Source organism: Pinus tabuliformis, chromosome 2_1, assembly GCF_031772625.1.
Source record: "Pinus tabuliformis cultivar Carrire ecotype Pingquan chromosome 2_1, CPIR1, whole genome shotgun sequence".
In the NCBI taxonomy this organism is placed as follows: Eukaryota; Viridiplantae; Streptophyta; class Pinopsida; order Pinales; family Pinaceae; genus Pinus; species Pinus tabuliformis.
In genome coordinates, this window is record NC_142299.1 from 598,701,614 (window position 1) to 598,761,274 (window position 59,661).

The 59,661-nt window shown below is 38.9% G+C and overlaps 1 pseudogene; it reads right to left on the reverse strand.

Annotated features, from left to right (window-relative positions):
* Positions 1 to 45,854: 45,854 nt before the first annotated feature.
* On the reverse strand, positions 45,855 to 48,362 carry LOC149201876 (rop guanine nucleotide exchange factor 9-like; annotated as a pseudogene).
* Positions 48,363 to 59,661: the final 11,299 nt, after the last annotated feature.

Below are 59,661 nucleotides of genomic sequence, written 5' to 3' on the forward strand. Positions count from 1 at the left end.
CTTTGGTTTTTCAAATGATTCCCTTTGTAATCCCTCCTCCCTGAAACCCTCATATATTTTAAAAAGGATTCATTAATAAGGAGTTAGGAAAGTCTGAAACTTCGAAGTTTCAAAGTTCTGAACATTCGAGGTTCCGATATTCAACCGCAATTCCAATATTCGACTTGCTCCAATATTCAACCCTTCCAATGTCCTGAGCTTATGACCCTTTGAAATTCAGGGTTTAGATATTTGACATGCTTCCTATATTCGTCATGCTCCGATATTTAGCCCTTCCGATGTCTCGAGCTTCTGACCTTCCAAAATTTGGGGTTCTGATATTTGGTCTGCTATGATATTCAACCCTACTGACATCCCGAGCCTCGAACCCTTCAAAATTTGAGGTTTGAAAACTCAGCCTGCTCCTATAATTTCGATATTCGGCCTGCCCCTAAGAACTTCAAGATCCCTACTTCGGATATCAATAACTTTTGATCTCGAGATCCATTTAGACTTCCACATACCATTGGAGATATATTTCCGAACACTAACCAACTGTGTTATCTCCAAGAGTATCTAAGCTGATATCTTGAGGCATAAGATCCTCTAAAGTCCGGGACTTCCAACCATCATAGCCATCATTTTATGGATTCTACAATAATTCTACTAATATTATGATTCTCTGCAAGAGACTGCAACAACCATAGGACTCCCCCTGAGATTAACACATTAAGCACATCAATGCTAACCTTTGTTGCCATCACAACTAGCCTAGTCGACAACAATGCTATCCTGCCTAATATGATGTTAGCACATACATCCATGCTAGTCTAGTAGACATTAATGCCAACACACTTGCTAACTATTAGGCAATGCCAACTTCCCAACTTGATCTCCCAGCATGACTGTTGACATCAATTCCAACACACTTACTACCACTAGCTAGACGAACAATGCCAACTATCTAACACTCTCCCCCTTTGGAGTTGATGACAACACCTCTTTACTTCTTGGCATTAATGGCCAATCCTCATGATTCTTCCACACCTCTCCTTGCATGAACCACCAATGGCTTTATTTACATTTCTTGGGCCATCATAACTTGCTCTCCAATAAGATTCTCTCCCTCTTTGACATCAATGGAAAAGGGCTACCAGTTGCTTCTTCTCCCCCATCCAATCGCTAACTGTCGATAACGAGGGTCCAGATGTAGTTATGCATTATGATCTATAGACTTCACTTCAAGGACCGATAATTGTTGCTGTTGTATAAAATGGACATATATGACATTCTCCCATTAAACATTTACTACCTCTACTTTGATTTCCTCCAATTTTTGACACCTTATGGCTTCAGATAAATATTGTTTATTGCAATGAATATTTTGTACCAATTAAAAAAAAATCGATACCACTTAAAATTTCTCATGGTATTGTTATTGCTACAATTATGAATCATTAGTGATGCATTCAGCTTGTTTTTCATTATTGTTGCTACTTCATCCTCTATGCTCACTTCTCTTTAGCATCTACATTAATAAATTTTTCTCCCCCTGAGATCAAGGTACTCCACATATGCATTGTTGCTTAAATAATACCAATTACCCCAAAAAATGATGAGACAAATTAAATATTGTACCAAGCAGCTCATCTTCTTCTTCCCACAACATAATATGTTGTTGTGTAGTCCCCCTAAAACATGGCTTGCTGCACTCATCCTCTTTCTTTCAATGATGATACATTTGAAATAAACAATTACACTACTGTAATCAGCATGGGCACTCAACCATACCTTCAACAATCAGATGTGCCTTTTGTCTATTCTTTCTAGATTCATGCATCTGACTTATTCACCCTCCCTTGAGGCCATTCTATTCTTTTACTGAAGAGAAAAAAAGGATCTACTCCCCCTGATCATATCGTCTTACCTCTTCTTCCAAACCTTCAATGGTCATGTCCGTACAGGATCATTATTTTCCATCTTCTTCGTTGCCCATGTTTGGGCTTTCTCTTGGTTGCACATGGATAGAGGAAACGTATCCTTCAAGTCCTATTTCTTCACCCAAATCCTCTTGCTACCTTTTTTCCTTACAGATGGGCCTTCTACAAGAGAAATAGGATCATTCTTCTCATTTATTCCTCCTCTTTTAATCTTTCCCTTTTGACACTAAGAACTGAAGACAAACTTGTATTCCTCAACTCCATTATTTATCGTTGTCTTCAAATATTGAGTTTTTATATTTACATGTATATGCTGAGAAGCATGCCATTTATTCTCATATATGCAACTCTCTCTTGTTCCCAATATTTCCACAATTGTAGCATTTGAGATAGCATGAGAATGGGGAAGAGGAGTTACTATTCTCGACAACATTCTTGTCAAAACTCCTATTACTGCCAACATGCTTCTGGCCACTTTGTGCATTTTTGAGTTGTTTCTACCCTACATATATTGTTTTCTTGCATGCCATATATAGTCTATGGCTTTATGTCCAAAGTTATTGCAAGAAAAACAACAACCATGAAAAGGATTTTGACACAGAAGTTACCTTTTCTATGAGGGTGTTGTCCTTTAGGGGGAAATGACCTATGTTGATTCTTCTTGTGCCATACATGGAAATTTGCATTATTACCTTGTACTCTTTCTTGCAACCACTTAGCTCTCTTATGTTGCTCTCCTCATTGTTGTTTCTTACCATTCTATTGTTTCCTTTGTTGTTTCATTACATTCTCATATTGCCTCTTCTTCCATTGTTGTTGTTGCTTTCCATATTGTTGTTGTTGTACAACAACCTCTTTTCCTTTGATGTTGTTGGAATTTCCAACTTCCCTTACATGGGTTGCTGACCTTCCAGCCTTTTCCTTCTTGGATCTTGGTTCTTCTTCGAAACCCAAACCAACCTTGATGAGTGGGGATCTCTGCTTAACAAACATCTCATACAAGGCCTTTTTATTCTCCTCAAGCTTCTGATATTGAGACAAAACTTCATTTGTCCTTTATATATCTTGTCTCAATGAGGCTACTTCACTTTGTATTCTCTCATAGTGAGCTTCTCTTTTATCTAGCTGAATGGTTAGTCTCCCACTCAATCTACTAGCCTATTATTTTCGAGAATTTAGATCAACTATTTTTTTGCTCAACTTCTCATTCTCAATCTCGTACATGTGAAACTGCTCCTTTTGCTTGAGATTTGCTTATAATAACTCCTTGATCTCTCTTGGTGCAAAGATCAAATTCTTCCTCAAATAGATCCTTTCATCTAGATCATTTTATTCATTATCATATGTGTTGGATGAGCTGCCACAGAGATGTAAAACCATCTCTATGTCCATGGAGTCTTCCACGGGTCTAAGGGGTATCCCTTCTTCATCACTACTACATGTACTCTTATTCTCTCCTATGGATGAGCACACTTGGTATCCCTCTTCTTCAATAAAGGGTCCCTCTTTCACTATTTCTACCAAAGTAGGTCTATCTTCATTACTACTACTAGATGCATGGCTATCTCCATCTTCAAGTGATTCACATGAACATCTAGATAATGAATGACCTATTTCTTTACATTTATCACAAAGAAATAGCTTAACTCCTGAGCAACATGGCCTTTCATCTGATTCTTCATCATCATCAACTCGAGAGTGATGGGCAACAACTTCCTTATTGGAAGAAGGATCTTCAATATTTTGAGCATATTTCCTTTGAGATGCCCTTGTCTTCTTCTTCCTTCTCTTCTTCTCATTATTAACATCCTTCACAAATTCAAGTTCACTTATTAAGCAACAAGGTTCTTCGAACTCCTCTTGAGCTATGTAGATTTCTCCTCCATATAGACGTTGCAATTTTTCCAACATTTCCTTTGCTGACTCACAATGCCTCACTTTATCAACATCTGGCTTAGATAACTCTTTCATGATGATTTCCTTGGCTTTTGTATTGAACCCATTCCGCTATCCATATATCACAGATAGCTAAATGTCTTTATTGATTAACATTAAATAGGATTCCATTCTAATCTTCCATAGCTCATAGTCTGATCCATTTAAAAATGGAACTCCTTTTGTTGTTAGCCAAACTTGACTAGCCATTGTTTCCCTTTAAAATACCTTCTAGTGATTAAGTTATTCCTGAAGGAACTATATCCGATGCCAATTCTTGGAAACAATGTTAACACTGGGAGGGGGTGAATCGTTATTGAGGCTAATTTAAAATTTTATACCAATTTATCTTTACTTATTCAAACTTTGCATCCATTATATGAGAGAAAATATTAACAAACCATAATAGCAAACATATGAATGAACAAAAGCATACACATCATGAGCAGCAAACAAATGAGACATAGAGGTTTAATGTGGAAACTGTTTTGGGGAAAAACCACCAAAGGTTGTTGTTGTTATTGATGTAAAAATGAGAGAACCTACTCTATTACATCAATCTATTTCAAAGCCACCAATCACAGGAAGCACCAACTCCCTTTGATCTTTTTCTAGCACCCACTAGTAGGAAGCACCAACTCCCTCCTTTTGCAGACAACTAATCATCCTACCAGAAGCACCATCTAAAGCACCAACTTCATGGATTTATTGCAAGCACCAACTTGAAAATCCTTAGATTTATGAAAGCACCAACTTGTAGGAGGCACAAACCCCCAAGCCTTCTTAGACACCCACTAGAGATGGAAGCACCAACTTCCTGTATGTAGGCTCTAACCCACACTCAAAACAAAACTTACTACTCATTGTAATTGGCAGCCCCTTTGCTTGTTTTCAGCTCTTTTTTCTCCTCAGTGCTTGGCCCACACAACATTTTATGTCCTCTTCTCACTCTATAGCAACCCACTATTCTAATAAAAAACATTCACTAATACATAGCTCATGCAACTCTCTATCCACACTGCAACAACATACTTTTTCTCTTGGCCCTCTACTATTCCACAAGCTCTCTCGGCCTCACATAGTAGCACACTCATGCACAAAGTTCTCCACTCAGCTCACTAGAAACAATGCTTATTTACCCCACTTTGCATAACTTCTCTCCATGATTTTGTTCCTCTCATGTGCTGTGATTAATGTTGTCTCTTTCATCCATCGTTTCGCCATTCATGTTGCCTGAGTGTATTCCTGCATGGCTTCTCCATCATGTTGTTTTCTCTATTGCTTGAGTTATGTCACTGCAACGTTAAATCAAACAATGGGATTCGTTCACTTACCCATTTTTGTTGCATTAAACATGAGGATGGACACCTGAGTGTCCCCATGCTGAGACATAAATACTCAGTCGTGAACCTACACACCCCAGCAAAGCTCTTCTTCTTTCTGTGAGAAAATCTCTTGTCCTAGAGGCTCTGATGTTCATTTTATTCAATGTAGCACGCAGGAAAGGTTAGGGATGGCTTGTCTTAGCTCATGATAGACTCCTTTAAATCATCCTGGGTAATCAGGGTCCTCTCTATCTTTGTCTCCTTCCTACGAAAGTCTCCATTGACTCCATTAAATCATTTGTGCAGTCGTGGTTCTCGTCGCCCTTGACCCATTGATCTTGACAGTCGCTATATTTTCCAATGGCCAATTCTTCCACACACATTCACTCTTCGCTTCTGACTCATTCATCCTTCATACAAATCTGTGCTATAATTTTGGAGCTTGGCATCTCCTAACTTTATCAAGGTGATGTTATGTAATCGCAAGATTCTGAGCCAGACCTTAAGCCCCTTTTTCTTATCCTATTATTATTTTTCACCATAGGACCGGGTGTTCTGACTAGGGGCATAACACTTAGGTTCTAATCCCTTCAAGAACTTGTCAGGGGCCTATATCCTTTCTATTATTTCTATATTCCCTTGGTTCTTTGGTCTCCATGACCAAATGCCAATCATCATCAAAGCTCCCTGGCATCGAGACTTTTACCAAAATGAAACTACGAAGGAGTTACGAAATATTTGACATTCAATATTCTCACGTGGCATCTCCATAGCACTTGGGTGCTAAGACCTTCACTATGACCTTGGTTCTTTTAAATCCATGACCAAGTGCCAACAACAACGAAGCTCCATAGTATCAAACTTTTATCAAAATGCAATTACGGAGGAGTTATGAAATCTTTGACCTATGATATGCTCCCAGAGTGACATCATTATATCGTCATCAACCCCACATGGCATCGCCTTAGTGGTGACACGTGTCACCAAGATTTCCCCATTAGGCCACTGAATAACGCTGAAACTGACTACCATGTTTCCTCCTTATAGCCATTTCATGTTGATGTCATCTTCCACCATCAGCTCCTAAGGGCCAATCAACTACTGCCAAGTGTCCTATCTGAGGAGAGAGAAAGGGTCCTTAGGTCCTTGGTTTTGAAAACAATTTCCTTTGTAATCCCTGATCCCCGAAAGCCTCGACGCTTTTAAAAAGGATTCATTAATAAGGAGTTATGAAATTCTGAAACTTTGAAGCTCCGAAGTTCCAAACCTCTGAGGTTCCGATATTTCAGCCTACTTCTGATATTCAACCTATTCCGATATTCAACCTTTATGACGTCCTTAGCTTTAGACCCTCTGAAATTTTGGGTTATAATATTCAACTTTCTTCTAATATTCGTCTTGCTCTAACATTTTTCCCTTCCAACATCCTGATCCTTTGAACCCCCAAAATTCAGGGTTTTGATATTCAGTTTGCTTCTAATATTCGACGTGCTTCGATATTCATCCCTTTCGATGTCCCGAGCCTATGACCCTCCAAAATTTAGGGTTCTGAAATTTGGTCTACTCCTCTAGTTATTAAATCCGACCCGATTCTAAGGAATTGAAGATTCTTACTTCGGCTATCAATAGCTTTTGATCCTGAGATCCATTTATGGACTTCCACATACTGTTGGAAAGCTTTTTCCTAGAATTAACCAATTTTGTTATCTCCAAGAGTATCTAAGCTGCTCTCTTGATGCAGAATCTCCTCCAAAGCTTGGGACTCCAAACCATCATATCCATCATTTTATGGCTTCTCCAATAAGTCTTCTACTATGATGATTCTCTATAAGATAATGAAAAACCATAAGACTCCCCCTGAGCTTGACACTTTAAGCACATCAATGTTAGCATTTTTTTCCATCATAAATAGCCTAGTGGACATCAATGTTATCCTTCCTAACTTCATGCTAGCACATACATCCATGCTAGTTTGGTTAACATCAATGCCAACACACTTGCTAACTATCAGGCAATGCCAACTACCCAACTTGATCTCCCAGCATGACTATTGACATTAAGACCAACACGCTTACTACCACTAGCCAGATAAAAAATGGAAACTGTCCAAAAATGCATGACGTGTTCTTAATTATCAAGCTCATCAACCTTGTTCTTTGTTGTTCCCCACTGCACTAGACCAATTAGATCTCCTCTTTATAGTGCATAGGGAAATAACAGTGAATAGTGGAGCCTTCTTAGGCCACTGATGAGTTCAACAACACTTTCCTTATCAAACCTCATCCATTCGATAAATTTTGAGGTAAAAAATGGGCCTCAGAACAAAAATGTACAACGAAAACCAAATTTATAATAACTAATAGGATTCAATATGATGATGTCAACCATGGGAGATGATTCAACATTTTTGGAATAAAATAGTAAAAAGATTAAAAAAAAAAAAAAACTTCTTCAACGGTAATTTCAACTTATCTCCCTACGTTTTTACTTAAATTTCAACAAAGAGCCCTTGTTGGATACAAAATTTAATTCCTCAACCAAGGAGTGCCCACATTTCATACTTTCGATGGACCTTGCTAGACAAAAATTCAGAAACACATGAAAAACGTGATTACAATCACATTTTTCATGTATTTCTAATTTTTCATGTACTAGGGTCCATCAAAAGTATGCAACATGGGTAATCCTTGGGTGAGGAATTAAATTATGTATCCAACAAGCCTTCCCTCTCATAATTTGAGTAAAACTGTGGGGAGATAAGTTGAAAATATGAGTTGAAAAAATAGTTTTTTCTTTTTTCCCTCTAAAATTTGATCTAGTCTAATCTTATTTTATTATTCCAACAATGTAAACTTTGAAACAGGAACTGATATTGTTACCCGTTTCGTAGAGATAGCTAAAAAGTGACCTGATTTTGAAAATGGGTGATGCAGAACGCACATGTTTTTTCTAGAGCATAGTTTTTGGCACTTTAGTTTTTTTTATGTACATCACGTTTTAGAATGGTAGTGATTTTCATGCTGATTTTAAAAAGTGAGCATTCTGCATCACACTCCTTTTTTAAAAGCCCTATTTTTTGGCTTTAAATTTTTTAATGTATAAAATGTAAATAATTATTTAGTAAATTTGATAATTTTTGAAGTGGTCGTTTTCTTCACATTTTCTTGTTTTTTATTATAATTTAAAAAAAAAAATCGTGAGGTTTTTATTGTTTTGCATTTTTAAATTAGAAGGTCGATATTTAGACTTTTCGATATTCTACATATTTATACATCCTTAATTAATTTTTCAATCGACATGAAATAATTGTTTCTAAAAAACAATATTTTTTAACAATGGACATAAAAATAACCATTTTTGACATAAATATAACTAAAAAACTACACGTTTTGATAATTTTTTGTTAGAATTGACATGTCAAAATCACAATTTCTATACGATAATTTTAACTAAAAATGGTTAAATAATAGCTTTTTCTATGAATTTCATGTCAAAAAAATAATAAAAATCATTTTTTTTTCAAAAATTAATGATTAACTTAAAAATCAATGCAAAAATCACATATTACCAATATTGAACGTATAACAACCCTAATTGAGTGTTTATTCTTCTCATAAAATGTCAAAGTCAAAACATTGCAAAGCTTGATTTACAAGCATAACTTAAATTTAATCAACAATGTCACGTAATCCAAACTTTTCATCCTCTAGAGTTTCATCATTGTCCTCTTCCACAATATTTTCTGTTTCATTTTGCTCATTTTCCTCTTCTAATGGGTCTTTGATGTCTGCGAAACTCCCAATGTATGTCTTTCCAAACATTCCATGTAATGGTGGTTGGGGTTCCTTTGCCTTTTTTGCCACACTTGATTCACTAAAGTCCCCTTTCTTCAACCCAATTTCTTGCATTGCATCTGGAAGAAATTGAAGAGCATTAATTCTTTGCTGAATGAAATTGCACTGTACTGGATCTTTTTCAATTGCAATGCAATTTCTTCCTTTTTGAAGGCAACATGCTAGTGTTGTACCTAATTTTCAAGCACAAAACAAATAATGAACTAAATTAGTACAATGACATATTAATTAAAAAAATAACATATTGAAATTCAATTCCATATAATAAAACTTACCTGAGCCAGAAAATAAATCCAAAACCCAATCTCCTTCATTTGAACAAATGTCTATAAGATAGTTAATCAATAACTGTGGTTTTTGATAAATGTTAACTATCTCTCCTTTTGCTTCTTTGTCTTCATATGTTAGTTTTCTCACAACAACATCATAACTAAGTATTTGGCTATGACTCTTTCTGTCTACCCGATTAAAAATCATAGACATATGGCTATCATCTTTTGCCCAACTATCAATATGAATGAACTCACAGCATTTATAAATTGTTGATCTTCATTGTGAAGAAGATTTGACTTTTCCCTGTAACATGAAATAGTAAAAGTTAAATTAACTTGTACAAAAATAAATTTTTCAACATTAATCAAATATACATTTTAAACGTCTTACCATGTAAGCTGCATCCTTGAATTTGTTTTCCCCTTGAAGCTTGACAATATCATTGCCAATTGTGTGTCTGAATGAAATGTCACAAATCTCCATAATGGTGATGACGTGACTTCTACAAATCCCGCAACCACTTTACTAAAAGCTTGATAAGTATAAGGGTCACTATCATAGTCAATGTTTGGAATATTGAAACCATGGGGAATATCTGCAATGACTAGGGCATAATCCCTTTTAGGTATGAGTTTAGCAATGTCTTCACAGTCGCCTTGTATTACTTGATATTGAATAGTGTCTAGCCCATTCCGAATGAAATGATTAAGAGTTGGATCAAGTTGGATATCCTTAATACGTTGCTTCCTCAGTCTTTCGATCTTTATCTTTTCGATAAAGGTTTTGAAACTATCTGGCACTCCATTATCATCCTTCCTCATCTTTTATAAAATAAACAAATATATGTGTAAGTTATAAATTAAAAATAGTACACAGGTGAATAAAAATGAATGTATAAATCAAGATACCTTTTTAAATGCAAGATAAAAAGATTTTAATGTTGATGTAGAACTTGAATCTGGATAGTTGCGTACGACATCATCCCAACTATCTTCATTCAACAATCTAACCATTTGTTCTTGAATTTTCATGTAAACTTTGTGACTGCATAGATAAAGTAACAAAAAGTTAATATAATGATATGTATAACAAATACTACCAAGAACATCATGTTTTATTTAAAATATAATTATAATCTAGAAATAAATAAAAATATTTCAAGAAACTTACTTTTGAAATTCTTCAGACATTTCCTCCAATGATAATTCCCCTAACCTCACACGAGATAATATTGTTTTGACAATTTTCTCATATTTCACTCCTTGCATCGCCCTCCAAGGTGTGATAGTCATATCGTCTAGAAGATGCTTCATTTCAGGAGCTAATTTACTGTTGCCACATATGAATGGCTTAGACTTTTTGACCTTCTGGTTTTTAATGGCAATGTCTTCCCACATGCCAAAAATCTCATCAATCAACCTCCAAACATCTCCAGTTCTAAATGCCAATTGGAAAATGTTATCAACACCTCTGAATAAATCACTATGTTTGTTGCCCTTTCCACCTTTTGAATTGGTTTTCTCTTCAATTTGATATCCTATTTCCATACAACATTCCTTTCGGAACTCTGCGGTAACTTTTGTCCTATCCCCACCACATTTTTCTTCAAATTCACTATGAATAAATCTAACCCTTTGGATGAAAGTCATAGACATCCTATATTCATTATCTGAATTATGATCCAATCGCCCTGCCTGTCGGGCGAGGGCGCGGGCGGCCCGGGTGGCACCTGCACGAGGGCACCCCCCCTCGTGCAGGCGCCACCCGGGCCGCCCGCGCCCTCGCCCGGCAGGCAGGGCGATTCCCGGAATCGCCCTGCCTGCAGGGCGAGGGCACGGGCGGCCCGGGTGGCGCCTGCACGAGGGCGCCCCCCCTCTTGCAGGTGCCACCCGGGCCGCCCGCGCCCTCGCCCGGCAGGCAGGGCGATTCCGGGAATCGCCCTGCCTGCCGGGCGAGGGCGCGGGAGGCCCTTGTGGTGCCTGCACGAGGGCGCCCCCCCTTTTGCAAGCGCCACCCGGGCCGCCCGCGCCCTCGCCCGGCAGGCAGGGCGATTCCGGGAATCGCCCTGCCTGCCAGGCGAGGGCGCAGGCGGCCAGGGTGCGCCTGCACGAGGCCTGCTCATGGGGCTGAGGGAGGGTGGGTGAGGCCGAGGGCGCAGGGTGGGTGAGGCGGGCGGGCGGAGGGCGGGGGAGGCAGGCGGGTGGGCGGGTGAGGGCGCCCGGGGGTGGGTCGGGCGGGCGGTTGAGGGCGCCCGGGTGTGGGTCGGGCGGGCGGGTGAGGGCGCCCGGGGGTGGGCGGGCGGGCGGGTGAGGGCGCCCGCGGGTGGGGCGAGAGGGCGGGCGGGTGTGGCGGGTGGGCGGGTGGGGCGGGCGGGTGAGGGCGCCCGAGGGCAGGCGAGCGGGTGAGGGCGCCCGAGGGCGGGCGAGCGAGTGAGGGCACCCATGGGCGGGTGGGGCGAACGGGCGGGCGGGTCGGCGCGGGCGCGGGCGGGTGTGGCAGGCCGGATGGGGCGGGCAGGGGCGGGTGGGGCGGGCGGGTCAGGGCGCCCGCGGGCGGGTGGGGCGGGCGGGTCAGGGCGCCTGTGCCGTGCGGGCGGGTGGGTCAGGGCACCCGGGGGTGGGTGGGGCGTGCAGGTGAGGGCGCCCAGGGATGGGTGGCCCGCCCGAAGGAGTGAGGTTCCCAGGTGAGGGCGCCGGGAGGGGTTGGGCGGGCGGGTGAGGGCGCTCGGGCCGGGCGAGCGGGTGAGGGGGCATGGGTGGTTCGACCGGAGGGGTCAGGCGGGCGGGTTAGGGCGCCCGGGCCGAGCCGGGCAGGCAGGTGAGGGGGGACGGGGTGTGTGGGCCGGGCGAGTGAGGGGGCCTGGGCCGGGCAGGCGGGTGAGGGGGGGCTGTCAGGGCACCCGGAGGGGCCGGGCAGGCGGGTGAGGGGGGGCGCTGTTAAGGCGCCTGGAGGGGCCAGGCGGGCGGGCGGGCGGGCAGGCGAGGGGGTTGTGGAGCACCCACTGGTGTTAAGAAAATGAGGTTGACCGGGCCCACCATGCTCACGATTTTTCATGAAACTAATTTAATATGAAAGTTTTCAAGAAAAAAATTTAACTTAGCTTTTAATTGCGAGAATTCTTCGTTGATTATGTTGTTGATAGCGATTTAGCTGCTCCACAAATTCACAACCTCTTTCAATGATTTTCAGAAAGCTTGGATGTGATGTTAGTAATAGTGATAATGAAATTTTAATATGTAAGTGAAGTTACAAGGATGTTTTACTGTACGGTTAATATGGGATAATTTGTTTTACAATATTATAAAGTGAATATTATTGATTTGTTTTACAACGGGTTGAATGTGGGATAATTTGTTTTAAAATATTTTAAAGTGAATATTGTAGTATTGGAAAGCGAATATTATATGGTTTCACTATTATAATAATTGTAGAAGTTGTAGTCTACAATTTTAATTATGATTTCATAAAAAAATTTAGTTTACATTTTCCAATAAATTGTAGAACAAAGTAATAAAGGTAAATAAATTTAACAGATTTTTTGGAGGGAAATATTTTCGCGAAACTTTTTGGAGGGAAATATTTTCGCGAAATTTTTTGGAGGGAAAATTTTTGGATGGAAAATTTCATTCTTTAAGCTATATAATATCTTTAGGAGACTCTCCATTTGTATCATTCAACATCTTCTATTTGAAAGGGATGGATTGTTCTGATAGTGAAGTTTCGATTTATACACCATCAACTTCTGCATCGCATAACAACTCTATTCATATTGATGAACATAGCGGGAATTCTTCCACCATGAATAGAAAGTCACTTCTTCCACTTAGTCCTGATTCTAAGGACTATGAGAGCAGCACTGATGAAAGAGGGGATGGAGAAGTTCAAATAAATAAAGAGTCACAAATTCCACTTAGTCCTACTTCTAAGGACTATGAAAGCCGCAGTGATGAAGAGCATGATGGTGAAGTTCAAAAGAACAGAGTGTCACGATGTCCACTTAGTCCTAATTCTGAGGACTATGAGAGCAGCAGTTTTGAAGAGCATGATGGTGAAGTTCAAAAGAATGGAGGGTCACGGTGTCCACTTAGTCCTAATTCAGAGGACTATGAGAGCAGCAGTTTTGACGAGCATGATGGTGAAGTTCAAAAGAATGGAGTGTCACGGTGTCCACTTAGTCCTAATTCCGAGGACTATGAGAGTAGCAGTTTTGAAGAGCATAATGGTGAAGTTCAAAAGAAGGGAGTGTCACGGTGTCCACTTAGTCCTAATTCAGAGGACTATGAGAGCAGCAGTTTTGAAAAGCATAATGGTGAAGTTCAAAAGAAGGGAGTGTCACGGTGTCCACTTAGTCCTAATTCTGAGGACTATCATAGCAGCAGTTTTGAAGCGCATGATGGCAAATTTCAAAAGAATGGAGTATCACGGTGTCCACTTAGTCCTAATTCTGAAGACTATGAGAGCAGCAGTGATGAAAAGCATGATGTTGATTTTCAAAAGTATGGAGTTTCAAAGTGTCCACTTAGTCCTAATTCTAAGGACTATGAGAGCAGTAGTGATGAAAAGCATGATGTTGATTTTCAAAAGTATGGAGTGTCACGGTGTCCAGTTAGTCCAAATTCTAAGGACTATGAGATCAGCAGTGATGAAGAGTGGGATGATGAAATTCAAAAGATTGGAGTACCACAGTGTCCACTTAGTCCTAATGCTGCGGACTGTGAGAGCAATAGTTATGAAGAGCGTGATGATGAATTTCAAAATAATAGAGTGTCACTGTGTCCTCTTAGTCCTAATTCTGCAGACTATGAGAGCAGCAGTGATGAAGGACAGGATGATGCACTTAGTCCTAATTCTAATGAGTATAAAGGTAGCAGTGACAAAGGACGGGATGTAGCATCTTCAATAAGTAAGTCACATTTTCAACGTAGTCCTAATTCTATGGACTATGAGAGTAGCACTGGCAATGCATATGAGGAAGAATATCCATTAAACATCGAGTCAGATTTTCCATTCAGTCCGAATTCTAAGGACTACGACAGTAGCACTGAAGAAGCAGAAGATGAAGAATATCCTCCAAGTCAATATTTGAAAAGCAAGGATGATCATAGTGTGGATAACATTCCTCTTAATGATGATGAAAAGCCTTATACAAATGATGATGAAATGATGGAGATGTTGCCAAGAAACATTGTATCAAGGAGTAGGAGCAGACCTTTTCGCATCAATGCAAGTTGTTCTAGTCATACAAGGGGTAGAGCAGAATATCTGACGAGTAGAAGTTCTATCAGTGCTCTCATTTCAAGTGAATGTTGCCAAAAAGATTGCTTGAAACATATGGATTTCAAATTTGCATTAGAAAGCAGGAAGAGATATTTGTCAATGAATAAAAGCATGCAAAATTCATATTTAGTTGGGTGCATGCAATCTACATTGTCAGGTTATGATTATCATATTGGGACTTTTTTTATCTGTAGAAAAGGTTTCAAAATGTTTCATTCGATTGGGAATTTTTGTCTCTCGAGAATTCAAGAAAATTTGGAAAAGGATCCCACATTTTATTCAGAAGTACGTCATAAAAGACAGTTTGGTCCATTATCAAATACTGCAATGTCATGGATGAAAGATTTCTTTTCAAAGCATGGAGAGTGTATGCCAAATGGAGAGACAATACATATTCCAGATAATTTTTCAAGACGAGAAATCTACAACTTATACAAAGAATATGCAGAAGGTGCTAAGGGACATGGCCAGTTTATTACATATCAATATTTTGTGAAGGTATGGAAGAAAGAATTCAACAATGTCCGTATTCCTAAGAAGACAAGGATGGGGATTTGCAGTACATGTGCTTCTCTTAAATCAAAAAGGGACAAAAGTGAAGGCTCAGAAAGAGGTAAGCGTTTATAACTTTAACTTTTAAAATTGTATAGTCATCAACTATGAAAACATATTTCTTAATGAATCTCTTTTATGTTGTGTAGATTTAATTGTCAAACAACTTCAGGGGCATCGCGAACAACAAACAAACGAAAGGAAGAAGTTTTACAAGCATCGAAAAAAGTGCTATGATAATCCGAATAAATATTTGGGTTTGATAATTGATGGTATGGACCAGAAGAAAACACTTTTACCACATTTTGTTCGCACACCCAAAAATTTACAGGAGGAAAATATTATTCAATTTCACTTGGTCGGGTGTATGGTCTTCAATGGGAAAATGTTGCCAAGGGTGTACTTCACAGCTCCAAATATTCATAATGATGCAAATCTGACCATAACTATAATTCATGATGTGATTTCTCATTGGTCTGGTAATCTTCCTAAAGTTTTGTATCTACAATTGGACAACACTTGCCGTGAAAACAAAAATCAGGTTGTTTTTGGATATCTAAACATGCTTGTTGAATTGGGAATTTTTCAGAAGGTGAAGGTTGGTTTCCTTCTTGTTGGGCACACTCATGACCATATTGATCAGATGTTCAGCCGTTTTTCAGTCACATTGAGGAGGAAGGAAGTTGGTAGCTTGCCATCACTAATTGAATGTATTAAGAAATCATACATGCCAGAGCCTACTTTTGATGTGTTGGAAGAAACTATTGACATGCGAAGGTTTATTCTGGGATCATATGGTGAGGGGAGATGCATTGAACAACTTAATGACATTAGCTTCCAACATCAATTTCGTATCAAAAAAATTGATGGGAAAACACTAATATGGGGCAAGAAGTATTCAACTACTACAGAATGGGCACCGTCATCAGGATTGCAATTTTTGAAGTTCATTCCAGATCATCCAATATTTGCATCCAAAATATTGTTATTACAATCAGTCGGTGAAGTTCAGAATGCACGTAGACAGAACAGGGCTATAAATTATTCTGATTGCCTGGAAGAAATTAAAAAATGTATTAGATATACATATGAGTACTTTGACATTGCTGATTCAGTTTGGTGGGAGTCGTTTTTCAATAATCAAAGTGATGTCATTTCGACAACAATAAATGAAGATATACCTTTGAAAAATCCATTTATTTGGCCACATAATGTGTCGAATGAACATGAGGAAGTAAACATTGTTGAACAGCAATAATCTCAAGGTATTATTAATTCTTCACAGGCAGAGGAAAGAGAGATGTATATTGGTTCCAGAAGATCTCGTGCACAACGTGAAGCCATGGAAGACCTTTATAGGGGTTCAGTACAGGATATTAAGGAGGGTTGCATGATTGCAGTGCTAGCAGATGGAGATCCCAATGGCTATCCATTTTGGGTTGCTAAAGTTATAAAGGTTTTTACAGAAAATGAGGATGTTACAAGTGTTGAAGTACATTGGTATGCCACAAATACACACCCATTCAATGGTGTGTATAAGCCAGAGATGGTAGTTGACAAAAAAAATGACGGAAAAAGAAAAAGAAAGGGTACAAATGTAAATCGCCACCGCACAGACATATTAAAATTGGAGGATGTAGACATACTTGTTTATGACTTCAATTTAACAAAGAGAGGAACTCTTCGCTTCAAGACGATAGAGATTCTGAAAAAGGTTGTTACCAGAAGGAACAGTGTTGACATGGGAGTCACCTGAAACCAGTCGTAGATCTAGAAGAATTTTGAAACCTGAAATTTTGGGCATGCATGTGGACTCAGATGGGGCACTAGTTGATGAAAGAGAAGAATATGGAACATCTTCGTCAGCATCCAGTCACTCATCTGAAGATGTGAATTCTGATGGTGTGCCAGAAAACATGAGTGATTTTGAATAGTTGTTTAAGACAGTTATATAACTGATGTATGCATCGTATCTTCAAATAAAATTAATGTTTTCCATATGGTGTTAAATGAGAAGTTATGAGGCATTTTTATGTTGTTGGATTATATGTCTTAGTTATGATAAATTTTATTGTTTAAAATATCTACAATGCAATATTAAATTAGAGATATAAAATATGTTTTATTCAATATACAAATAATGACTTTTGAATGCATTTAGTGATGTAATTTGTTCATAATGTCATGGTTTTATTTATTTTATAGTTGAAAAAATTTCAATTTTTTTTGTTTCTAGCATGTTATGGTTGAAAACATGTTAAATTTATACTTAGGAAAGAAAAATGATATTCTACCAAAAACATTAGTGTGTTTTTTCCCGCATAAAAACCTTTGTTTGACACATAGAAATTTGGTTTTATTAGCATTTTTTTTAAATACTGAAAATTGACCCTAAAAAAATCATTGTTCCAGTGTCATCAGTTTCATTTTGAAGCTATATTTTGCACGAAAATTTCATAGTAAATTTTGTAGTCATTGTCAATTTTAAAACATGTTCAAAATTGACGCCTAAAAAATAAAAACATCGTTCCAGTATACACACTTTTCGTTTTGAGCATTGTTTTTGATGTTTTTTTGGGGTTTTTTGGCCAGAGTTCCCATTTTGAGTTTATAGTTCCCGTTTCAAAGTTTACATTGTTTTCCCACTATTATTTTATAATATTCCTTAGGAGGCCTATTTTGGAACTCAAAATTTCTCTAATTATTTCAACCCTCTCACAGGCCTATCATAAGCAGTTCATTCCATGATCCAGGTAGTGATAGAATAAACACATTTAAGATTGATCTTGCCTTGTCATGAATGATATCCATTGGCAGTAGTACTTTCTCAGCGTGACAAGGTGATGTTGAAGGAAGGTAGCAAGGAGAAGACCAAAAGAAGAACTTGCAGCCAAGAAGTACAAAGGAGAATTATCACAAAGATATGAAGTATATCCTGAACCAAGACATAAAGACGACATTGTATGATGACTCAGAAACTCCAATATTGATCCAAGGGCTTTTGAAGGGTTAAGATGAGAAAAAAAAAATGAGTCTTCCATGATTATAAGTTATTGATAAGATATACCATGAAGATCGAAGAACTAGAACAACATATTGGCATTTCCACCTGATTATGGAGACCATGCCATCATTGTTAATTTATATCATCATCATGTCATGATTATTGAGTGTCATGCAACATCATGTGGAATGTAATGATGTAAACGAAAATGAAAAAATGTAATGTGCAGAAGTCTAAGGGTCATATGTGGAATATGAATAGTCACATAGTCATATATGGATAAAAGTCACATGAAGAAGTCCAAAAGTCACATAGAGATGTACAAAGGTCATTTAGGAGTCCAAGAGTCATGAGGGTAACTCGAGAGTCATGGGGATATGAAAGGTCATTCCTCTTGTTATAGAAGTAACCTCATAACTGAAGAAAAGTTCTTTTGGAGGCTTCGGATTTGGAGAGGTAGTTTTTTATTCTCTACTTGACATAGGAGAGAAAACTATTCTTTGGAGAAGTAGGATGTGACTTAATGCTCCACTACTGGAGCTAGTAGATCACCATTGCAATTAATGTACTTGGATCTTTCACCTAATAATTGAATCTCGATGAGCCAACACATTTTCATGCGTGCATCATAAATGTCTAAGGACTTTTCTTTATATGTTTGCAGGATATGTTTTGTTCATATGTACTAAGGAAATTGAATTACTTCATTGGATTTGGTACTTACCTTGTTGAAGGTGTGTTGTATTTGATTTAAAGATCATTGTATCTATGTGAACTACTTCGCTAGATTACTAATGAATATTTTCTTTCTCTCGTGTATCTCTCTTAGGTTTGTACTATTAATTCCTTCCAAGAACTCATTCATTTCTACCCTCTCGTGAAAATCTCCTTTTACACATTGCAATTGGTGTTTCATAATGTAAACTTACTTTCTTGTTCAAGGGTTATGTATATCATCTCTTTTGTTATCCGTTGAAACCAAGGAAAACCTTAATTTATGATGGCAAGGTCGATACTCTGGATGGGGCTCTATTCTAGCATTCAATAAGCCCCCCATTTTTATACTTAGTTATCCATAAATAATGGGGACCCTTCATTTCTTTTAATAAAATTCTCTGATTTTAATAAAATTTGGAACATACTTGAATTAGCTATAAAAGTTTTATAAGCTTGAAGGCGTTCCTTCATCGGAACCTCATATATCGAAGCCACACCTTAAATAAGTTACAATAAAGTTAAACACTGATAGGCCCCACTCACAAGGTCAAAGTCATATCATAAGACTTCCATCGAAACTCTATGATATTGTAACTTTCATTTTAGGAATGTTATGATAAATATCCTCCTGATGTCTTATTCCCAATGCCTCCTTTAGTAAAAGAATTATATAAAGGGCTTTCAGAAATATCCATTGGTCCCACAACTATTATTTATTATATTGTAGCCTTCAATATCATGAGTTTTATTAGCTTGCACCTCTGATATCCCTATCCTCCGATCTTGCACCTCTGATATCCCTGTCCTCCTATATCTTGCACCTCTGATATTCAATATCTCCAATATTCCTATTGAAACTCTTTATTGGAACTCTTTTATCGAAAGTCTTTCCCCAAACACCCTGATATGATTCCTCCAATATGCCACTTCCGATATGTTAAGTTATGGTATGTTCTATGCTTATAACCGTTTACTTCTTTTCCATATTATATTATAGAGATTAGAAATCACATGTGCATACAGTAAAGTGCAGATAGAACATTAAACGATCGACAGAAAACAAGCCAAGACAAGAGACACAAGATGTGGCGGCTAGCCAGGGACAAACCCCACAATGTGTGGGGAAACCCTTTGATCAAATCTTCTTTTATCTTCAATAATTTAGTAGACAGAAATAGTACAATAAATCTGATTCATATCAACAGTAGCCAACCCTAGATCAGCAGCATCAGCATTAGCGGCTTCATCATCAAACTAGGGCAGACGATATCTCACAAACCGACCGTCGGATCGGCTTGATTCCACAACCAAAAGTTGTGGATTCCAGAGGAGGTTCAGATGAACCTATATCATAGTTCAGATGAGGATATCTTCTAGTCCACGTAGGTCAAACTTTACTTCTGCAGTTGTAGTTTCAGTTTCGGCAGCTTCTGGCTTCAAACTAGGGCAGTTGATATCTTGCAAACCGTCTGTCGGATTGACTTGATTCCACCACCAAAAGTTGAATCTTTTAGAGGAGGTTCAGATGAACCTATGGTGCAGTTCAAATGAGGATATATTCTAGTTGCAGCTTCAGTTTTAGCAGCTTCTGGCTTTAAACTAGGGCAGTCGATATCTTGCAAATCGTCCGTCGGATTGACTTGATTCCACCACCAAAAGTTGCGGCTTTCCGAGGAGGTTCAGATGAACCTACAGTGCAGTTCAGATGAGGAGATCTTCTAGTCTACATAGGTCAATATTTACTTCTGCAGTTGCAGCTTTAGTTTCAGCAGCTTCACATGTGTGAGGGAGAGACCCTTTTCTGCGCAGTAGAGAGGAGACTCTTTTTTCCGCAGTAGAGAGAGAGAGATGTGATGAGATGAGTGAGTCCAAATGAGGAAAATTCCTCCTATATTTATACACAATTTTGGTGATTGAATAGATGCGACTATTGGGCTTTTGAGCCTACTTGAGTTGTAGGTCGGATTGATAATAATTCCATAATCAAAATAAATTCATATCTCCATGAATACTTATCGGAATCGGATGATCTTTATATCAATCCTACACCTCTCGACGAGAGGAATCTAATAAAAATATTATCAGCTATGAATAAGATGACCCACATGAATGTTTGCCCTAGTTTCCAATTTTAACACTCCCTCTCAACTAGGGAGAACTTCATCTGCAATCTGTCTATCGGTCGTTACTATTCATCCATCAAATGCACTGCCTTGTATAGCCTGTCCCATGCCCTGCTATACTCTATTCTGCCTATTCTGCTTTGTCTTGTTCCGCCCTGTACTGATGTGTATTGTTCTGCTCTGTTATTTTCTGCTCTTGCATTGTTCTGTTCTACTCTGCTTTTGTTCGAATTATGAAGGAGAAGAAATGATCGAGGTTGTATCATACTGACTCAAAGTCAGTCTCAAAGTATGTACCACTAGTCCCAGACCAATCTCAACCAACCCGAAGTTAGCACCATAGTGAGTACAACTCCACTGGTCCCAGACCAGTATCATCCTCCACTGACTCAAAGTCAGTCTCAGAGTGCGTACCACTAGTCCCAGACCAGTCTCAACCGACCCGAAGTCAGCTTCATAGTAAGTACCACTCCTACCACTGGTCCCAGACCAGCATCGCGGTCTCAAAGAGTGTACCAATGGTCCCAGACCAGTCTCAACTGACCCGAAGTCAGCTTCATAGTAAGTATCACTCCTACCACTGGTCCCAGACCAGTATCGCAGTCTCAAAGAGTGTACCACTGGTCCCAGACCAATCTCAACCGACCTGAAGTTAGCGTCATAGTATGTACCACTCTCACTTGTCCCAGACCAGTACTGCACTGGCACGAAGTCAATCTCAGAGTATGTACCACTGGTCCCAGACCAGTCTCAACCAGCCTGAAGTCAATGTCATAGTATGGTACAACTCCTACCACTAGTCCTAGACCAGTATCATTGATACCAGATCAATGGAGGTCATCCTAGCATAGGGATTACGGTAGATACAACGATGCATCCATCGGTACTGCTATGGTCCCTAACTTCATTTCCCTGCTCATTGATCAGATGAGAGGTACTTCCCATGAGTCCCAGACTGCATGGGTAGGGTGCCTCGACAGGAGAACTTAATCAATCCCGTCCTCACAGGAAAACACATCAATCCTGCTACAATCACCATGGAGAACACATCAATCCAGGCCTCATAGGAGAACACATCAATCCTACGATAGTTGCCATGGAGAACACATCAATCCAAGCCTCATAGGAGAACACATCAATCCTGCTACAGTCACCATGGAGAACACATCATCCAGGCTTCACAGGAGAACTAATCATCCTACTACACAAGAGAGTGAATCATCCTGTTCCACAAGAGAGTGAATCATCTTGTCCCACAAGAGAGCAAATCATCTTGTTCCAATGCGCACCACCAGGGGAGGGTGAGTCACCCTGTGGTCATATGTTGCTCCAGTAAGAACCGCAAGCCCTCAGAGCTCCCAGAGCTCAATGTATGCAACATGCAGGACCCTTGTACAAGGGTTTCTTTATGACTCCAAGTTGTTTGGGAAAATCATAGAGTAGATCTTTCCTCGGGGCTTTGAAAAGGTGTATCGACCTGTACATCATCTTAATGTGATGGAGCCTCCTTGCTCATTGACTTACCATATCCCAGATGATGTCTATCTACTGGAGCAATAGACGAATATGGGATTCCTCAAAAATAGAATCCCACCTCTGGTTGTTACAAAGAATCATAGTGGTATTCAATATAAATCCAAACAGCTCACTGAAGAGCTTTCGGAACCAGACTACCTCATAGGAGGCCATGCTAGCAGCAATATATTCCGCTTCGGCAATGCTCAAAGCCACCGACTTCTACTTCCTGCTCATCCAGGATATCGAAGCAGATCCCAAGGTGAAACAGCACTCGGAAGTGCTCTTACGGTCCACCACACTGCCTGCCCAATCAGCATCAGTATATCCAAGTAGTCTCACACCTCCGGTAGTGTATCTTAACCCATTAGTAATTGTGCCACGAAGATATCTCAGAAGATTCTTGGCATCAATCTAGTGAGGCTCAACCAAATATGAGCTCACAATGCTAACTGCAAAACATATGTTCACATGGAGGCTCACCAAGAACATCAATGCGAATGAGTTTATGAAACTCAGAGGCATTTCCCAAATCTAGTCCGACATCACTACCATATAACTTCTAAAAGTTAAGATCCTCGAGGTAGTCACAGGCTTGCAGTCCATCATACTGAATCTTTCCAATATCTTCACCACATAATTTCCTTGAGATAGGAAAATTTCCCTTGGCTTCTGCCACACTTCAAGTCCTGGGAAATAATGCATCAGTCCTAGGTCCTTCATTTCAAATTCAGAAGCCAACTCCCTCTTACATTTGAGAATGAGAGGGTCTGCACCTGTTAGAAAAAGGTCATCCACATACAACACCAGTATGAGAGGTTTATCATCTTAAACCTTAAAGTACAGGTTAGGATCGGCTTCACTCCTAGTGAATCCCAGCTTCATCAAGTAGCTATCGATCCTCTCAGACCATGCTCAGGGTGCTTGCTTCAACCCATAGAGAGCCTTCTTCAACTTGCATACATGAGATTTTCGATCATAAATCTCAAATCCTTCTGGTTGCTCCATGTAGTCCTCTTCTTTGATCGAACCGTGCAATAACGCGGTCTTGACATCCATCTGATGTAGGTTCCATCCTTGTGAAGCCGCAAGGGCTATGATCGAGTGGGCAGTTGTGTATCTGGAAATAGGTGCAAATATCACATCATAGTCTATACCTTCCTTTTGGGAGAATCCACGAGCAACAAAATGTGCCTTATACCTTTCTGTACTTCCATATGCTGCATGTTTTATCTTGTAAAGCCATTTAGAAGTGACAACTGTCTTGTCCTGGGGTCTATGAACTACTTCCCAGACATCATTCTCCATAACAGACTCATATTCTTTGTTCATAGAAACCTTCCATACTTGATGCTTGACGGCATCTGAGAATGACGAAGGCTCATTTTGTATGATCGTGCTCATACTGGTCAGGTATCCCTGATACCTGTTGAGTTTCTTAATTTCACGGAAGGTTCCTCAGGGTGTAGCATGTCTTTCATCATCATCAAGTATCCCCTTAAGCCATAAAGGCCTCTTCTTGGAAGAGGAAGCCTCAGGTGGATAAATAGGATCCATCGATTCTTCCACATCCGGCATTATTACATCATCTACCCATAGAGACAGCTTCCACAATCGTACGGTGCCACACCATTCTTCTCTGGAGTATGTGGTGTATTAGTCTCCCTCTTAATGACAACCTCAGGTATTCCTGAGTGAACCAACTGTAATATATCGAAGGTCGTGCTTAGGCTTGAGGGGAATGGTCCCCTTTTGAGGTTTCCTTCGGCACAACCTGAACATACACCTTCTTTTTCTACTTGGAATTCGGGCATCCCTGTTACCATATGTCTTACATCGGGTAGATCTTTATAATGAAGGTGGGCAAACCTCCAATGCCAAAGTTCGAACTGAAGAGATGTGTCATAAGACATGACACCTATTTGACTTTCATCGACCTGATATAATGAGTCAACACAAAACCCAAGAGTAAAGGCATCTTTAACATTATTTTTCGATACATGTACCTTGCCATCTCTGAAGGTTACCTTGTAGCCTTTGTCTTCCATTGCCGAGATGGACACCAGGTTCTTTCGGAGGTCAGGTGCATTTAATACATCCTGGAATTTCTAGCCTTCTTGAATGGTTGTCCTCTTCCTTGATTCCCAGCTCGCCTCTTACCTTTGCTATTGAATTTTTCATTCCTTTGATTACCATCAGAGGGATTTTGATCATCGTCCCTATTGGTACCATTCTATGACCATCTTTTTCTTCTTGAAACACATCATTTGTCTACCTTTCTCCTCCATAGATCCCTTATATTCCTTGAAATTGATTAGTTAACAGTATTATAGTTCTTAGTTTGCATTAAAGTTAATTTATGAGTTTTTATGTTAGAAATTAGGAATTTTTAATAAAAAGGTTACAGGAAGTCACAACATCGCGTAAATGGTTCATCATCTGACACGTGGCATGACAGGCAAGCTAAAGCAAGGGATAGGAATGGAAACTAGAATGTACAAGCATGGAGAAACATCGATCCTACAGCAAATCCAACACTCCTTGCTATGCGGTCAATGCTGGTCAAAGCCCCAGCCTTTTTATGACAAAGGCAGCAATAGCCATAGGTTTCCCAAACCGGTTTCGTTTTGTTTCTTTTTGGAAATCGGTTTAGAATGGAAATGACCCAAAAATCATTCCATAGTAAAAGCGGAAACAACTGCATAGTGAATGTACATTTAATCCAAATGAAAGTCGTGTATTAGTTGTTTTTAAAGACACGGATATAGTTACAGTTACATGGTTGTTGATCTCTGTATATCATTTGGAAAAACAGAGCTTTTGTATGATCTTCAGAACTTAATACCAGAACTCGATTACAGTGACGGTTTCATTATAACATTGTTCATGCATTAATACCTTAGTTGCTTGAGCGTATTCCAGTATACCATTGAAACGCGGATGGGCCCTGCGTGGACGAGTATACTGTCATTTTCATTTCATTAGCAGCTTTTGAATATTGTATAGCATACATAGTGATTAGAGTTATGCTTATAATTTTGTTGATTTAATTAGCAATCTTTACGAATGATGTTTATGGTGATAGCTTAAAAGATTTATCGTTAAGATCATTGAACCATATCTTGTAAGAGATCTGATCCATCGTTATAATTTTTAAAGCATCCTCATAAACTCTGTTTACATGTATTTAAATTTGTAGTATGCTTTTGATCTTTCATGAATGCTGAGTGTTAACTAGACAGAGCTTTTGTGCACAGCATCCTTGTAAGGGGATTAAAATCTCGGTCTAGCAATACATAGTGTCTTTAGGACAATTAGATGAGTTGAGTGACCTGAGTGTCAAGGTGATAGGGAACATATCTTAACCTTCCGTAAAGAAGTACTGTAACCTACCACAATGAACACTTAGTTAGGAATCCTTTATGTCTATAGATTTTAGACGCATGCCTCGAAGTTTACTTACCCTGGTCGATAATAAATTTAGCCTAATCTAGCACCCTAGGTTGGTCACTACAGTCCCGGTGTGAGTCCTTTCTATCAGGGCACTCCCTTGCATGGTGACCTGCTTTATCGCAGATGTAACATCGTCCTTTTCTTCCACCCTTAGGTCTAGCCTTTCCTTTTGATTTAGACTTAGAATTATTTCATGAGAAGAAAAGGCAGCAGGAGGACCTTTAGGCAAGGGAATTTCTTGCTCTTCCACCCTCATTTCTTCTTGAATGCATCTAGCCATTAATTCCTCGAAACCAGGAATTAAATTATTGTTCAAAAGAGTAGTCCTGAACACGTATCATTTGGATGGTAATCCTCCAAGAGTCGTGAGTGCCATTTCTCTGTCAATAATAGTCTTCCCAATAGATAGGAGATCATTCTTGATCTCGGTGATTCTTAAGAAGTATGCTTGCATACTCTCATCTTTACCCTTCTTGATTTCCCTCAACTTATTTCTAAGAAAAAAACTTGATTTGCATTATTAACTTTACATAAACTCACCAGTCTATCGTAGATTTCCTTGGAGGTGTCTAGTTCAAAGATGTAGGCCACAAGCACTTGTCAATAGAGTCCCGGATGATCTTCTTCGCTTTAATTTCTACGTTCTTCCATTTTTTCCTGGTAGCAAGAGGTGCATTTGATGAAGGCTCAACAATATTTCCTCTCACATGATCCAACACTACTTGATCCTCAAGGTTAGATCGATAGACATCTTCCATCCGTGACAGTCAGCTTTCTCATGGAGCTTGTCTTTGGTAGGAAAGAGTGTTGAGGACCCTATTGTTCTTTTAGGATATCCTTGCCAATCTTCTCTTCGGTGATTGCTCTTGCTCGGGCTTTTTCTTCACCTCAGCTTCAATACCATGTTAAGTTATGGTATGTTTTATGCTTATAATAGTTTAATTCTTTTCGATATTGTATTCCACAGATTAGCAATCACATGTACATAAAGTAAAGTGTAGATAGAACATTAAGCGATCGACAGAAAACAAGCCAAGACAAGAGACACAAGATGTGGCGGCTAGCCAGGGACAAACCCCACAATGTGTGGGGAAACCCTTTGATCAAATCTTCTTTTATCTTCAATAATTCAGCAGAGAGAAATAGTACAATAAATCTGATTCATATCAACAGTAGCAAAACCTAGATCAACAACATCAACATTAGCGGCTTCATCATCAAACTAGGGCACACGATATCTCACAAACCGGCCATCGGATCAGCTTGACTCCACCACCAAAAGTTGCGGCTTCCAGAGGAGGTTCAGATGAACCTATAGTGCAGTTCAGATGAGGATATCTTCTATTCCACGCAGGTCAAACTTTACTTCTGCAGTAGCAGTTTCAGTTTCGGCAGCTTCCAGCTTCAAACTAGGGCAGTTAATATCATGCAAACTGTCTGTCAGATTGACTTGATTCCACCACCAAAAGTTGCGGCTTCAGAGGAAGTTCAGATGAACCTATAGTGTAGTTCAGATGAGGAGATCTTCTAGTCCACGCAGGTAAATATTTACTTCTGCAGTTGCAGCTTCAATTTTAGCAGCTTCCAGCTTCAAACTAGGGCCTTCAATATCTTGCAAACCGTCCGTCGGATTAACTTGATTCCACCACCAAAAGTTGCAGCTTTCAGAGGAGGTTCAGATGAACCTACAGTGCAGTTCAGATGAGGAGATATTCTAGTCCACACAGGTCAATCTTTACTTCTGCAGTTGTAGCTTCAGTTTCAGCAGCTTCCGGCTTCACATGTGTGAGGGAGAGACCCTTTTCTGCGCAGTACAGAGGAGACTCCTTTCTGCGCAGTAGAGAGAGAGAGGTGTGATGAGATGGGTGAGTCCAAATGAGGAAAATTCCTCCTATATTTATACACAATGTTGGTGTTTGAATAGATGCGACTGTTGGGCTTCTGAGCCTACATGAGTTGTAGGTCGGCTTGATAATAATTCCATAATCAAAATAAATTCATATCTCCATGAATACTTATCGGAATCGGAGCATCTTTATATCAATCCTACACCTCTCGACAAGAGGAATCTAATAAAAATATTATCAGCCATGAATAAGATGACCCACATGAAGTTTTTCCCTAGTTGCCAATTTTAACACGATATGACTTCCCCGATATGTTTAGCGCCTCTTTCATCAAAGCTTTTATCTGATATTTGTCTTAACTATTATTATATCTTACATATCGAAAGTTCGAATTATCATAACTTTCTAATGAAGTCCTCTGATTTATTTCTCCAATATTATTCGTCCGATATGATGGTTTGGAAATCCCATGTGATTTCACGCTTGCGCACTTAATGTTTGAGAGTGGATAGTTATTATTTTCGAAATTATAAATGCTTTCATTCATTTCACTTTGATTTTATGAAGATTTGCTTTAAAGAAAAGATTTTTGTTGTAAAGTTTCATCATTTGCACTAATTCCTATTTGAATACAAGTTTTTCGCTCATCTCTATGTTTTCTACTTTAGGCTAGCTCTAATAACCATGACAATGAAGAAATGTTGAAATCAAGGAAGGGTAAGAAGAAAATTGTAGCGCAACAACAAATTGCCACTCCTTTAGTTGAAAGCATTGAAGAAAAGAAAACTATGCCCGGTCTCTTTTCTGATATAGTTTGTTCTAAAGACTCTGGACAATCCTCATGGGAATTGATATATAAAATATTTGAAGATGAAGGACCTAGGGTTACTCAAAGGAAAACAACTGCTGATGATTATACTCCAGTTTCAATCACAACCTACAAGGATGTAGCGAATTCCTTCTTACACAGGATTGTAGCCAAACCTAAAATTATTCCCTATACTAATATGGTTCGGTGGGTCGTAGATAATTTGAGTATCGCTAACAGGAGAATTGATACAAATTGGCAAACAATCATTGGACATTTTTCGTGTGAGGACCTACAGAGGATGTACCATATACCACAGCCATAGTGAAAATATGATAAGAAATACATTGAGGCTTTTCTTAAATAACATGAACATGCATCAGAGTTGATTAAATGGTGGAGAAAGGATCCAAAAAAACACAAGCTAGAGGAAACTGGTGAGTATGTTGTAGATTCCCTTGTTAGTCCTTATTTTAGGTAGCTTCTATGATGTGTAGGCTTTATGCATAGCCTAATGTACAAAAAATCTTGACCAATGGGTACCTCTTATAGACGGGGTTTCAGAGGGGTTTATTTTTTACTGGAAAACTATACTATTATATAACTTAGACACTCATATCTTGGCTTTTATAACTAAACATAAAGTGTCTGAGAACATAATCCCGCCTTTCTATATGACTACTTATATAATGGATGCCTTGTGTTTTTCCATGTAATTTTCATCTATGGGTTGGAAGTGGACTCTGGAAGACCCAACCCTTATTCATATCTACCATGATATTCTTTGGGATTCCAAATATCAACCACATTTCTATAAAATCTTTCATGGGGTCATGTTTTTTTTGTGTAAATCAGCATTTTATATTAAAACAATAATACATATTTACAAAATGGTTTGCTCATGCAGACAAAGGACTACTTTCCTAATCTGCATAGACCTCATCATGACCAAAATGAACTTCAACAGAACCCCAAGGCACACCACGCAGGGCGGCAGAGACAGTTAGGGGTTGACAAAAACCAACAATGACCAAACTGAGACCCACATAGAGCCATGGACAGCAAGAGAAGAAAACAGAAAGAACTGACAAAACGGATGAATTCTAAGGTCAATGATTGCACACACAGACCTATGCCTCAGGAACTCATCTAGAGCTTGCCGCAAAGAGCCGTTACATCTCAAGAACCACATAATTCTTGGAGGGTTCCTGACCAGTCGGAGCCTTGGCTCTGCCCGCCTGAGATGGCGCTGGAAATGTGCTCTGACTGTTGCCCGTGTTCCCCTCCACCCTTTCCCCAACACTCCTGGTTTCTTGACATATGGAATGACGCAGAAGACTGATCAAGACCGTAAGTTTCTTGGAAATGTTGTCGAATTGCTGCTCCAGGCTGCTAATTTTAAAGTCCAGGCCTTCCAAGATCGCCGCATGCTCCGCAGAGGTTACAACAATTGCTTGTTGCGCCTGTCGAGCCTGGCTGATGTAGTCACCCTGCATGCTTATGGCCTTAGCCAACATCATTTTCATTCTCCACATTTCCGCTTGTGTGCGGACATATTGGGTGGCTCGCGTTGTGGATGTGCCAGGGTCCTGTACCCATTCCATATCCTTCTCCAAATCATGTGCTTCCAGGTTCTCCTCTTCCTCAGTTACGATGGCCTCCAGCTCCTCAATCTTGCGTTTTTCCTTTTGAGAGGTCCTTGTTTCATAGGCTTCCCGAGCCTGTCTAAGATCTCGGTTGGCCGACGCGTTTCTGCTTCCCTCACCCGCCATTGTCTCAAACTCAAGCACCAAACAACACCGTGTTCTAAGGGCCGAGGAAAAGAAATTCAGCCAGACCGAATACACAATGGTGTTGCCGTTACTGGGGACCGAAGATATATAGGAGAGAGTAGGTGATTCACTTGCTGCATTCCATCTTATCACCTGCTGCCCGCAAATTCTGTCATAATTATCCTTACTTCATGGTTCATATTTTCGATGATGGCTCGGATTTTTGCTCTTACATTTGCATGTCTTGAACTTCTCCGAAGCGTGCCAAGTGTCCATGCTTCTATAAGGGCGTCGGTGGCACTCATACTTTTCAATTATGGAGCTGATGGGAGTGACTCCCGCCTGCTTGTACATTGAATGCCCATTTCCTGCCTGTCCTTCATTCTTCTGCCGACCCTTAATTCTCCCCACACTACGATTGACAATAATCATATCTTAATACCTGTATGGAGCACCGTCCCTATGTCCTTATCTTTCATTCACCATATCCTGCCTCGAGAGCAGGGTACACTTGTTTCTAACTTCCGGGCAGGTGACATCCTGCCAACAGTTGTCCATGATGTTGGTGGGGTTCTCTATACCATAATTTTCCAGATGGTCCGCAACTGTATTGGCTTTGCGGCGAACAGCCTGAAAGATTAAACCTTTCAAACACCCAAGGTGTTCGACTCTACTTTCCGTTACTTTGGCCAGTCGCCAATGTTGTGTCACTTTGCTTGCTTTAGCTCCCGCATACATCCTTCTGGCTGTTGTAATTGCGAGCTGGGAGTCCCCTTCTACCACTGCCGCGCCCGCCTGTAATTTCCTAAGAATTCTAAGACCCTGTTCCATCGCTGCGAATTCCATCTCATTATTGGTTCCTTCCCATAAGGCTCTGCTATAGATGTACTGAATTTCTCCTTCGTTGTTCCTGAGAATGCCTCCGATGCCGGCCAGACCTGGACAAGGAAAATTTTAAGGATGGAAAATTTTCTTGAAGTTTAAAACATTGGCGAATCTCACTAATCCCTAATATGAAAATTATAAATGTTTATTGATATATTTGTAAAATTAATCAAATTTATAGTTATTTTATATATAGTCTCTCTATAATGTTGACGATTTTTAAGGTAAAATAATTTTATATTCTAAAATTTGGGCGAATCGTCTTTTATAAAATTGGAAATTGGCGAATCTTTTTTGTGGAAAAATCATGGAAAATTAGCCCACTGGGCGAACATTAGCCCCTAAAATTTTCCATGGACCTGGATTACCCCGCGACGCACCGTCAAAATTTAGCTTGAGGAAGCCTGAAGGTGGTCGTTTCCAGATGCTCAAAGTGGTGTTTATCTCCTGTTGGCGATTCACGGTAGCCGCGAAGGTCCCTTTATCCAGGTTGAAAGCTTTCAAGATTTGTAAGTCCCCATTTGATGCTTTATTATCTTTTTCTGGTCTGGCTTTGACAAGAACCAATTGTCTGATATTTTGTGTGATAATTTCTATAGAGTGATTTATGTCTCTTGTTTCGTTCAAGAATACTCTTCTATTCCTTTCTTTCCAGAGTGACCAAGTAATAAACCCTGGCATGGTTTTCTTTCACCATTTGATTACTGGAGAAATTGCCTCGCCAATTTTCGATGGTTTCTTGAATGGAGTCTCTTGTTCTGTCCATTTGCTACAAAGTGTTTTCCACCCAATTCCACAGGAAGTTTGCCGTGTCACATGTGTTGAATAGATGATTCATTGTTTCTTCTTCCTTTTCACACATGGGGCATCTAGATGGGCCACAAAACCCTTTCTTTCAGAGATTCTCCCAAGTGAGAGTTTTCCTGTGCATTAGGAGCAAGAGGAAGGTTTTAATTTTCGGCCAGAACAGAAAATCCCAAACCTTGTGACTCCATTTCACCTTTTCTTCTTGCTCCGAATCTTCGATACAGTTTCTGGCTCCTTTGAGCATGAAATTGCCCCCTCCTTGCTTCCCCATCTTAGTTGGTCATTTTCTTCCGCCATCCTAATTCTTCTTTTGTTTAACAGTGTTTGCAAGTCCCTAATGTCATTGTTTGCTTCGGTCATGTTCTCTGTTTCATTGACTACCCAAGTTCTCCACTCCAGGTCCCTATTATTAGGAGTCCAATAGTGATTCACCGTTGTTCTTCCAAGCTCCTGGTAATTTCTTTGAAGACCTGCAAACTCAAGCTTTTCTAACTTGGGGAGTTGTTGCCAAGCATCCTCCCAAAAAAAGGCAGTTTTTCCATTGCAAATTTCCCAAAAGCTATTCTCCTGTATAATGTCTCAATTTTTCCTTGCTAGGTTCCAGATCGGTGAGCCCTCTGGATTTTCTTTCATTCTGATCAGGTTCTGAATACTATACATTGGAGCGTATTTTTCCTTCTAGTGTCTAGCCCAAGGAAGATTGGGTTCCTTCAGCCATTTCCACCACCGCTTAGCCCCACAGGCCCTATTAATGGTGGAGGGGTCTAGCAGGTTTAACCCTCCTAGATGTTTGGGTTTACACATTATATTCCATGCCACTAATGCCCACTTTTTCTTCTCTGCATTTCCTGACCATAAGAAAGTTCTCTGGATCACCCTCATTTGCTGAAGGACTCCTTTGGGAGCAAGAATTATGGAGAGCATATATTGAGGAATAGCTTGCAGGACTGGTTTGGTTAGGACTAGCCTACTAGCAAAATTGAGGGTCCTGTGGGTCCAATGATGGAATCTTTTCTCCAGGCTAGCTAGGATCTTCTCCCAATGAGTTTTTTTCCAGGGTTTATCCGTTAGAGGCACTCCTAGGTACCTAGAGGGCAGGCTGCTTCTCCGAAAGCCTAGAATGGTAGAGAGATTTTTTTTTCACTGCTAAATGCGTATAGAAAAAGAAGATGGTGGATTTAGATAGATTAACTTCCATACCTGAGGCTTTGCTGAAAATATTGAGGATCCTTTTATAGCCCAAGACTTCTTTGACTATGGGGGTGCCATGTAACATTGTATCATCAAAAAATCACTGGTGAGTAGTCGCTGGAATGGAAGGCAGGGGCTGCAAGCCTTTGATACTTCCTTCCTCTTTAGCGCTGCATACGAGTTTGCTTAAACCTTCCATCAGGATAAGAAAAAGGAAAGGTGATAATGGGTCTCCTTGCCTGAGCCCTCGTGAGGGGGAGAATTGATCGGCGGGGGCACCGTTTACCAGAATAGAAAAACTAGTAGATTTGATCGGAGCTAAGATCCACACTATCCATTGATTGGAAAAACCGAAAGCTTTTAGAATTGATTCCAGGTAATTCCAATTGACTTTATCATAAGCCTTTGATAAGTCAAGTTGCATCATCATGCCTGCAATTTTCCTGGAGTGAAGCATATGAATCATTTCTTGAGCTAGTAAAATATTATCCAGAATTTGCCTCCCCTCAACATATCCTTTGCTCTTCAGAGATGAGGCCCGGAAGAATGGGTTTCAGTCTGTTAGCAATGACTTTAGAGATAATTTTATATATAACATTGCACAAAGCGATAGGCCGAAACTTAGCCGGGGTGTTGGCCTCCTCTTCTTTTGGAATCAGGGCAAGGAAAGTAGAATTTAGGGACTTGAGTATTGAGGCAGAACGCCGAGAGTCTTCCACCACTTCCCAGACCTCTATTTTAACAATGTCCCAGCAAGCCTTGTAGAAGTTGATGGTAAAACCATCAGGCCCAGGCAATTTATCATTTGGCATATCCTTCACCGCTTCTTCCACCTCTTCCAAAGAAATTTCTCGAGTTAGTGCTAGGTTTTTCTCATTAGTGATTGTTTTGGGAATGGATTTGATGAGTTCATCAATTGCTTCTGTCCTATCAACCTCTGGCTCCTGAGCAATGCTGCTGAAATGCATGGTAAGCAGGGTTGAAACTTCTTGATGTGTCTAAGGAATGGCTCCCTGTTCATTTTTTAGACTGAGGATTTTATTGGCTCCTCTGTGGTCCATTGCTGATCTGTGGAAGAATTTTGTATTCTTTTCCCCTTCCTTGAGCCACTGAATCCGGGACTTTTGTTTCCAAAGGGTCTCCTCTTGTTGGCAACGAAGCTGCCATTGCTGCATCAGTATTTTTTCTTTGTTTACAGTTTCTGGGTTAATGTCTCCAGTGATCCAATCTTTGTGTATCTGCTCTAATTTCTCCTCTAATTTGGCTTTTTCTTTGAATATGTTCCCAAAGACTGTTTTGTTCCATATTTTGATCTTGCTTTTGATGTGTCTCAGTTTGCCTTGTAACCTGTACATTTTGGTACCTCTGATGTCCACGGGTTCATGCCACCATTTTTCAATAAGTTGAAGGAAGTCCAGATGGGTGAGCCAAAATTTCTCAAATCTAAACGGCTTGTTTCTAGGAGTGCCCTGGATAGCAGCAATCAAAGAAATGGGCCAATGGTCTGACCCCCCACTAGGTAGAATATCTGATTCAACTATAACTCCCTCCAGCAGAATACTTTCGGAGATTAGAAATCTGTCAAGACAAGAAGCAATTTGTCTTTCACCTCCCCTTTTGTTATTCCAAGTGAAAGCCCCACTCTTGGGGTGGACATCCACTAGTTTAGCTGTGTTTATGAAATCTAAGAAGGCTTCAGAATCTTTGTTGAGTTTCCTTGTCCCTCCTTTCTTTTCCATTAGGGTAGTTATCATATTGAAATCCCCTCCTATGACTGCCTTCGCTCTGGGATATCTTAGCTTTAGATTCAGCAGAGTTTTTAGAAAAATAAATTTCTCTTCTAACTTCTGAGGCCTGTAGACATTGGTACACAAATAGGTCTCCAAGTTTCCTACCACCTGAGCTTCTATAGCTATGAAAGATCTGGTTGCTTCAGAGGAGAGGATTTTGATTACTTGCGGATCCCACAGGGTAATTAAACCTCCCTCCCATCCATGGCTGGCGGTTTCCATGTATTCCATATGTTTGCCTAATTTTTTGCTTACATTATGAATAGTACTACTTGCACATTTGGTTTCTTGTACAAATATAATGTCTAGTTTTTCCTTTTGGACCTTCTTCTTTAAAAGTCGTTGTTTTATTTGGCTATTAAGCCCTCTAGCATTCCAAGAGATGACTTTCATTTTAAAACAAAAATTAGTAGTTTAGAGAAAAAGCTTCTAGAGCTTTCATCTTACCAGAGTTTAAGAGCATTTGTCCCAGTTCCTGCAGTGCCTCATTATTGGATCTGCGCCCTCTCTTTTTCCTTTGTTTGGAGCTGGTAGAGGTTTGAAGTAGACCTTTTGTTCGGAGTCCCATTCCTTTGGCTACGCCCAGGTTCTTGCTTTGCATATCGATTTCTGCTCTCTGTCATGCTATTAGTATATCATTTATTCTTCTAACTTCCTCTTCCGATATGTGTTCCATCCCCTTCTTTTTCCAGTTTTCCCATCCCCTTCTTTTTCCAGTTTTCCACCATGTCTGGTAGGTTAACTCCTTCCTACTCCAGTATGTCATTAAGTTCCATCTCATCAATTCCGATGTCACTTATGAGCATTTCTGAGTCTTCATCTACCCCTGTTGTTACCTCTTGATTCTGTAGTATAATGCTTTGAGGAGTTTTCTCCATAGTTTTAGTTTCAGGCTCTGTTGTAGTTTGGTCTCCTTCAGAGGTGTTTTGTTCCTTATTATTGTCCTCTGATTCAGTCTCAATTTCCAGAGCTTCAAAATCATTACTGGTATTACCTTGAGATGTGCTGGCTTTGGTTTGGCGTTTCCTATTTGCTCTTTGTCTCGCTTTTGGCCGAATGAAGGTTTCCCTGTTCTTTCCTACTTTATCTACCTTAAGGTCTTCCGCTGTTTTATTTAATGGACATTCTCTGACTAAATGTCCATGCTCATGACATTTTCTGCATCGAAATGGGATTTTCTCATAATCAATGGCTTGGAAATAGTCTTCATCCCTATATTCCAGCCACAGTCCCTCATGCAATGCCCCTGACACATCCATTTCCACACAGATTCGGGCACAGGAGGTGTATCTTCTCTGCAGAGTGGCTTCTGAAGCTTTGATGAAGGTTCCTAATTTGTCACCTATCTGTTTTAGAGCTGCATATCCCCAATAGTCTATTGGTAGGGAGAAGAGGCATATCCAGACTGGCACCTGCTTGAAGGTTTCTTTTTCTGGCATGAAATTGGCCTTCCAAGGCCTAATGTATAGGCCCGCCGAAGTGAAGAAGTAAGGTCCACCATCAAATATTCTATCCTTATCCTCTAGATTTGAAAAAACAACAGTGAAGAAACCTTTGGCTCCTAAGTGCAGTCTAACATCACCTTTGGGTTTCCATTGTTGCTTTATCCATCGGCACAATGCCCTTTCTATTGGCTAGAGTCCCATGAACTTGCAAATCACTGCGTGTTCAGTCATGTGATCCCGGTAGGCTTGAATTTCAAGGTCTGTTATCACCACCCTTAGGGTTTCTGCTGCCTTAGGTTTGCATGGGCCTTGAGTCGTTTTGCCATTGAATGTTTGTGTTTTGTCTCCTTGTTCCTCGTTCTCTTTATTCAAAACCCCGTCTTCTCCATCTGTTTGCTTTTTTTCTTGTTTGTTTTCATGGGCGGGATATGCTTGCGTTGCCTTCTCCCTGCCTCTGTTTTCTAGTCGCTCGCCTCCTTCCTTTCCTTTCAGATTTTGATTATTGTGTTCCTCCTTGCCCTCATTTCTTTTCCTTCCCTTGCTGGTCCCGTCCTCTTTCTGAGACCTTTCATACCCAGCTATTTGCACACCTTCCTGTGCTGTCTGTTTGTGCATCATTATATGTTTATAAGAAGGGGTCCCTATGGACCCCTCGTTTACCATCTGTCAAGTCAGGATCTGTCCTCTTCTTAATAGCTCTGCCACTCTGACCTTGTTCCTTTCCAGTTTCGAACCCTAGATCTGAAGAATCCGTGAACTATAAACCCCCGTTTTCACCCTTTCATGGGGTCATGTTACCAGCATATCAGATTATTTTTTATAAAAGGGCTCCTCGGGTATCTCTAGAGGCTGAAGCTGGCCTACTCCGAGTAGGAAAGTGGTTTGGCGAAGAATCATTCACCTATGTCAAAGTCTATGGGATTCTAACCAATCCTCATTTGTTACCACTTGTCATTCCTCATAAACTTCTTACTAGAGAAATAGCCTATTAGACGTGGGAAATGGCATTTCTAAAGCTTTGAAGGAATCCAATAAAAGGATGTGGTTGTCTTTCCTGCCCAATTTGGTATATATTCCTTAGATAACTATAGGCATGCAATGATCGAAATCAAGGCCATTTAGGATCTTGGTTTTCCGACAATACCCAACACACAGTATTGTAGGTTTTAACCTCGTACATAAATTACCTACATACAAATTCTAAAACACGGAAAATAAAAAATGCAAGAGCATAACACATAAAACACATATACACAGAGATTTTCCCCTGGATCCCACAACCAGGACTACCAGCTTGATTTTTCATTATGTTCCTTTCAATGTTACAATACATATTTATACATGCCAAACCATCCAATACCATGGACCGAAAACCATCACGTCCAAAACCATGTACGAAAAATCATGCACAAAACCATAGGTAGGTCCGCCCAACCTAATATAGGGTCCAAAAACAAAATTTCCCACCCCCCCTTAAACCCCCTGTGACCCACCCCCCCCCGCTATGTAATCGACACAACGAAGGGGGGCTACGCCCCCTTCTAACCCCCCGGTTAACTACGTGGGCTATTCATGGAAAGAATATAACACAACCCAACATTCTCCCACTTGTTTTTTCTTTTCACAAGGGGCCACAAGAGAGCTTAGTCATTTATCTAGCCCTGCAATGCCCATTGTTTCTCTACACCAAGAGAACTTCTCAGAGCTCACAGATTTTGTCAATGCATCTGCAGTATTCTTCAAAGTGTCGACCTTTACCAGCAACACCTTTTTGTCTTGTATCATATCCCTCACAAAGTGATACTGAACATCAATGTGCTTTGTCTTTGAATGATATGTAGGGTTCTTTGCCAAGAAAATTTCACTTTGGCTGTCACAGTCTATCCTTATAGCTCCCTATACTAACCCCATACTTGAACACAATCTCTGCAACCAAACTACTTCCTTGCTTGCATGAGTGGCTGCCATGTATTCTACCTCTGTAGTTAATAGTGCCACTAAAGATTGTTTCTTACTCATCCAACTTACTGCACCTCCAAATAGGTTAAGCACATACCCACTTGTAGATCTTAATTGATCTAGATCTCCAGCCCAGTCTGTGTCAACAAAGCCATGAATATCCAACACTCTGTCCAATCCTGGTCTTCCTTGGTAGCACAAACCATAATCACTAGTGCCACACAAATACTTGAAAACCCGCTTCACTGTTGTCCAGTGCTCCTTCACTAATTTTGACATAAACCTACTCAATACTCCCACTGCATGTGCAATGTCTGGTCTAGTACATACCATCGCATACATCAGGCTACCGACTGCACTTGCATATGGAACATGAGACATGTCCTCTTCCTCATCTTATGTCTTGGGACACTATTCAACAGATAACTTTACACCTACAGGAATGTGAACCTTCATGGGTTTACTATCCTGCATATTAAACCTCTGCAATATTGTCTCGACATACTTCCTCTGGTTTAACCAGAGCTTCCTCTTTGTCTGATCTCTTTTAATTTCCATGCCCAAAATATTGTTTGCAGCACCAAAATCTTTCATGTCGAATTTGGAGGAAAAATGGGTCTTCAAATCCTGGATAATTTCTTTGTCATTTCCAACCAGCAACATATCATCCACATACAAGACCAGATAAATAACATGGTCAACAATTAATTTAAAATACACACAGTGATCTTCTATGCTTCTGGTGAAGCCAAGTCCCCGTATAAATGTATCAAATTTATGATACCACATCCTTGGTGACTGTTTTAACACATACAGAGACTTCTTTAACTTGCATACCAGTTCTTTCTTAACCTTCACCGCAAAACCTTCAGGTTGCTTCATGTAGATCTCCTCTTCTAGATCCCTGTGAAGAAATGTTGTCTTCACATCCATCTGTTCTACCTCAAAATCAAAAGCAGTAGCAACAGATAAAAGCAATCTAATAGAAGTTACCTTGGCAACAGGAGAAAAAATTTCACCAAAATCAATTCCCGGCACCTCAGAATAACCTTTTTCTACCAACTGAGCTTTGTATTTCTCCACCTTTCCTTCTGCATTTATCTTCTTTTTAAACACCCATTTTTTGCCAATGGGTTTCCTTCTAGCTAGCAACTGCACTAGATCCCAAGCCTCATTTTTGTTCAAAGATGCCATTTCATCAACCATGGCCTCTTTCTATAGTTTTCCATCCTCTGAATCTACTGCTTCCTTCACAGTTTTGGGATCATCATCAATAATAGATAAAGAAAAATTTGAAAAGAAAGCAGATGGACTATACCTTTCTGGCTGCCTTCTTTCTCGAACTGATCTTCTCACACCCAGAGTTTGTGGCTCTTCATCTTCTGATTCCTCCTCTGATAGAGAGTCTGACTCTTCCTCCTTTAGCTCAAACTCTATCTTCTCAGGTTCCTTTGGTTGCACTTCATGTTTAATAACATCTTTCACCTCTCTGAACACCACATCTTGGTTGTACACAACCTTCCTTATTACTGGGTTCCAAAGCTTATAACCCGTTAAACCATCCTTATACCTAATAAATATGCACTTTTCAGATTTACTATCCAACTTGGTTCTTTTCTCCTTTGGAACATGTACATATGCATCACATCCAAATACCCTCAGATGTGAAAGAGAAGGTTTCTTACTAGTCCATACCTCTTGTGGAGTCTTATCTTCCAATGTTGATGAAGGTGGTCTATTGACCAAGTAACATGCAGTCTCCACCGCCTCTACCCAGAATTCTTGTCCTAACCCGACACCACTGAGCATGCTTCTTGCCCTTTCCATCAACGTCTTATTTATTCTTTCTGCAACTCCATTTTGCTCAGGTGTGTATGGAGTAGACTTCTTCCATGCTATACCACACTTTTTATAGAATTCTTCAAATTCCTTACTGCAAAACTCTCCACCGTTATCTGTCCTCAACACCTTTATCTTCTTCTTTGTTTGGTTTTCCACCAGAGCCGTAAATTCTTTAAACATGTCAAAGACTTTAGCTTTCCTCTTAAGGAAATGTATCCATGTATTCCTTGAGAAGTCATCTATAAATGATACATAGTACACAGACTTACCCAGTGATGGAACCTTCACAAGTCCAAACACATCACTGTGCACAAGCTCTAATATATGTTTTTCCCTCTTACCACCAGAGAGGAAACTCACCCGATTCTGCTTCCCATATACACAATTTTCACAGAAATCAAAATCCAGAGTGCTATTACTCATAACTTCTACCATACCTTTACCATGAAGTATTTGAAGGCCCTTCTCTCCAATATGTCCAAGCCTTTGATGCCACAGCATGGTCTTCTCTCCAGAGACAATAACAATGTTACCTTATAGCTTGTACAGAGTCCCAATCCAAACTCCCCGCATCAATACCAATGCTCCCTAAACCATTTTGCAGGTATCCTTCTCGAACACTATTTTTACACCTGCATCATCCAACTTGCTTACAGAAATCAGACTTCTGGAAAATGCAGGAATATGCATAACACCTAGAAGTGTTCTAACCCTTCCACCTTGCAACTTCAACTTTACTTTTCCATGACCAACAATTCTAGCCTTCCTATCATCCCCCAAGAAGACATCACCACCATCATAGTTCTCATAATCGCAGAACCACTCTCTATGGGGAGTGAAGTGAAAGGATGCACCTAAGTCAATCAACCATGCCTCATGATCTACATGTGTAACTGAAGAAGCCAAGTACACATCCCCACCTTCACCTGAGGTGGTTTTCGCCTCTGCAAAAGGAGCATCATAAGATTCCTTTCCTTTATCAAGAGCTTTAGATTTACAATCCCTTTTGTAGTGCCCTTCCTTTCCACATTTCCAGCACACCACCTTTACAGGTTTTCCTGGAGATTTAGATATCCCTCTAGATTTAGACCTCCCACTCGATGACTTATTTTTGTTTTTGTTCTGGGACCGTCCTGGTACAAACAAGGCATCACCATTCTGGCTCTCCATATTTTTCCGTCTCATCTCCTCCATCAACAAGGATGAGACTATTTCATCAAACTGCAAGGCAGTTGCATTGCTACCTATTGCAATAACTAGACTATCCCACAAATTTGGTAGAGAACACAACAAGCTGATGCACTTATCTTCATCTGAAATTTTAATATCAACAAATAATAACTGACTTACCACAGTATTAAATGCGTTCAGATGTTCTTTCACCGAGTCTCCATCTTTCATCCTCAAGTTATACAGCTTTTTCCATAGGAATAGTCTATTCACCAGAGACTTAGATTGGTACAAAGTCGCTAACTTGTCCCACAAAGCCTTCGCCATAGCTTTCCCTGATACATTCAACAATACTGAATCTGAGACACACAATCGTATTGTGCTCTTAGCCTTCCGATCCAACTTCTTCCATTCTTCATCGAACACTCCTATTGGTTTAGTACCTGGATCTACCGTGACCCAATGATCTTTATCCACTAATAGATCCTCCATCTTGAGTTTCCATAACTCAAAACTCTAACCATTAAATTTCTCGATCTCTATCTTTCCACTGCTCGCCATCCTCTTTCACCATTAGAATCAATCCCGCAGATCTCCCACTGAACAGGGTCTACCACAGGCCCAAGAGAAAACCCCTCAGCAACAAAGGCATCCCCTTGAAGCCAAAACAACTGTGATACGAAATGTAGGTTTTAAACCCATATAGAAATTACCTGCATACGAATTCTAAAACATAGAAAATAAACAATGCGAGAGCATAACACATAAAACACATATACACAAATATTTTTCCCTGGATCCCAAAACCGGGACTACCATATTGATTTTTCATTATATTCCTTTCAATGTTACAATACATATTTATACATTCTGAAGCATCCAATACCATGGACCGAAAACCATCGCGTCCAAAACCATGTGCAAAAAATCATGTACAAAACCATAGGTAGGTCTGCCCTATAGAGTGGAGTTATGTTCACCCCTCAAACCCCCTATGACCCCCCCCCAATCAGTGCAACCAAGGGGGGATACGCCCCCCTTCTACCCCCCCGGTTAACTACACGGGCTAGTCGTGGAAAGAATATAACACAACCCAACATATCCTCAACAAATTGTCAAAAATATTACAGTTGCATCAAGTATTAGGCTATTTTCCCATGAGCCAGATAAATTTGATGATTTGTTTGAGAGAGCTTCTTCTTATTCAATGGTTACAAAACAAGTAGAGCAACATTTAACTCTTGATGAAATGAGTCATTTCACTCAGTACAGTGCCTCATGACTAGCAAATATTCCTATGGATTCATTACAGATTCCTCAGGAGAAGATTGTTCTTGATGATGTTGTAATTGTTGGTTCTACACAATCTTTTGATGCTTCTCAATCAAGAAAAAAAAAATGCCTCTTCTTCTTCTCAAGAATAGGGTTTTGTGCCTGATTCTAGGTTAGAAGAAATATGGGAACAATACAATCAAGCTCTTAATTCTAAGGATGACGAATCTTAGGTTGCTAAGACTCCTTGACAAGTGAAGATTCAAGACACTTCCAAGAACCCTAAACAGACCCCGATAACAACAAAGGTTTCTGAGAAGCCATTGGAGGATAAATATGTAGAAATCATACCAGAATTCCCTTATTTCGAGGTTATTTTAATAATGTATGGGATTCCTCCACTGGACATATCTTACAACCCTCATCCCAACATTGTGTTCAAGAGGGATAGAAAGAAAATAAAACTTGACTAGCCCTGGGCTCTAGTTCCTCACAATGCATCTTTTGAGGTGTTGTGAAAAGGATCTTTAGCAACTCCTACAAAGGAATTGGGTAGAATTATCGGATTTACAGGTGCCTATTCTTTAGCTACTATGGACAAATCCACAGAGGTTTAGTAGTTTCTAAAGGAGAATGAAAAAAAAATGTCTATTAGAACAAAGCATTGAAACTAAAAAACAAAAGATCATAGAACATTGGAAGATGCATGTCACAAAGCTTCACAATAGGTTTAACTCTCTCAAACTTCAATATGATGTTGATATAAAGGCCTATGATTCTCAAATTCAATAGCTACAGAGAAGGATTGAACATCTGAGTGTCAATCCAAAGTTAATTGAATGTAAGGAGGCAAAATAGTTGAACACTCTTCTTGCTCAATAGCAGATTTTCTTTTTCCAGAAATTGAAAATGTTCATGATCAGTGGAGGATAGCTAGTTCCTTGGTAGACAAGCTATTAGATGTCAAAAATTACTTTGAGGATATAGAGGATAAAATTGTTGGTTTCTTGACATGGCAAGAAAGTACAGATGGAATATTATACAATCTTCCTAAAATTGAAGAATCACATAAAGAGATTGATTTCAAAGAGTGGGAAATTCACATTAAGCACACGGAAGCAACAGTTTATCATGCCCAGGATATTTCAAGTAATATTATTGTAGCAGTTAGTGATAATTTGTTGCAAGCTAATCTCATATCGAGTTGTCCCAAGGGAGCATTACCCAATATCAAACTGCTGACTAAATTCTGGCAAGAATCCTCCAAGAAACAAGCTGATATTATTGATTAGCTAACCAAAACCAACCTAGAGAGTCATTGGCAATTCTTGTTCAAACCACACAGTTAGTGGCTTATGCTCTTATGCTTATAAAATACCACCACACAGATGCTTCCAGCATTGAGGGATGAAACATTCACTAGCCAAATGTGAATACAACCCAAGTCTCCACTCGAGTTAAAGAATATGATTGATATCTATGAGCTATAACAATGAATTGGAGGACAGTCTTCCTCCCAAGCTTAGATAATTTGTTGTAACAAATTCTAAATATGTCCCTTTTGGTTCATTTTAGTTACCTTTGTTGAAACCTACTGAGTTTTTTTTTGTATTTTCTATCTTTTTCTTTTATCATGAAACTATAAATCCCCTCTCTCGGATATGAGAATGGGTTTTGAATTTTTGAAAAAGAAAGCTTAGGCTGCACTATTGTAACTGAGTTTTTTCTTAATATAAAGTTGAACCATCGCCATTTCTATCATGAGCAGATCAATGATATATCAGGTACTATTATCCTTTTGTTATTCTTTTTCTTAGAGTAGAATGGAGTTCTAATTTTTGTTCATAATATATGTGCTGAAGCAATCGTTCATTATCACTATTGATGTATTTGATTGAAATTATAAATTATATGTATGAACAACGAGATCTCAGTATATGTGATGAATTAATAAACTAATTTAATTGGCTATTTAATTAAATTAGTTATCCTTCTCTATGTTAATTTCATAGTTGCGGGATGATCTAGATTGTCATGTTAATTATGAAATCTTTGTAATCACATATACCAACATCATACCCAGGATAGTTAATAGTTTATTAATATTTATTTTAGTATTATTTATATTAGAGCATTATACTTTTATTCAATCCATTTTATATAATTTTATATAAAGGGAAACTGGTTCCATAATTGCAGTTGGAGCCATCATCCCAAACGAAAAAAGATATGTTCTAAAGTCCCTACCGGGTGGTTTCCCCCAACGTTGATGCAGTCATTCCATACCATCAATAGGCTCCTACTGCAAACAATGTGAGGTCTAATTGGGACTTCACATCGGGAGACCCCTTGTATGTTCATGGTATCCAATACCGTCACAAATTAATAATTTAATTATTACTTCAAGAAAAATTGAAAAATAATTATAGACGTATATTAATAGTACAAAATGCACATGATTCAGATAGTTTGAACTAGAGCCAATGTTAATAAAACCAAATAATACTTAAAAACCTAAAAAATTACATAGGAACACCTAGACAAAGAGGGATCCAAGTCAGATTTGGTTAATCTAATGCCTTCTTTCAAATCCTTCAAGAGTTAATCACATAATATGAATTTGGAACCTGGATCATTTTTCTTCTGCTTTCTTTTTGCAAGAAGGTATTTATTGTTGCAATTTAATGAATTAGAAAGAAAAAACTTAAACGTGTGCTCTCCCATGGTAAGAAAAATGGATTTTGAAGTACATTCAAGCCTTTAAATATGATCACTGTTGAAGATATCTTCTATATTTTCTAGTGTATCCCAGACATACGCACTTTTCCTCAACTTCAGTCAAGTGAATTAAATTTGAGATAACTTGCTAATTTGTACATGATACTATTTTCTCTATCATGAAAGTGGTCCTCAATCATGAGCAACGAAACAATGCACAGCACCCTGGTGTTCTAATTTTTCAAGATATGATAAGAGTTGCTTGTTTTTTACAATGACGAGAATATTTTGAACGATTTAGTATGATGTTGTTGATTCATTGGAGTTCAATGATGAGATTCATTCTGGGATAGATCATCTAGTTTGGATAAAGAATCATTATTGTGTGGATGGAAAAAAATTTAGCCAACGTAATAAGAAAGAGTCATGTACAATGGAGAGGCACCTGGTTCAACATCCGCAACCACTGGGATGTCATGTTGTCTACTCGAACTACTAGATGGTGTTTGCAGTATGTATGGAATTAAAGATCGATTCCATAAGGAATTTTGGTCTTCAAAGACAAAATTTAAGTCCATGGAGTCGGAAGATGGGATTTTGTCAAAGGAAGGATCAGGAAACAGAGGACCTCTAGCTTGGTCTTCTACATACAAAACATCATCTATTTTGGATAGTATGTTGAAAGAAAAGTTCTCCAGCACTCGAGAGTGGCTCTTTAGTATATATTGACCACCATCCTATAGAACCAATGACCAAAAACATCAGAGTTCGTTTAGAATCTATGATAAATTTTATTTGTAATTATTTCCTAGGCTTATGATCCCCAACATATTATGATGATAAACTTGGAATTGGAATGACACTCTGACGCAAAAGGGAAAAAAAATCACAATGTTCAGGGAGTCTCCTCAAATAGGTATAAAAGGAAAGTGCATTCTTCGCTTTAGTTTATAAATCAAACTCTGAATCCCACCCCAATTTAATCCATTTTGGAAATTCAGGAATTAACATTTCATAAGTTTTCTTATGCATAAATATTTTAAACTAATGCTTATGTTTTCCGCCAACTAAAGAATATAATTATCTGTATGAACACCGTATTACATAGAATTCATATATTAATTCCCCCTTATAATTGGCTAGAAAACATGTTTTATCACAATTTCTCAGCTCAGAGAAAAAATTACACCACCTCAAGTATCAGAAAAGGTTATATCAATTAGAAAAATAACACTTGTAGAATAACGTTAAAAACATGATATTAGATAAGGTACAAAAACATATTTTTTCAGACCATTCATTATTGCAAAACATAGTTGAAGAAATCATTTTCTTTGATAATTTCCTGCATATGCTACCCCAAAGATAGTGCAACCAACTCTTCTTGGCCCAAGCCACTCTCTAAAGTCCAAATGTCATTCTTAGACTCTTCCTTGGGTATTTCGTATAGTTTGATAATCCAACCATTTCTTTTGATACTACCCTTATGATGATTAGCAGGAATGACTACACATAATATGTTACATTGGATATCATTTGGAATATATTCTTTTAATTTTTTTTCGTATGTTCTCCCATTCTTTTTGTTAATTTTTTTCTACTTCATTTTATTTTAAGTTATTAGAGTTCATTTGAGATGCTTTAGCCTTTAGGAACCTCCTCTTGACTATTTTATCTTGGTAGTATACAGTCTCAATGACTTGGTTCTAGTTTACTCATTTGTAGACATTAAAATAATTTCTTTCTTTCTAACTCTTTGGGGAAACACAAAATTCTTAGTCGAGAATCTTGTGACAAGACTATATGTTTTGGGTAAATTAACCATATGAATGAATAGAACACTGTGAAATCTGAACACGAGATCAACATCCGTGAATGTCATAGATTATCACCAATGCAAAGTATTCTATTACAAAAAAAAAAAATTGGTGATGTGATCACCTTATTATACTGAATTTTTTTCATATGCAGTATTGTTTGTGAAATGCCAGGATATCTCTACTTGAGTAGCAGGAGAAGAGTCTTATCCCTTTCTCAGAAGGCCTCCCATCTCTCATGTTTTTCTACCTCATTTTACTTTAAGCTATTGGAGCTCATTGGAGATGCTTTAGCCTTTAGGAACCTCCTCTTGACCATTTTATATTGGTAGTATACAATCTTAATGACTTGGTTTTGGTTTAGTCATTTGTGAACATTAAAATAATTTATTTCTTTCCAACCCTTGTGGGAAATACAAAATTCTTAGGTGAGCATCTTGTGACAAGACTATATATTTTTGGGAAATTAACAATCATAATGAACAAAATACTATGCAATTTGAACATGAGAGAAACATACATGAATGTCATAGATTATCACCAATGCAAAGTATTGTATTACGAAAAAGAAAATTGGTGGTGTGATCACCTTGTTATATTGAATTTTGTTCATATCCAGTATTTTCTGTGGAATGCCAGGATATCTCTGCTTGAGTAGTAGGAAAAGAGTCTAAGCCCTTTCTCCAAGGACCTCTCATCTCGCATGATTGATTGTGGATCCCCAAGAGGATATGTATGGTTTGTTTTCCTTATTGCTCATCTTTTGCTTCCATATAACTATGGAGGCTTCTACTTGATTCATCAAATCCAGAGTGTTTTGTTCTAATGATAAATCTAGTGAATACAATAGGGCTTCTGGAGATATTTGATTTGATGTTATATGGTTGTAAATTTTTTCTACAACGATAGAAAATATGCCAAAACATAAATGGAAGATTATAGAGTTATTCATAAACCTTTTAAATGGTTTGTTCATCGTGACTCAATATCCTCTAACCAAAAATTTAAGAGATATATAACTACCTTTGGTAGGTATTCTAGGTAAACATTTGGAATCTCGATTTCTAATAAAACCTAAGCATTGATTTCCATCAGTACGTTCATTATTTATTTCAAAGTGTCCCTCTGCTTCAACAACAATATTCTTGTATTGTTTGAGAGACATCTATGACGAATTTTTGGAGTGGGAAGCCACCATTTATGATCCTTTCTTTGTTAATTGCCTCTCTCTTCAAATGAATCAACCATTGATATATCATTGTACAAAAATTCAGTCTCCCTGAATTTCTCCAAAGCTTCCTACACACCTAGAATGGTAATCAAAAAATGAATTTCTATATAATTTCTTCAACGGCTTGGAAGGAAATTGAGTTGTAAATATTACAATAAGCATTGCATCCAATTTACGCAGTGTTGGGATGTTCATCTAAAGGTCTAATTGCACTTTGATAACCATTCCCTCGTAAACAAAATATTTCCAACTTTGTACAAATCAGATTATGAATTATTCTAGCCATTATATAGCCTAAATCATGTACCTCATACAAATTAAAGACTGATAATTGGTATGGTACTTAAAGGGAAAAAAACTTGGAATTAGATATAGACATGAGAAGGGTGACATCATTACCTCCATATGGGTTCGATCCACTAAGCATTGACAAGATGGCACCAATTCTACTATATAATCAGTCACACAGAGTAACCAGTCAGTTTCCTTCCACCACATTGTCTTGCGCTCTAGAGTTAAGGGCTCTAACCCCCATAGATATCTGAAAATGGCAGTTGCATTTGACTAATTTAGTGAAACAAACAAAAGTGAAAGAAGTTGAAAGCAATTTGATCAAAAGGAAAATTTTCATAATTCCTATAGAAATTCTCACTGTAGATTAAACTAATTATGAAATGTACTAAAACAAAATACTTAATCTACTTCTATAATCAAACTTGCAGAAGATTAATTGATTTTCAGGAAGATCAAACAGAACACATATAACAGAGAAGAATATTCAATCACACATGAAACACAGAAGAATACTCTAGGGAAAGCCTCAGCTAAAAACCCCACTATCTATATTATCATACAAGTGGAAATATCTCAGGACCAGACAAAGCTTTAGCTCTCAAGCTATCTAGCTCTTAGTACAATCCCTCACTGCTGCTCATAGATAGAATAGACAACACATATGCCTTCTCCTCAATCCTCCAAGCCTCATATTTCCTTGCGCAGTTTCTCCTGGGTCCTCTCGTTGTAACCTGTGTGATTCTCACCTCACACACTGCTCAGACCTCTGTAGTAACTGCGCAATCCTCAAGGAATGAATTCCTTCTGCATGTAATAGATATTCACATGGGAATATTCTAGCAACTGATAGTACATTGTCCATGCATTTAATCTCAGTTGGGTCTTTGTCTGAACTGACATGCATGAGTTATTTATGAGAGAATATTCAGTTATCTGGAGAACTCTAGTTGCATGCATGCATGAATTAATTGACTGAACTCATAATTAGTTCCTCCAACTGTTTGGAACTAAATTAATTGGACTTAACTCAGTTAACTGATTTAACTAATTACAACTCAAATACAACTCATCCTTATCTCCTTAATTAAGGGATAACTTCCTCCATCAAAGGGATAACTTTTGCATATCTTCACAAAGACTTCATGTTTGAATTTCTCCAACTAATTAACTGAAGATGAATTAATTAATTATTTTTCAAACAGCTAGTGAAACTAAATTCAAATTTTAATTCAAGGACAAACTAAAATTGGAATATGTCCTGAAATGTTATCTATAGCAATGCTATTTTTAGCATTTATATTTTTAGCATTTCTTGTTGCTATTTTCAACACTCCCTCTCAACAAGAAAGGGATTATCTGCCACCCTGATCCTATCTCTGTGGAACTCGAATATACACTTTGACAATGCCTTAGTCAAAATGTCAGCATCTTGCTCCTCGGTCGAAATATACTGCAACAACATGATCCTCCTCACCACACAGTTTCTGAGATGATGATACCGAATTTCGATATGCTTGGACCTGTCATGAAATATTGGATTCTCAGAGAGTTTGATACAACTCTGATTATCACACTAGATCACAGTTAGATCCATCCTTTGATCAAATAAACCATCTAGAATTTTCCGCATCCAAATGGCCTCACATGTTGCCCGACTTGCAGCCATGTATTCAGCCTTTGTTGAGCTAAGTGCAACTGACCTTTGTTTCCCGCTGTACCAAGAAACTGCAGTTGAACCAAGGCTGAAAATTCCTCCTAATGTGCTCTTCTAATCTGATGGACTCCCTGCCCAATCTGCATCTGTGAAGCCCTGTAGCTTTACTCCCTCTGACCGTCTGTACCATAATCCATACTAAGATGTGCCTTTGAGGTATCTCAAAACATGCTTTGCTGCCTTCCAAAATAGTTTGGTAGGCTGAACCATAGCTTGACTCAGCTGGTTCACCGGATAGCACAAATCTAGTCGTGTGTTCACTAAGTACATCAGTGAACCCACAAGCTGCCGATACACGGTAGCTTCTACTACTTCTCCTGAAGTAGCATCCTCCTTCCTCCAGTTACCTGCTAGAGGAGTCTACATGGGCTTGCACTTCTCCATGTGGAATCTCCTGAGTATCTCATTGGCATACTTGCCTTGAGACACAAACACTTACCCATCCTTCTACCACACTTCCATGCCTAGAAAGTAGTGCATGAGACCCATGTCTTTCATCTCGAACTCTCTTGCAAAGTCCTCCTTACAAAACATGATCAATTGATCATCACCTATTAATATCATATCATCAACATAAAGAACAATGATCAACTTCTTACCTTCCACCATGATGTGGTACAAGTTCGCATCCGCTTCACTCTTTGTAAAGCCCAACCCAATGAAGTAGTTGTCGATCCTGGTGTACCAAGCACGAGGCGCTTACTTCAGCCTGTACAAAGCTCTCTTAAGTCAACACACATGTGACTCGCGATCGAAGGTCTCAAATCATTCTGGCTGCTCTATGTACACCTCTTCCTCAATCTTGCCATTGAGGGATGCAATCTTCACATCCATCTGATGGATCTTCCAACCAATCTATGCTAATAGTGCCAACATCAATATGATAGATGAGTACCTTGCTACAGGAGCAAAATTCTCATCATAGTCGATCCCCTCGACCTGTGAGAAACCATGGGCAACAAACCTTGCCTTATATTTCTCCACACTACCATCAGTAGCTTGCTTTACCTTGTAAAGCCAACAGGAACTAACAAATGACTTGTTCTCCGGTCTTGGAACAACATCGCAAACACTGTTCTGAACTATGGAGTCATACTCCTCCACCATAACATCAACCCAAACTGGCTGCTGCACTGCTTCCTCAAAGGAAGATGGTTCGGTCTCTACACATTCCCCAACAAGGTCCATGTAACTAGTGAGCTGCTCAGGAGACCTCCTCTGTCTGCCCTCAGAAGATGGATCTCCCACATTCTCTCTTGCATCCATCAACAATCTGTCATCTTCCCTTGAGCGCTTCCACCCATCTCTGGAAGACTCTGCTTGAGTGGATGTCTCCACTCCTGGAACCTATGCATGCGGATGCTTCGCATCAGTCTGAGGCTCCTCCTCCTTGGGAACCAAAAGTTACTCCTCTGTCTACAACTTGAGCTCCCTCTCAAGAGAAACTTGCATGGCCTTTAGCTCATCAAACTTAAGATCTCTGCGAACCACTATCCTCTGACTAGTAGGCAAAAACACCCAATAGTTGTGGGGAGTATTAATGTACCCCACAAGTATCCCCAACTTTGTTGTCAACTCTAGCTTCTTCCGGGCATCCTTGGTCACATGGAAATAAACCGATGAGCCAAAGATCCTGAAGTGACCCACATCTGGTCTCCTCCCAGAGAAAGCTTCCTCTGGTTTCTTCATCCCAAGTATGCGATGTGGGCTTCTATTCTGCAAGTAAACTGTTGTGTTGCATGCCTTAGCCGACAAATGAAGTGGTAGGCCTTGGTCATGTAGCATCACCCGAGATGCCCCCATAATTGTTTTGTTCTTCCTCTCGGCCACCCCATTTTGCTGTGGGTTATGAGGTGCCGTCAACTCCCGTTTAATTCCTTCTGCTACACAGAAGTCCTTAAACTCTTGAGAGACATACTCTCCACCATTGTCGCTTCGCAAGGCCCTAATCTTCTTTCCTGATTCTTTCTCAACCAAGGCTTTGAACTCACAAAACCTTTAGAAGGTTTGATCCTTATTCTGCATGAAATAAATCTAGCATTTACGAAAAAAATCATCAATGAAAATCACATAATACCTTTGTTTAGCGGTGGAGGTTGTCGAGAATGGTCCACACACATCTGTATGAACTCGCTCCAAGATTGCTTCAGCTCAACTATCTCGATCATGAAAGGGATATTTTGCATACTTACCCAAGGTACAACCTTTGCATGTGTCCACTTGCTCAAGTTTACCTTTGAGAATTCAGGTAGAAATTCGTTGCATTATCTTCAAGGCCCCATGATGCAAGTGGCCCAACCATCTATGCCATAACTCGACAATATCTTGGCTTTGCACCAATTTTTCTTTGGACACTCAATGCAGCATAGTCATCTACCTCCAGCTTGTAGAGATTCTTCACTCGAATCATAATCCTCTTGGTCTGACCCGTGGCTATGTGTCTCAAGAATGCCTTTCCTTTACTGAAGACTATATCATAGCCTTTGTCTTCCAACATCGCAACCAATGCCAAGTTTTTCTTCAGTCCAGGCACATACTTTACATCAGTAAGGGTGAGAGGAGCTCCATGCTCCCTCTGAAACACAACCGTACCTTCACTTGAAACACAATACTTTCCATCATCGGCCATCTCCATGCGCATATGGAGGCCTTTCTCCTCCAAGGTACTAAATAAACTCTTATCACCGGTCATGTGGAATGAGGCTCCACTGTCTAGGTACCAAACACAACCCACCATCGATGAAACCATGCATGTGATGAGGGTAAAATCCAATTCGAACTGTGAGGCCAGTGCCTCACCATTTGATCCTTTCGAGGATCCCTTCTTGGATTTCTTCAATGGAAAATTAGTTGCATAATGGCCCACCTCATGACAATTAAAGCATCTCACTTTAGATTTTTCAATCTTCTTCCCACCATGGGAAGAACTCGATTTGGAATAGGAAGCCTTCCCTTTCCCTTTCCGCACCTTACTTGCTAAGGCTGGATTTTCTTCATCATCATTCTTAGATGAAGAACCATCTATGGTGCTTCTTTTGATCTCCTCCCGCATCAAATCTGACCACAGTCGTTCCCAATCTGGCAGTTTCTCTCTTCCATTCACTGAGTCTTGGTAGCTATGCCAACTTGTAGGAATACCGAGGAGAGCAAGACTCACCATATCATCATCAGCTGTCATGATTCCTACACTTCCAAGCTCATCTCTACAGGTGGTGAGCTTGTTCAGATATGTAGAGATCGTGTCGCCCTTTTCACACTTGATTTTTTGAAGCTTGTCCTTCAGTGCCAGTTTCCTCTAGTTGTTGTTGTTCTGATATAGGTCCTTCAATGTCTTCCACATTGAAAATGGAGTCTCCTTCCCATGGAGACTTGAGACAATATGGTCTCGAACTCCATCCAGAAGAATCCTCCTCGCTCTCGCCACACATTTCTTCCATTCCGCCAATTCTTGGGCATTAGCTGTTGCTGGCTTCAAGACTTCTTGATCAGTGAAGTCCTTCAAACCATTGTCCTCTAATACCGCTTCCATGCGATCCTTCCATGTTATGTAATTCGAGCTGCCATCCAGGGCATACTTGAGTCTCAAGCCATTGAACGCCATTGGTGAAGTTTGAGATGTGATAAGAAATCGATTTTGTACCTACAATCAAGAACTTCGAACTTCGAACTTCTCCCTTCTTTGTATACTGTTCTCAACTTTGATCACCTTTGCTCTGATACAATGTAGAAATTCTCACTGTAGATTAAACTGATTATGCAATGTACTAAAGAAAAATACTTAGTCCACTTCTACAATCAAACTTGCGGAAGCTTAATCGATTTTGAGCTAGATCAAACACAACACATCTAACAAAGAAGAAGATTCAATCACACATGAAACACAAAAGAATACTATGGGGAAAGCCTCAGCCAAAAACCCTACTATCTGTATTATCATACAAGTGGAAATATCTCAGGACTACACAAAGCTTTAGCTCTCAAGCTATCCAGCTCTCAGTACAATCTCTCACTACTGCTCGTAGACAGAATAGACAACACATATGCCTTCTCCTCTGTCCTCCAAGCCTCCTATTTCCTTGTGCAGTTTCTCCTAGGTCCTCCAACTGTAACCTATGTGATTCTCACCTCACACACTACTCAGACCTCTGTAGTAACTGCGCAATCCTCAAGGAATGAATTCCTTCTGCATGAAAGAGATATTCACATGCGAATATTCTAGCAACTGATAATACATTGTCCATGCCTTTAATCTCAACTGGGTCTTTGTCTGAACTCACGTGCATGAGTTATTTATGAAATAATATTCAGTTATATGGAGAACACTAGTTGCATGCATTAACTGACTGAACTCACAATTAGTTCCTCCAATTGTTTGGAACTAATTTAACTGGACTTAACTCAGTTAACTAAGCTAACTAATTACAACTCAAATACAACTCATCCTTATCTCCTTTATTAAGGGATAAGTTCTTCAATCAAAGGGATAAATGTTGCATGTCTTCACAAAGACTTCATGTTTGAATTTTTCCAACTAATTAACTCAAGATGAATTAATTAATTATTCTTCAAATAGCTAGTGAGACTAAATTCGAATTTTAATTCAAGGACAAATTAAAATTGGAATATATCATGAAATGCTATCTATAGCAATGCTATTTTTAGCATTTCTTGTTGCTATTCTCAACAATACCTAGATATATATACCTCACAGATTGGTTATGGCATTAGAAAAAGCAAGGGTCGAAGAGACACCCTTGCCTCCACTAGACATATCTTCTCCAAGAAGCAACTTGGCAAACCTTTCCTTCATCAAATCCATATATGCACAAGGAAACACTAATTATTCATTCAATAATTAAGAACCAGTGTTTGCTATATTTTTTTAATCATCAGAAATACCCAATTTTGCAGAGTTCTCAGATTCCTTATATCAAAAGAAAAGTAAAATATCCCTTCTCATAGCCTCAAAATGATCTTAAAAATTAGCCCTTGTTTGAGGACCATCAATATTCAAGCATACCATTTTCAGTTTCTGTACTATTCTCATAAATTCAGGGTTTCATATAGACCAAACATAGGCAATTCCATTAAAAATTAGAACCTTACATCCACACAATGATTACAAACTCAACAAAATTGGATTTCAGAGACACCATGCAATTATTAAATTTTTATTATTCCTCGATATATATACATGACAGATTGGTTATGGAATTGGACAAAACTAGGGCTGAAGATACATCCTTGCCTCCACCAGACATATCTTCTCAAAGAATCAACTTAGCAAACCTTTATTTCATCAACTCCGTATGTATAGAAGAAAACCCCAATTATTCATTCAATAATTAAGAACCAATGTTCGTTGTATTGTTTCAATCATTAGAAACCCCCAGTTTTGTAGAGTTCTCAGATACCTTATATCAAAAGAAAAGTAAAATTTTCCTTCTCATAGCCTCAAAATGATATTAAAAATTAGTCCATGTTTGACGACCATAAACATTCAAGCATACCATTTTCAGTTTTTGTACTCTTCTCAAAAAATCAGGATTTCATATAGACCAAACCTGGGAAAATCCATTAAAAATTGGAACCTTACATGCATGTAATGGATTACAAACTCAACAATATTGGCTTTCAGAGACACAATGAAATTATTCATAAAGGTCAAATAAATGGATTCCAAAGAAATATTGATTCTTACCCAACCCGAGAATGTTGAATAGAGTTCCTGCTCTGTAGCACACCAACGCCTGCTACAAAAACCTTTGGCGTTCGAATGATGTTAGAAACCCGCGAGAAACCTCGATCGATTGCAACTATTTCAAATATCCTCAACCATTCAAATGAAGGGTTGTAAGGGGGTTAGGGTTTAATAACCCTTTTTTCCAACTACCTTCGCTTGATCGAATGGTTGAACATCCTCCAATCATCTAACATATAATCTAACATCACAAAATGATAACAAATAAGCGAGAGAGAAATTCTTCTAGAGAAACACCTTACAACATAATTATATATGTACCCTACATCCATAACTCATACAACCACACTTATAAATCCATGACCTGCAAATGAAATAAACGATTACGAGGATATCAACTTCAAGGTAGTGTAATAAAGTCTGGTCTCATACAGTTATGAACAAGGAGATAAATATAACAATACGAGGTATATATATATATATATATATATATATATATATATATATAATAAGTTTTCAAGCGTTAAAAGGAATTACACACCTATCAATTAAACCATCGTATATGCTGTATATTTATTTTGCAAAGCCAGATGGGCTCCCTAGGTGCGTATGGCTCACAAGTAGCTTCGACTCGGTCCTGCAACACATGGCTCGCACTGCCCACTTTAAGTATGGGTTCCTCCTCTAACAAATCAACGATGTTAAATGAATGGAGGATGGATGGCTAGGATTAATAGCAAGGGGAGTGGGTGCCCCTGACATCACCAGCAATGGGTTTCACTATCATAGTTCTGCCTCTCAGTTTCACCCCTTTCATTGATGGCTAAGAATTTCCCATCCAAATTGATGGAAAGCAGAGATGGTTTCCTTTTGGCATCGCCAATGGGGTCCGCTATCGCGGTTGCACCCGACCCGGAAGCATTCTTTTCAGGGGGAAGAGCATCCCGCTGAAGAAGTAACATTTACACATATATTCGCCAAAGCGAGCAGATACAACAGTCGGAGCTGCGAAGCAACATTTAACATATATTCGCCAAAGCGAGTAGATACAACAGCCAGAGCTGCGAAGCGAAATTGGATACGGAGCTACAGAGCAACGATACATACACTGTGAGTCGAACCCAGATGGGGAGGCTATAAACGGCCATCCCTAACCACTCGGGACAACGGTCGTCCCACTCGGAAGCATATTATCTCCTCCATAGTATGTTTTGTCAACCTACATGATGCCTTATGATTCACTATCATAGTTAACAAATTATAGCCAGCCTTTTACCTTATGGGTCATAGTCAGAGTCAACACTCAAGATGTCATCTGGAATTTCTCGATTCATTTAATTCCAACTATAAATGACGGGTTTTCATTGCGTTCTTAGAGAGGCACTCATGCACATGTATATGTATTGTTTATAATATATATAATATATTCGATGTATATGGTGTGCTTCGAATATATTAAAGAAACTATGATTGTGTAAATCGTTGCCCATTGCTGTTAGCTTATGGTCCGTTAGATCTCATAACCTTATAGCACCTTCAGCATATATATAGAAACAAATATAATTTCCAATACCACCTCATATTCGACCTTCGGACTTACATAGTATCTCGAGTGGGACCTTACATATAAACTTTAATAAAGCGTATATATGGTATGTAATATATCCCATGTAAAATGTTTTGTAATCATACATAATACAGTATCTGTCCCAATGACTTGCGCACTCTACAAGGATTGATATTTATTTTTTAAAACATATAGGCATTACATGGTTAACATGCAATGATATGCCATATATATATATATATATATATATATATATATATATATATATATATATATATATATATATATATATGTCATATACTATATTTCAGAGCCTTTATATATATAGTCATATACCGAGCCCTACGGATATATATATATTAGAATTTGTACCAGATGTTGCAAAGGAAATGTCGTAAGGCATAAAAGTAAATGGTGATTGAAAATAAGAATTAATAAAAAAAAATCATGCAAAAGTGGAAGATAAAGCTAAATGATTTACATTATCTCAAATTTATAGATAGTATAATGCTTATAATAAAGATTGGCTCTTGATCTTCTAAGACGTTTTTTAATTTTCAATAAAAAATTACAAATAGTAGATTATAATGGATGAGGTAAATAAATAAAAAATAACATCATGAAAAATATGATGGTTGTATTTCCACATTTAAAATCGCATCACAACTTTATAAATGATGCTTTTCACATTTATTGGACAGTTGCATCTATATCCCATGAGTTAACTGTGAGCATTTTGTATATGTTGAGTTCTAAGAAGAGTAGTCCATTAAAATTGACCAATATAGGCCAATCAATACTCAAAATACATAATACTCATAAGAAAAACATATATTCCTCTATTATATATATTTATTTACTATGTGGTTTTGAGTGCCATTGTTGGAAAATATAATCACTAAATTAAAAGATATATTCATCTATTATGTATATTTATTTACTATGTGGTTTTTGGAAAATATAATCATTGAAAATACTTCTTTATTTGGATTAAGTCAAATCCAACACCAATATTATATCAAAAAACCATGTATTAACTCAGAAAACGTTGTGGCCAAAACTAAAAGATGATTAACATTTACCATTATCTACTATTTCCATTTCTTTCTTTAAAAATGCAACAAACATAGTTATTTTTTCAAATTTTAAGGTGCCAAGGCTAACTTGACAATGCCAATGGTTGCAGCAATGATGATTGCCATGTTGCCTTCAAGCCTAATCATATTTAGCTACATATAAACCATGGATTACTACAGTAGTAAAACCCATATAAATTATCTAAAATGTCAAATCATGTGAATCCAAATGCTTCCATAACTAAAATTAAAACTAAATTTCTTTATGTTTGGGGAGATGAGCCACATCCAGAGTGTTTAAAGAACGGTATGAGGGAGGTGAAAACTCCAACAATTTTCTCCCAAATCCAAGGATGTTAGTTGACACCCACGCATATGAATGGTCCGGGTTGTGGTGGAAGAAATCCACTTCCCTTGTTCATTGGGGTTGCCACATGCTCTTCATTCCTCACATTGCAATCGATGAACTCAAATTTGTTTCCCAACTCTGTGATTTTCACATCTTCTCTCAGCTGTTGGGAACCATGTGCTGCAAAGAGATGACCTATTGTCTCTCCAATGCTAATGGTTGCAGCAATGATGATTGACGTCTCTCCTTCAAGCCTGATCATATTTAGCTACATATAAACCATGGATTACTACAGTAGCAAAACCCATCTAAATGATCTAAAATCTCAAATCATGTGAATCGAAAAGCTTCCATAAATAAAATTAAATCTAAATCTTCTTTATGTGTGGGGAGACTGAAATCAAAACAAGATTCAACTTGATATACACCCAAAAAGTTGCAATGTTGAAAAAAAATTAA